Source organism: Castor canadensis, chromosome 4, assembly GCF_047511655.1.
Source record: "Castor canadensis chromosome 4, mCasCan1.hap1v2, whole genome shotgun sequence".
In the NCBI taxonomy this organism is placed as follows: Eukaryota; Metazoa; Chordata; class Mammalia; order Rodentia; family Castoridae; genus Castor; species Castor canadensis.
The window spans coordinates 32,366,873-32,438,961 of NC_133389.1; the positions used below are offsets into that span (position 1 = coordinate 32,366,873).

Consider the following 72,089-nt stretch of genomic DNA (forward strand, 5'->3'; position numbering starts at 1 on the left):
ATTTCAGAATGTGAGACACATAAAGAGCAGACAATCCTTCCTTAGTGCTTTTGTCTTCATGGGCTTCCAAATACTGTGAAGTAGATTTTACATGTCACATTTGGTTCATTCTCCTTTTTTTCCTATCACTTTAGTTTGCCACTCATTTAGAAATCAGTCCAATAACAGAGATATTCAGCCTTGGGTTCCAAGGTCAAAGGAGTAAGAAAATTTAGGCAGTTGTAATCATGGCCCTATTTACTGTTTTCTCAGGATTTTGCAGTGTGACTTCAGGGAACTTATCAATTCCTTCATCCTCTGTGAGACTCATTTTCTAAGAATAAGTTAGGTCAGTAACAACCGGGGAAACCTCTGCTACTTCATACTGGGCCTTATTAGTCTCATTTATAAAATGGTATTATTGTTATTCTCATGAAAATATTAAATATGGTAAAGAATAAGGCATGCAGATTAATTCAATTAGATCAAGTTCCTGTTGACACTACTCTGAGAAGTACATTTATTTATTGTTTTTGTATATATGTTTACTTTTTGAATCTATCTTCCATGTATGAGAAAAAACATGCAGCCTTTGTTTTTCTGAGCCTGGCTTATTTCACATAACATGAAGTCTTCCAATTGTATCCATTTACTTTCAAACTGCATGTCATTATTCCTTATGGCTGAATAAAACTCCATTGTTTATATATACTATATTTTCTTGATCCATTCATCAGTTGTAGGATATCTAGGTTTTTTCTATTGCCGGCTATTATGAATGGTTGTACTAATTTGCCTTCCCACTGACAATGTATAAGATTTCTGTTTCGTCACATCCTTATCAGCATTTGTTGTTATGGCCATATCCATGGCCATTCTAACTGAGGTGAGATGAAATCTCAGTGTGTTTTTGATTTTCATCTCCTTTATAACCAGAGAAGTTGAACACTTCTTCATGTATTTACTGGCCAATTGAGAATTCCCTGTTTAATTCATGTGCCCATTTCTTCATTGGGATGTTGATTCTTAGGTGGTTGATTTTTTTTAGCATTTATTATTTATTTATTTATTTTCAGTTTCATTGTGTCCACTGTCCTTAGTGGATCTTCAAATTCTTCCTAATACCTAGTTGGAATGTTTATGTTTTAGAAACTTTTTCTAATGTCTGTGAAATGATGACAGTACTTAAAGTTGATGAGAATATCACAAATATGTATGTCAGGTTTCAACATAAATGTAGGATTTTATTAGATTACTTGATTAGGATTTTGAAATAGTTTAAAAAAATAACAGTACAAGATTTTAATATGTTAATCTGTAATGCATCTTTATGTTTTAAAATGCACAGTGCAATATAAAACAAAAAAATAATAATTATAGCAGCAAGAGTAAATGAGAAATACTGACTACAATTCAACACTTACAGAAGAGGTTAAGGATAGGATACAAGTACTGTCCATACCACATTTCTGGGTTTTTTAATTATTCATTTATTCATATGTGCATACATTGTTTGGCCCATCTCCCCCCACCACTCTCCCCCTCCCTGTCCCCTCTTCTCCCTTTGCTTTCACCCCCACATTTACTGTTGTTGAAAAAATAAAGCATGGATGATCACAATTGAAAGTACAGAAACATGAGAGGAGAAAATGCAGTGCAGAGATGCACAATACATGCACAGATGATAAGGATGTGAAAAAGAAATATGAAGAAAAGTAACAGTAAGCTAGTGAAGGGATCACAGGAAAAAAGAAGAAATAATTCTTTGGAGGCATCAGATCAACCTCTTAACCCTAATTCACAATGTTCATAATCTGAATTTCTGTCTTGATTATAAGAAAAAAAATTATTGGTATTAAATTCAAGGACTTGTGCTTGCTAGGCAGGCACTCTACCAGTTGAGTCATGCCCCTCCTAATTTTAGTTTCTTTTTGTCTTAGAGGTTCAACTCAGTTTATTGCTAATGACAATAAATGCTACAGTTTTTCTAAAGGCAGTGATAAAAACAGACTCTTGTTAGTCTTCAGATCCTTATTCTTCATCTTACCTTGACCATAAAAAGGAAACAAGGAACAAATTAAGTGAGAGACCTTCAGGAGATTTCATTTGTTCTCCCTTATCACATAGGTAACAAACCATAAATCATCCGTAATCCAGGAATGGGTCATCCCCAAGTTCATGCTCTTTCCATTACCCCAGCCTGACACTTAAAATGATTTCTGAGTAAACATCAAGAACCTTAATGTTTGATGACAGGAATGACCCTGTCGAGCCCATCTTCCCTATGGACTTGACATAGTTGATTATGCCAGCTGAAGCCTTGGTTCCTTAGATATTATGGGTTTCTCCTTTCATTTCTACACATTTCCATATCGCTTGCATTTTTTATAGCTAGTGGTTATTCTTTTGTAATTAGAAAAAAGCTATGATAAGCAAATACAGGAAATATATGACACTGAAAATATTTAAAATATATATGAAAGATATATTATCAAGAACCTGTTACTAAAAGGGCAGAATCAAAAAGACTAAAAAACCGGCAATCAGATTTTTACAGAGCAACTGAATTTCAGAGGAATAAACATGAGTGAAGAGAACTAAAGACTTTCAATTGAGGACAAAATATCTGATCCTTAAAGAGATTACTTAATTTTGAGGTACTAAATGCAGCATATGTAAGATTTCCTAAAGAGAGTTCATAGATTACATCAGATTCTGAAGGATGTCCATGAGATCAACATCTTTTAATTTTTATGATAAATGATTAGACATAGAAGACAAACAGAAAGAGGAAACCAGAGGAAAAGAAGCAACGAAATAAAAGTAAGGGGGGAAAGGGAAAAGAAGAAACAGAGGGAAACAGTTCTTGTTAACTCTTTAAATTTTTTTTACCTTTTTCCATTTTTCTTTGCCTATCAAATTTTGATTTTCTTTTCTCCTTCCTCCCTTCCTCCCTCTCTCCCTCTCTCTAGTCCTCCCTCACTCTCCTTTTTTTCTCCTTCCTCCCTTCCTCCCTCTCTCCCTCTCTCTAGTCCTCCCTCACTCTCCTTTCCTTCCTCCTTTCTCTCCTTCCTCCTCCCTCCCTTCCTTCCTTCCTTTTTTCTTGTGTTTTGTTTTACATGATTCCTTCTATGTAGCTCAGGCTGGTCTGGACTTCACTATTTAGCCTTGGTTGACTTTGAACTCATGATTCTTCTACCTCGGCATCCTAACTGTTGGGCATACTGACATGAGCCACTGTGCCTTGGTCTTCTCAACACTTTTGTTAGCTGCAGAAAAACATATACTAGCCTTGAGACTCAAACAACTAATGTCAAAGAATGTGAGGGAGCTGGGCTCCTCTTTGTCTGTCCTATGAACTTGGGGTAGGGTGGGGAGGTCAGAAAGGGCACTTCAAACTTCAGTGGGTAGAAGTGCTGGCACCATTTTTAAGACTGACCCTGAGTTAAAATATGGCAGAACTGAGCCAGACCAGACTTTAAATCACTAGATCTAATTCAGTAAGTAAATGATATAGCAAGCTAAATATATATAGTTTGAAATACATGTGCATTTTGTGGTTGGGCATATAGTTCAGAGGTAGAGTATGTGCCCTGTATGTTCCAGGTCCTAGATTCAATTCCTAGTACCCACCCTCCAGAAAATAATAAAGTACATATGCATTAATATGGAAAAAAAATACAGGCACAGATACAAACAAAGAGCACATTACACATGTAAACTTCTGCCCAGGCAGTCAATGAAACATCATAAATTAGCTCACAATGGCCATTTGAAATATGTGACTTGCCAATAGACAGCATATTATGAGCATGCATTGATGCAGATATGCATGTGCTGATGTGCTCTGGAAAGAAGGCATACTCATCAATAGCCTTTCTGAGTTCAGATGAGGATGTCATTAACCCTTGAATTTGACATTAGGACACTCTTATCTGTATGGAGAATTAATGCCAAATGTGACTGATAAGGAGCTTGTGACAAAGAAATACATTCAATATTGTTGCTGAAACATGCTCAGAAGTCACAAAGGAGGGTGAGGTTGAAAAGATTTGGGTGCTTCCTCTCTGCAATATACTCTAATATTATTTACTAATCCATTTTGAAAGGGCTCAATAACTTAACGTCCCTATAGTAGAGTCACTGCTACAGATACTTCCTTTATTGTACATCATAATTCAAACCCAGTGACATTTATGTAGGCTCTAGTTCTTTTTCAATTGCATATAGAAAATTGCAGAACTACATTGCACATTTTAAGTACTATAAGATTTTTTTTTCTCTCATCCTGAGTGCATATTTGTGTCTGGGAACTTATCATCAGGTATCTGTTCTAAGGTTGTACTTTTAACATCAGACTTATTGAAGGTAATTCAAAAGCAACAAAGGAAAATTACCTTCATCCTTGCCTTCTTGAAGGAACTCTTGATTTCAAGATTCTCCTGAGTTATTTCTAGCTGCTCCCTGATGTCAAATTGTTCTTACATAGAGAAAAAAAGTCTCTAATCATGGAGAAGTCAGCTAAAAGACAAATTTAAGGAATGTTCATGGTAAGGCAATCTTTACAAAAGCACATGACAATGTGATTTTGCATGTAGTCGCCCCTACCAAGAAGCATATTTTCTTAGAAGCCTCATGTTGCTACTTTTTGGATCATTTTGAAAATATAGTGACTATTATGTTATAAATGTTTCCTGAGGGAGCAACTGCAGAAAGTCATTATGATTCAAAATGGAATCAAACCTAATTAGATAAGTCCTAGCAAAGGCAGGGCAAAACCCAGAAAGGTTATAATATAGAGTTGAAAGAAGAAAGGAAAACAAAGACTAGTTTGTTGGTAAACTCCTTACTTCATGACAGACACTGTTTAGTGAAATTATGGAAGTCCTAAGTGTCTGGAAGGTGGTGAAGAAGGAAAAGGAGAAAATGTACACAATAAACAGAGAAATTCGAGCACAAGTTATTCTTCATTTTTATGCCAAGGACCATATGGGAATAAAGCTGTCTTAATTTAGCCACTTGGCACAAGGTCGTTGAAGCACAAAGAGGGAACGGATTTAGCATTGGCCTTTCACATGTCCTATCCCTTTCAACTCTCTAGCATTTATTTTATTTATTTACTATTTATTTGTTTATCTTTATTATTCATTTTAGAAGATGAAAGAAAAAAGAAATTTTAGAAGGAATGTGAAAGACAACAATATAAGATTTTAAAAGTTCAAAACACAAAGTCAGGAGAAGTAGCATACTTCTAAGTCCCCTCCCACCTCAATTTTAACCTAGAATGTCGTAACAAAGCTCAGTTATTGGATGTCAAGGGCCATAAGTCATGTTTCTTATATATTACTCCCCATTTTCTAAAACATTTATGCTGCTGTGTTGTTCCATGGATAGATGCTGATTTTCTTTGTCAATCTCCAACAAAAAGTTATGACTCTAGAAATGACTTTGAGTTCTAGATAAAGAAGACATGAAAAATTTGGTGATGACCTAGCACAAACTTGAGATGTCCCCAGTTCTACTAATAACATGAATACTAGCTGATATAGAGTAATCTTTGGCAGATAAGGCATTATTCATGAGTAATTGGATTTGGAAGGATATTGGAAATAGACTAAAATAAAATTTGTTTATATTTCTAAAGAGATTGGAGTAATGTAAAGCTACTAAACAAATAATTATTTTTGGTGGTGTTTGAACTCAGGGCTTCATGCTTGCTAGGCAGGTACTCTACTGCTTGATTCATGCCTCTAGTCCTAAACAAGTCACTCTTTACCCTTAAAAAGCATAAAAGATCTTCCAGTCATCATAGTAGAGCAAATATTCTTAACAGACTTTTCACATGTAGTTGTGTTTTTTTGTTATTTATGAGTTTATCCTCCTCACTGGAATATATTCTCCTTAAATGTAGATTCAGACATTTGAATCTACACTCTTTGAGTTTCAGTCCTTATATTAATCCATGGCAAAAAGGTACTCATTAAGCGCTTGTTAACTGAATAATTCGAAAAGTCAGACCCTTAACGTTCTTGTTCAAGTGTACCATAAACTCTTCTCGAGATATTTCCAATTCTTTACCACTATTGCCCTGTACAAAACCTACTGTGATTTAACATCTGCCTTTGTTTCTCTTGTTTAAATCTTTCCTTTTCAGGAACTTGTGTAATTTTTCAAAATGTACTTTTTTTATGCTTTGCCAAATACATCCCTAAGACATTATAAAGGCAAGCAACAAATTGGCAGGAAATATCTCTAAATCACACATTCAACACTAGATATCTGTATATCTACAGTCCTCTGGAGTATATAAGGAAGTCTCAAAACTTAGCAATAATAAAATAAGCAATCCAGTTTTTAAAGTGGATAAAGTACTTGAGTAGACACTTTACCAAAGAGAATATAGGCTGACGAATAAACACTTGAAAAAAGAGGTTCAGTATCATTATCCATAAAATAAATATAAATTAAATCCATGAGATACCACTAAATGCCTTGTACATATAGAAGAAATAGTAAATTTTTTAAAAAAAAATACTGACCCAACTTATCAACTGTTGGTTGATGGACTGGTTAAAGTGGTACAGCATCTGCTTCTCAAGAGCAAGGTCCTGAATTCAAACCCCAGTATTACCAAAGACAATAAAAAGGTATCATTACAAAGTAAAAACAAAATAAACCTTAACATTTCTTTTAGCAGTCCTGAGGTTTGAACTCAGGGCCTCACATTTGTAAGGCAGGCACTCTATCACTTGTGCCACACTTCCAGACCCTGATATCAACTGTTGATGAGGTAGTAGAACAAAAGGAACTCTCATGCACTACCAGTGGGAATACAAAATGGTGCAGTCACTTCGGAAAACTATTTAGCAATATTTTACCAAATGAAATATAAACTGACCACAAGAATCCATCAATCACATCCCTGAGTATTCAGAGAAATAAAATCTGGATATTTATCCAAAATCCTGGATAAAAACACTTCCTAGCAGTGTTTTTATTGTTTCGTTTTTCCTTTTTGTTCCTGTTATAGGTGAAAACTGGAAAGAACTAAATGTCCTTCATTGAGAGAATGATAAACAAATAATGGTTCATTCATATAATATAATTCTACTCAGCAATAAAATGATCAAACTATTGGTAAATGAAACAAGTTGGACAATTTTCAGAAGATGTTACACTTAGTGAAGGAAGGCCATTACAAAAAAAATACATACTGAATGACTCCATTTTATGACATTTTTAAAAATCACAAAACTATAGTGATGGAGAACATATCAGTGGTTGCTATGATTTGGAATGCTGGATAGCATGTATAATTTAAAGGAACAGAAAAAGGAAGTTTATTGGGGTGATGGAAGTATATTCTGATAGTAGTGGAGGTTTCATGAATCTAAGCAAGAATTAGAATTAATATAATACACAAAAAGAAAATATGTTAATTTTACTTTATAATTTAAAATATTAAATTAAAAATATTCTTAAAATGAATTTCAAAATAAAAAAATGTAAGAGATAAAAGTAGGAAATGGAGAAGAATGAGAGTAACAACAAAGAGCTGAAACAACATATTTCTACTAATCAGGCATTTTTTTGTGGACTACTAAATTTTATGTATACATAAATTACTCCATTCAAAATACATTCACTTTTTTCCTTCACTGTTCCTCTTTTCCTTCTTGCTTTTCTGTCTCCCTTCTTCACTAGTTTTTCCTTCCTTTCAGCCTTCCTTCCTTCCTTCCTTCCTTTTCCTCTCTTATCTCTCTGCCTAACTTCCTTTTCTTCTTCTAAAATCTCTCCTTTTTCTCATTTATCCACCCCTTATCATTTATTTTTTCCTCTTTTTTTTGTTTATTTCTTGGTGTGTGGTATATATGCATTGGCAGCATTTAGCCTTAGGTATTTAGATGACAGCACATAATTTCCTACATCTTAAGTAGACATAATCAGCAATTTTGGGAGCCATAGCTGCACATCAAATGGGCTAAATTTGGTTGAAAACCAAAGTTAATAAGTAGGTTATAGTTCATTAAAATAATAACTGATTCCAGTGGAAGACAAGAAGGGTCAGGGAAATGTGAGAACCAGATTAAATTAACTTCAGTAATTTCCAACTAATATTATGCATTGTCACCTAAAAATATAACACTTTCTTAGTTGCAATTTCATTTACTAAGCTACCATTAACTTTATTCTGCATTACAGTCTATCTCAGGCATCAGATGATTTCCTGAGTTAAACTTTTCATTTTGTTCTGCCTTTTGTCTTACTTGCCACTATTAAATCAACATATTTAAACCTTGATCTTAATTTTCCCAATGCTGATTATGAGTGAGTATCCTATTTTCCTAAGGAGAGATGCTATGAAGAGAGACAAAACAGCACAATCATTAATCATTATTTGGAGGCTCAGGTTGGGATGCAGGTTATTTTCACATCTTAATTTCTTGGTATATAAAGAGTATTTGATTACGTTCATAGGTGTAAGTCTTCCATTATTTTGGGGAGGATACTGGGGTTTGGACTCGGGTCTTGCATTTTGTAGACAAGTGCTTTACAACTTGAGTAATATCTCCAGCCCTTCTTGCTTTAGTAATTTTCCAGATAGGGTCTTTCACTTTCCCTTGAGGTCCTGCCTTGGACAGTAATCCTTCTACCTAAACCTCCTATGTAGTGAGGATCACAGGTGTGCAACACCAAACCCAGCTTGTTTGTTGAGATGGGTGTCTCACTAACTTTTTTTTTTTGCTTGTGCTAGCCTTCAACTTTGATTCTCCAGATCTCCATCTCCTATATAATGGGATTATAAGTTTAAGCAACCAGACTGCTAGGTGTAAGTCTTTAAAATACATATTTCCTCATCAAAGATTATTTTCTTGGGAATTCAGGGTGAGTCGCTGGGCCACACTGATGCCAAGGATTTGGGTACTTGCCTAGAGCTCAGCCCTGGGCAAGTTCTATATCAGACAGAGACAATCCCAGGAGGTCTTCCTCCACCTTTCTACCACCAAGAAGTGACATCTGCAGACATCTAGAAATAGATGAGGGAGGTAAAGAAAGCCAGGAAGAGGATGACTGAGGCCTTGAAGGCAGACAGCCTGGCCAGGGAGGCAGAATGAAGAAGTAGCCAAGATGAGTGGTCATAAAACCAGATGCAAACCAGAAAGACCTGGTGAAGACACTTCCAGAATGGTGGCCCTGGACAAAGGTCACCAAGAGGGAACTTTCTGTTTTACTTGTCTATCTTTTAATTTCAGTCCTGCCCTCAACCATGATCCTGTTACACCTCACCTGTTCTTTTCCTTTCTCCTTTATTGTTGTGCTGGATGGGGTGCATCGTGATATTTACAAAGGTACTTGCAGTGTATTAAATATATCATATGTGAAAAAAATACGTATTTCCTCAAGAAAAGTCAATAAAGATTTTATTTCAAGGTGTGCTGTGGGAAACTGTTAGTGTTTCATCTGAAAGTAGATATGAGTTTGTGGGAAGTATAGATGAAAAAGTATAAGAAGACGAGTATTATATATTTTGTGAAGAAGTCATTGTTAAGAAGTAAGAAAAGTTTACATAGACGAAGGTGAGGAAGTCAAAGCATTGTTCTTTTGTGGGGGGTTAGTGTGTGTTTATTTCTATATGTTGATTTTTGACATTGGAAGTGGTATCTGGTGCAGAATGAGTTCAGTAATGTGAAGCTCAGAGCTGTTTGCTTTGGGGTAGAGAACTAATTTTTAGTATTTAATAATTGAAAGAAAGATTAAAATACATGGGGAATTTGAGTTTGGCATATTTAATCCAACAATCTGATGTTACATAATGACTCTATCTCACAGAACTTTATTCCTATTATATTATATACATAATCAGATTCCTAACATGATATGGAGCTCCTTAGATAACCAGGTGAAGTCTTTGACTGTTATCTTTTTCATTTCATTTAACAATATCAAAACCGTGGGGAACATCATTTAGAAATGCATTTTCACCTCACTGTGGAAGTTCAAAAAGTTCACATTACATATTTTCTATATATATATCTTTATGCAGAGATGATTTTTACTTCTTTCAATCCTCATGCCAACTATCTAACTTTACAATACCTGTGCTTGGATGAGATACAGCTTATAGGTAACATAGCTGTGATCAAAAGGGAAAATGCAGATCTTTGACTCTGAGATAGGTTCAAGTTGAGTAGACAATAGAAAAGTTAAAGATTGTTCAGAAGAACACTAACATTTGAAGAAAAAATATTAATCTGTGAAAAACTTATCTACAATTTCACTTATTTTCTCTTTTCATCCAAAGTATCAGTCATATTCCCTTCCCACACAGGTACCTAGTTTGTTTGTGCATGTCCTAAAAACTACATTACAATATTTGCATACACAATTTTCATTCAACTTTTTTGACAAAGAACATATAGAATATGCAAATTGTAACTGAACAATTCAATGAACTAAAACTAAAGCCTTAGCAGTTATTGTTCAGATCAAGAAACAGAATACAACACCTCAGAAACCAGGGAGGTACTTCATTCCAATTAATACTCCCTAAAAACATAATCAATATGACTTTTATCACCATCTATTAGTTTTTCTTGAAATTGAAACAACTGGAATCTGACAGTATATGCTTTATGTTGTCTTGTTTCTTCTATTTAACTGCATTTATGAAATTTATTCTTGTTGCACATAATTGTCTTTTTCATTTCATTTCATGTAGATTCTACTGTATGCGTTGATTTATTCAACCATGAATAGGAAAAGTAAGTTGTTTCCAATTTTGGTAACTGCTAATAATACTATTTTGAATGTTTCTGTACATGTATGTAATCAGTCACCTCTAGAATTTAGCAATGGTTGGAATTGCAGAGTCATTTTATATGTCTATATCCTGCTTTAGTAGATGATGTCAAGCAGTTTTTCAAAATATTCCCACCAACATAAACACACAAAAATCAGTAAGATATCTTGTTGCCCCAGTTTTATCAATACTTGGTGTCCCACCTCTCTAACCATTGTGGTTTACTTTCTGTTATGACTGAGATCCATCCCCTTTCAAAAAATCATTCACCACTGGGATATTCATTCTTTTTTAGCAAAGCATCTCTGCCAGGCTTTTTATCACTTTAAATTGGATTACTTGTTTTTTAAATATTGATTTTTCTCTACAAATTTTAATATACAACTTCTAGTTCAGAAAATATGCTTTGCAAGTCTTTTCTGTGATGTCTGTTTGTGGCTTGCCATTTTTGTTCTCTTTTGTCACTTGTGATTTATATTTGCTTTCTTTTTTGCTTTTGTGCGAGTTGCCAGGAATTCTTAATAAGATTAATTTTGGATAATTTTGGAATTGCTGTTTCTTTAAACAATTTTACTATTTTTTTTCTATTATTATTATTTTTTTTCTATTATTTTCATTAGTAGCATACTTGTGAGTTGAATTTCCTGTTTTTGTTTTATCATCATTTTGGAATGAATAGTGGTATCATCATTTTGCATATGCTTTATTATTCTAGTTTATGCATCTAAAACCATACTTTCTGAACATGTTCAGAGCTCTTTGTCATAGATTTTGTTATGACATGTTATAATTCAATTCACACTTTTTTCTGATTTCTATTGAATTCTTCAGTGTCCATAAATTATTTATAATTTTCTGCTGGATATTCACACATCAAGATGTTTCCTAAAGAACTTTTTGTATTAACTTCTTGCTAATGCCTCTGTGGTTATAAAACAAACTCAAATATCTCAGTCCTCTGAGATGTCTTGAACTTGTCTACCATAAGCTCAGTTCTGCTATATGCCCTACATTCACTTGCAAAGATTAATGGGTATGGCATTTGATAATTGGATCAAGTTTGTTAATTTTTTAGCTGGGAGCCATTGGCTCACACCTGTAACCCGAACTACATGGGAGACTGAAGGAGAAAGGATCATGATTGTCAGCAAGCGTGGGAAAAACAAAAAGTGTAGGAGACACCATCTCAATGGTAAACAGCTAGTTCGAGTGGTAAGTGCCTGTTAACTCAGTGATGATGGGAAGCTTAAAGTAGGAAGATTGCAGTCCAGGCCACTCTGGGCAAAAAGCAAGACACTATCTCCATAAAAAGCAGATTAAAAAGGATGGAGCTATAGTTCAAATGATAGAGTGCTTGCCTAGCAAGCACAAAGCCCAGTTCAGATCCCAGTATTGCCAAAAAATATTAATTTATTTAGATATTCTCTGTATGTACTGTTATTTGCTTGTGTCTGTCGATTATGAGAAAGTTTGGATAAGTTTCCTTAATGATGTGGATTATCTATTCCTTACAAAGTTCTCCAAACTTTTGTTTTAATTAGATTTATTTACTAATTATGTTTATTATTCACATATATATACATATATATATATATATATATATATATATATATATACACATATTACAGGTCAAATTCAAATTTACTATACTTATATTTTCTTGATTTGATGGCAAATTTATCAGTATATCAAACATCTCTATATTAAAAAATCCTATGCATTCAAAGAAACTGTACTTCATACTTTGAATTTGAATCTTTTCCCAACTGGCAATAGGAGCTAAGATGCTCTTTTGTGATGCCTGACTGTAGGCTGTGTAGGATAGGCAGTGTTTGGTATGCTAAGGATATGAAATGCATTTTAACTTATGATTTTTTTCAACTAAGGATGAATTTATTGGGATATAACCCATCATATGTTGAAAAGTATCTATATATTTAAATATATGAATGTATATGCATTCATCAGAATATATGTTATCAAAGTTTATATTTATGAGAATGTATATCAAGATGCGTACACATAAATTAACTTTTGGTTAGTGTATAGAAAGTATATTTTAAACTTTATTTTGATGCTTCCTGATTTTAAAATTTTGTCTCATGTAAACAGCATAGAATTGCTGAGTTGGTTTCTGTCTTTTTGCCTAGTTTGACAATCTTTACTTTCCTTTTAAAAGGAGTTCTTTAACCATTTAAAATTAATGCTATTATATAATCACATGCAATTATGTAATGCAATGATATATTTCAATTAATATTCTCCAAATTTTCATTGATATGGCATTGGGCCTCTTCTTTATCAATCCTTTCATATTTGCCTTTAGTTTTCCTTTATTTTGGCATATCTTAGATACACTTTGTGATTTTTTTTTGTTTATTTTTGCTATTTGATTAAAATTACTCTGGAGATTAGAAGACAAGTATAAACTACCTCAACATTTCCCAGATTTTAAAACACTGGAACTCAACTGATACCCTCTTAGCCTTTGAATCATTATTGACCATGCAATTACATTGTCTATATCTTATATTCCACCATTTTTCTTATTATATATATTCATTAATACAGAGACATATTTATTGTTCCCCATGTCCTTTGTTTTGTATGGTTATTTTCCTCCTTTTAGTTAGCATTTGCTGCTTAACTGTGAATGAATTCACTCTCATTTTCTAGAAATACCTTTCTTTCTCCTTGATCTTTGCTGGTATACAATTCCAGATTGGCAGTTATCCTCTTTTAGCTTTTTAAAGCCTGTGTCCTGTTTTCTTCAGATGTCTGTCACTCTATGGAGCTGTCAAGTGAGGCGTTTTGCTGCTGTTTTAATGAACTACATCTTATTTTCTGATGGCTTTCAAGATTTTTTTTATATTTGGTTTTAGTTACTTTATTATGATGCTTCATGTAGTTTTGTATTTGCTGGGCATTGGTGTTTCATGAATATATGGATTAATATTTCTCATTGGCTTTGGAAATTTCCTTGTCATTTTATATTTAAATGTTGCTTTCACCTCATTTTGTCTTTCCCTTACTTTTGAACTTCCAAGATATATTTATGTTGTTACCTATTATCATACCTCATATGTCTTATAAACTATTTTCTATACGTTCATTTTTCCATGCTGTAGTCTGGATGTTGACTTTTCTTCTGATTCACCAATCCTCCCTATTATTTTATTCAGTCTTCTGTTTTTTATACTCATTTATTTCTTAATTACAAATAACTATTTTTGGGTCTAAAATAGTAGTCTGAGTCTTCTGAATTCTAATTCTCCCATCAATAGCTGTCTTATCATTTCTTGTCAGACCAGTTATCTTGTCATTGAACTATGACCTGTTTTGTTGTTTATTTTCTCCGTGGTTCAGTTTCTCATTAGGTCTGATACTTTTTTCCCTTTTTGTTAGCATATGTTAACTGTGCAAAGGAGTTTCATCATATTTTCTCTTATGCATATAATGTTCTTTGATCAAACTCACCCACTCTATTACTCTTTCTCATCCCTTCTCTCCACCTGGTAAATTATTTTTAATGGTTGTCATTATTCTATCATCACACATGCACATAAAGCACTTCACTCATACTCACCATTCTTCACCCTCTTCTTACACTGTTCCTGCTCCTGTTAATGCACACCCCTAAAAAGTCCCTCATTTTACACTTGTATCATTCATTTTTTAGCCCTAGATTTCTCACATGAGAGAGAATATGTAAAATTTGTCTTTCTTTGTGTGACTTATTTCACTTAACATAATGATATCTATGTCCATCCATTTTCCTGCAAATAAAATAATTTCATTCTTCTTTATGGCTAAATAATACCCCATGGTGTTATATATCACATTTTCTTTATCCATTCATCAGTTGATGGACACCTGTGCTCAATTTGGTATTTTGGCAGTTATGAACAGTGCTGCTATAAACATGGCTATGCAGGTATATCAAGTCTATGCAGACTTACATTCCTTCAGATGTATGATCAGGAGTGGTATAGCTAGACCATATAGTGGGTCTACCTTTCATTTTCTGAGGAAACTCCATGCTGATTTCCATAATGGCTTCATTAGTTTGTATTCCCACTAACAGTGTATTGGGGTTCCTTTCTCCTTCCCACCTCACCTGCATTAGTTGCTTGTTTCCTTGAGGACTGCCATGCTGACTGGGGTGTAGTCATTTCCTTTATGGATAAGGATGGTGGACATTTCTTTATGTACATATTTGCCAATCTTACTTCTTCTTTTGAGAACTGTCTGTTTAATTCATTTGTTCATTTGTTAATTGGGTTATTTGTGCTTTTGGTGTTTAGTTTTTGGAGCTCTTTATATATTTGGATATTAATCTTTTCTCCAGTGAGCAGCTGGCAAAGGTTTTCTCTCATTCTGTACATTGTCTCTTGATTCTGGTAATTTTTGTCTTTGATGTGTAGAGGCTTTTTAATTTCATGCAATACCATTTGCCAATTCTTGTTCTTATTTCCTGAGCAGCTGGAGTCCTATTCAAAAAGGTGTTACCAATGCCTATGTCTTCAAGAGTTGTCCCTATGTCTTATATTTTAAGGTTTCAGTAGGCTTGATAATTTTGATTAAATGCCAGATATTGTGCATGAAAATATTGTTACTTCTCTGCATGTTATTATGTTCTTAGATTGAGTTCAACTACTCTCTAGCAGCCTACTTTTTTTTTTTTTGGAGAGGATTGCAACTCATTTATCCATTCAGGAACTAAGGTAAATAGAACTTGGTTATGTTTCTATAGGCCTCATTCTACTGCTAATTTCTTTTATCCTCAATGTAGCACTTCATTTGTCTCAATATAGCCTGGGGTTATAACTAAGAATTCTTCCCATTGGTGAAAATAAGGTTCACTTTTTGTCTCCTCAGTCCCATGACTCAGGTGAAACCATCATTTTGGCTTTTCATGTCTCTTTTACTAGCTTCTAAATGTCTTGTCTGCAAAGTTGAGCTGATCATGTTCCTTGGTTAATGTCACTCAGGATAGGGTAACTTTTTTATAACTTCTTTGTTCTAGGACTCCAGCACTTCCTTTCCTTGCTGCTTAGGCATTCCCTAACTCCACTGATTGCTTCTCTAGTCCTCTCACGTAGCTAAGAAAAGGTGGCACATATGCCCTCAGTGCTGTTTGGGTATAATAAAGGTTGAAATTCCAGCATTTGCAACAACATGCATGGCATTAGAGATTATTATTTTGTGTGTGTGTGTGCGTGTGTGTGTGTTTTATTTTATTATTCATATGTGCATACAAGGCTTGGGTCATATCTCCCATTGCCCCCACCACCTCCCTGACCACCCACTCTGCCCCCACCCTCTCCCCCTCACCCCCTCAATACCCAGCAGAAACTATTTTGACCTTATTTCTAATTTTGTTGTAGAGAGAGTATAAGCCATAATAGGAAGGAACAAGTGTTTTTGCTGGTTGAGATAAGGATAGCTATACAGGGCATTGACTCACATTGATTTCCTGTGCGTGTGTGTTACCTTCTAGGTTAATTCTTTTTGATCTCACCTTTTCTCTAGTTCCTGGTCCCCTTTTCCTATTGGCCTCAGTTGCTTTTAAGGTATCTGCTTTAGTTTCTCTGTGTTAAGGGCAACAAATGCTAGCTAATTTTTCAGGTGTCTTACCTATCCTCACCCCTCCCTTGTGTGCTCTCGCTTTTATCATGTGCTCAAACTCCAACCCCATTGTTGTGTTTGCCCTTGATCTAATGTTCACATATGAGGGAGAACATAGGATTTTTGGTTTTTTGGGCCAGATTAACCTCACTCAGAATGATGTTCTCCAATTCCATCCATTTACCAGCGAACGATAACATTTCATTCTTCTTCATGGCTGCATAAAATTCCATTGTGTATAGATACCACATTTTCTTAATCCATTCGTCAGTGCTGGGGCATCTTGGCTGTTTCCATAACTTGGCTGTTGTGAATAGTGCTGCAATAAACATGGGTGTGCAGGTGCCTCTGGAGTAACCTGTGTCACAGTCTTTTGGGTATATCCCCAAGAGTGGTATTGCTGGATCAAATGGTAGATCAATGTCTAGCTTTTTAAGTAGCCTCCAAATTTTTTTCCAGAGTGGTTGTAGTAGTTTACATTCCTACCAACAGTGAAAGAGGGTTCCTTTTTCCCCCGACATTCTCACCAGCACCTGTTGTTGGTGATGTTGCTAATGATGGCTATTCTAACTGGGGTGAAGTGGAATCTTAGCGTGGTTTTAATTTGCATTTCCTTTATTGCTAGAGATGGTGAGCATTTTTTCATGTGTTTTCTGGCCATTTGAATTTGTTCTTTTGAGAAAGTTCTGTTTAGTTCACTTGCCCATTTTTTATTGGTCATTAGTTTTGGGAGAATTTAGTTTTTTAAGTTCCCTATAAATTCTGGTTATCAGTCTGTTGTCTGATGTATAGCTGGCAAATATTTTCTCCCAATATGTGGGTGTTCTCTTCAGTTTAGAGACCATTTCTTTTGATGAACAGAAGCTTTTTAGTTTTATGAGGTCCCACTTATCTATGCCATCTCTTAGGTGCTGTGCTGCTGGGGTTTCGTTGAGAAAGTTCTTACCTATACCTACTAATTCCAGAGTATTTCCTACTCTTTCCTGTATCAACTTTAGAGTTTGTGGTCTGATATTAAGATCCTTGATCCATTTTGAGTTAATCTTGGTATAGGGTGATATACTTGGATCTAGTTTCAGTTTTTTGCAGACTGCTAACCAGTTTTCCCAGCAGTTTTTGTTGAAGAGGCTGCTATTTCTCCATCCTATATTTTTAGTGCCTTTGTCAAAGACAAGTTGGTTACAGTAGTTTGGCTCCATTTCTGGGTCCTCTATTCTGTTCCACTGGTCTTCATGTCTATTTTTGTGCCAGTACCATGCTGTTTTTATCTTTATTGCTTTGTAATATAGTTTGAACTCAGGTATTGCGATGCCTCCAGCATTGTTCTTTTGACTGAGTATTGCCTTGGCTATTTGTGGCCTCTTGTGTTTCCATATAAATTTAACAGTAGATTTTTCGATCTCTTTAATGAATGTCATTGGAATTTTGATGGGAATTGCATTAAACATGTAGATTACTTTGGGAAGTATCGACATTTTTACTATGTTGATTCTACCAATCCATGAGCATGGGAGATCTCTCCACTTTCTATAGTCTTCCTCAATCTCTTTCTTCAGAAGTGTATAGTTTTCCTTGTAGAGGTCTTTCACATCTTTTGTTAGGTTTACACCTAGGTATTTGATTTTGTTTGAGGCTACTGTAAATGGTACTGTTTTCATACATTCTTTTTCAGCTTGCTCATTGTTAGTGTATAGAAATGCTAATGATTTTTCTGTTGATTTTATATCCTGCTACCTTGCTGTAGCTATTGAAGATGTCTAGAAGCTTCTGAGTTTTTTGGGTCTTTAAGGTATAGGATCATGTTATCTGCAAATAGGGATATTTTGACAGTTTCGTTACCTATTTGTATTCCTTTTATTCCTTCTTCTTGCCTAATTGCTTTGGCTAGGAATTCCAGTACTATGTTGAATAGGAGTGGAGATAGTGGGCATCCTCGTCTGGTTCCTGATTTTAGAGGGAATGTTTTCAGTTTTTCTCCGTTAAGTATAATGCTGGCTGTAGGTTTGTCATATATAGCTTTTATAATGTTGAGGAACTTTCCTTCTATTCCTAGTTTTCTTAGAGCTTTTATCATGAAATGATGTTGGATCTTATCAAAGGCTTTTTCTGCATCTATTGAGATGATCAAGTGGTTTTTGTCTTTGCTTCTGTTAATGTGGTTTATTACGTTTATTGATTTTGGTATGTTGAACCACCCCTGCATCCCTGGGATGAAGCCTACTTGGTCGTGGTGAATTCAGTATGCCATTATTTTGTTGAGGATTTTTGCATCAATGTTCTTTAAGGAGATTGGCCTTTAGTTCTCCTTCTTGGAGTTGTCTTTGCCTGGTTTTGGGATAAGTGTAATACTGGCTTCATAAAATGTGTTTGGCAGTTTTCCTTCCCTTTCTATTTCATGGAACAGTTTAAAGAGGGTTGGTATAAGTTCTTCTTTAAAGGTCTGATAGAATTCAGCAGAGAATCCATCAGGTCCTGGACTTTTCTTTTTGGGGAGACTCTTGATTGCTGCTTCAATTTCATTTTGTGTTATAGATCTATTCAGGTGATTAATTTCCTCTTGGTTCAGTTTTGGATGATCATATGTATCTAGAAATCTGTCCATTTCTTTAAGATTTTCAAATTTATTTGAATACAGGTTCTCAAAGTAGTCTCTGATGATTTCCTGGACTTCCATGGTGTTTGTTGTTATCTTCCCTTTTGCATTCCTGATTCTACTCATTTTGGTTTTTTCTCTCCTCATTTTAGTCAGGTTTGCCAGGGGTTTATCGATCTTGTTTACTTTTTCAAAGAACCAACTTTTTGTTTCATTAATTCTTTCTATGGTTTTTTTGGTTTTCATTTCGTTGATTTCAGCTCTTATTTTTATTATTTCTCTCCTTCTATTTGTTTTGGGATTTGCTTGTTCTTGTTTTTCTAGGAGTTTGAGATGCATCATTATGTCATTGATTTGGGATCTTTCAGTCTTTTTAATATATGCAGTTATGGCTATAAACTTTCCTCTCAGGACTGCCTTAGCTGTGTCTCATAGGTTCCGGTAGGTTGTGTTTTCATTTTCATTGACTTCTAGGAACTTCTTAATTTCCTCTTTTATTTCATTGATGATCCATTGTTCATTAAGTAATGAGTTATTTAGTTTCCAGCTGTTTGCATGTTTTTTGTGTTTACTTTTGTTGTTGAGTTTTACTTTTACTGCATTGTGATCAGATAGTATGCATGGTATAATTTCTATTTTCTTATATTTGCTGAGACTTGCTTTGTGCCCTAGGATATGATCTATTTTGGAGAAGGTTCCATCGGCTGCTGAGAAGAATGTATATTGTGTAGAGGTTGGATGAAATGTTCTGTACACATCAAGTAGGTCCATTTGATCTATTGTATATTTTAGATCTTGGATCTCTTTATTGATTTTTTGTTTGGATGACCTATCTATTGATGATAATGGGGTGTTAAAGTCTCCCACAACCACTGTGTTGGTGTTTATATATGTTTTTAGGTCTTTCAGGGTATGTTTGATGAAATTGGGTGCGTTGACATTGGGTGCATACAGGTTAATGACTGTTATTTCCTTTTGGTCTATTTCCCTTTTTATTAGTATGGAATGTCCTTCTTTATCTCATTTGATCAATGTAGGTTTGAAGTCTACTTTGTCAGAGATAAGTATTGCTACTCCTGCCTGTTTTCGGGGGCCATTGGCTTGGTAAATCTTCTTCCAGCCTTTCACCCTAAGCCTATGCTTATTTCTGTCGGTGAGATGGGTTTCCTGTAAGCAACAAATTGTTAGATCTTCCTTTTTAATCCATTTCATCAAGCGGTGCCTTTTGATTGGTGAATTAAGTCCATTAACATTAAGCATTAGTACTGATAGGTATGTGGTGATTCCTGTCATTTAGTTGTCTGAGTTGTTTGAAGGTTTGATTGTGTGTACCTAAGTTGAGGTTACTCTCTACTGTCTTGCTTTTTCTTTTCCTGTGGTTTGGTGCTGCCTGTCTTTTCATGGTTAAGTTGGGTTTCACTTTCTTTGTGCAGAATCCCTTGCAGAATCTTTTGTAGTGGTAGCTTTGTGGTCACATATTGTTTTAGTTTCTGCTTATCATGGAAGAATTTTATTGCTCCATCTATTTTGAATGATAGTTTTACTGGGTAGAGTATCCTGGGGTTGAAGCTATTTTCTTTCAGTGCCCAGAAGATCTCACCCCATGCTCTTCTTGCTTTTAATGTTTTTGTTGAGAAGTCTGCTGTGATTTTGATGGGTTTACCTTTGTATGTTACTTGTTTTTTCTCTCTTACAGCCTTCAATATTCTTTCCTTAGTTTCTGAACTTGTTGTTTTAATGATGATATGTCGTGGGGTAGTTCTATTTTGATCTGGTCTGTTTGGTGTCCTGGAGGCCTCTTTCATCTGTATGGGAATATCTTTCTCTAGATTTGGGAAATTTTCTGTTATTATTTTGTTGAATATATTATGCATTCCCTTTGCTTGCACCTGTTCTCCTTCTTTGATGCCCATGATTCTCAAGTTTGGTCTTTTGATGGAGTTGGTGAGTTCTTGCATTTTCTTTTCACAGGTCTTGAGTTTTTTAATTAATAGTTCTTTGGTTTTTCCTTTAATTGCCATTTTATCTTCAAGTTCTGAGATTCTGTCTTCTGTTTGTTCTATTCTGCTGGATTGGCCTTCCGTTTTGTTTTGCAGTTCTGTTTCGTTCTTTTTTCTGAGATTTTCCATATCCTGGGTGGTTTCCTCTTTAATGTTTTCTATTTTTGTCCTGAGTTCATTTATCTGTTTATTCATCGTGTTCTCTGTTTCACTTTGGTGTTTATACAGTGCTTCTATGGTTTCCTTTATTTCTTCTTTTGCTTTTTCAAATTCTCTATTTTTGTTGTCTTGGAATTTCTTCAGTGTCTCCTGTACATTTTGGTTGACCCTATCCAGTATCATCTCTATAAAATTCTCATTGAGTACCTGTAGTATGTCTTCTTTTAAATTATTCTTGTAGGCTCCATTGGGTCCTTTGGCATATTTTATCTTCATTTTGTTGGAGTCTGGATCTGAGTTTCTGTTTTCTTCATTCCCCTCTGGTTCCTGTACTAATTTTTTGTTGTGGGAAAACTGTTTTCCCTGTTTTTTCTGTCTTCCCTTAATTTTCTTTCATGTTGTTACTGTCCCTGTACTGTGTGCAATTAAGTATTTTCTATCTTGTAATAATAACAATGGTAATATTTAGAATGGAAGGGTGAGCTGAGATGAAAAGCAAGAAGTTAAAGAAAAGGGAAAAACAAATACACAGACAAGAAGGAGAAAAGAGAACAAGGTATCAGACAAGAAAGTTTCAAGTAGCATGAAAGTATGTTGGAAACATAGTTTCTTCCTTTCAATAGCAGAATCCTATCACAATTTATTCATTCTTATCATGATGAACATTTACATTTTACCTTCTACTCCTTGCAGCTGCACTTGCTGCCTCCTTGTCCTGTATGAGAATTTCTTTGTGACATCTATTAGAAGATGAAGGATTGATTCTTCACTTAATATCCAAATATCCTTATTTACTTCTTCTATAGTGTTCTAATATATAATCTTTGAAATTATGGTTTCATTATATTAGGCCCATATTATATATTATGTTATTATATGTTTTGTATCTTCTCACTTTCCTTAGTAATTCTACATTAAAAATTTGAGCTATTTTCTCTCTTTTTCAAGAGTCTTCATATTTTGAAAATTATTTTATCCTTAGGCATTGGAACAAAAACAATTGCCAATACAACTGTCTCCCCCCACACAAATGGTCCAGACCTGGAACTAAGATGATTTATATGTGGCTCAAATAGTTAATAATGTTTTCATTCAGCTATTAATTTTGTTAATTTCTCCTCAATATTGATTACAAATTTATTTTCTGATTTTGGTAATAAGTTATGTGGAATATAAGTTTTAAAAACCTTTGCATTTTCATTGTCAATATATTTTTCTATTGTAAAGTGAATATTTTCTTCCTTTTTTATATGTTTTTAACATCCTACTGAAATTTATATTTCATTTCTATATTGTAATAAGTATTTCTACATTATGTTTAATAAACTATTGCATTTTTATCCATTTAAATTAAACATTTTTACTTTGTGCAACATATATTTAGGCTTTATTTATTTATTCCAGTATGAGACTGGTTACATTTGAGTTTGTAAATCTTTCATGCTTACTTAAATGATTAGATTTTACTCACTTTATCTATTTGTTTTTGGATTTTCCTGGCATTATATTTATGATTATATTTAACTTTACCCTTGATTTCTGTATTTCATTATCAAAAGTTTAGACATTGGTCCTTGTCAATATTACCAGTGTTCAAACTTGAAAATAAATATTATCAAATAAATATTTGTTAAATCTCCACTATTTAAGATGGAAATTTAGTATAATACTGTTCCATGACTCCTAACACACACACGAAAAAAATCCTATCTATTTACTATTGGTAGAAGGTTAAGAGAAACTTCACTTAGGAACACATGAAAGGAGGGAGTAAGTTTATTGTGAGGAGCTAGCAAGAAACACCTTTAAGGTAAAGTGAAAAAGAAAGAACTTTAGTATGGTTCTAGTCAAATTCTTGTCAGGATACCAAGATCTCAGAATTAGAGAAGTTGTTTTAAAGGACACTCCTTCAAGACACACCAGGAATATTAGAGTTTAGCATTAGTAAAGACCTTGGTTTATCTTTTTAGGAACTGTGTCAACCTGGCTTAAAGGATTTCAGTGGAGAGATAGTGCTATGAGAATTTAAATCAGAAAAAAATCCATGAGTGTTGATACATTAGGAACTTTATTAATGTAATTGAAACATCAAATGATTCTTGAAGGAGATAAAAGCTGTCATAGTTATAGGGAGTGAAAGACTTGCAGTCTGTATGCAAGAATTATAATGAAACCATAGTCCTGAAGAAAAGATCAATAAGAATGGACAGAACAGTATAGGTGTGGTTGAACTAGTGCCAAACAGGTTTTCTGGAAAATACCAGACACAAAACATGTGGACGTAATTATAATCTAGTAAAGTTTGTGTTTGTTTGTTTGTTTTGCAGTTCTAAAGGAAGGACTGCCCATTTTTCATGTGCTCTATAAGCTCTGTTACAGCAAGGATCAATTCTGTCATTTTAATCAGCTTGAGATCCACCTTTCCCTCCCTTAACAAAAATCTAAGAGAAGTATACACTTAATAAGTATGTGCTGAAAGAAAGAATGGAAAAGCATACTTTGTTTTTTAACTTGGACAGTTATTGAGTTATTCATAAGGTATTAAAAATACATAGTCAGCATTTGCTGACTACGTTGAAGAAAAATAAATTTAAAATTGATGGACAGTGAAGGGATTTTTGTGACGTTAACTGGAAAAAAATTTGTTTTGCAGGATTTCAACTTGAGTATGCTTACAGTAGAAATCTATTTCATTAGCATTAGAGTCAGCATTCTTAAGAAATGATATGATACATTAAAACAAATATTTATTTTCCATTATCAGATTCTTCATTCTGTTCAATCCATGTACTAGTAAACTGCTTATGTTTTACTAATCTGTGTGTTGCTAAAGATTACTGAATTTCACTATCTCTTATGCTCAACAAAAAGTTCTAAATACATCAGCCAATAACATTTTTTAAAGAAGGGAATATTCAAAATACAATTAAAAAACTATTGAAGTAATAAACTGTGCATAAACTTCATAAATCAAATTGCATGTTAAGTTAAACCAAGTGTAATTTTTTTTGTTTGGTGGGCTAGGATTTGAACTGAAGTCTTCTCACTCTCAAAACTGGCGCTTTATCACTTGAGCCATACCTCCAATCCTAAATTAAATCAAATATACTAAGTAAATAATCTAAGTAAATAATCACATAATGTGTTATTAATAGTCTTTAAATTCAGTTGAATTTCTGAAAACTAAATTGAATTCAAGAGTTCTCTTCATTGTTCCTCAAAGTATATAAAGACACTTGCAATCATTAAAGTAAGTGATAAGAACTGAACCACTTGAACAGTGAATCACTGTGAAGTAAACACTGCTGCCTGTGCAGAACTCTGTGTTTCCCAGGGCAGGAACTTGTTTGAGGCTGTGTGTTTTGGGTGGTGAAAGGTGGTTACCTAGCAACGGACCCTCCTTCCAAGTCTCTGCTGCTAGAGTCAGATTGAGTATGTCAGTGAATTGATTATTAGTGTGCTGGATCTATGAAGAACAATGCAATAATGGGGTAGGGCATGATTTTCACTCACAAGAAACTTACCAGTTTTTCTCTGTGTTGGGTCCTCTCCTCATCCGGTGGTGCTCAAAGCTGGTCTAAAAGATTGAATAATGACTAAAGTACTATTCATCAGATGAAAAGGAGAGAAACTTCTGAATTCTAATTAATGATGTTTATCTTCAGATTGCTTAAAAAGAAAGCAATGAAATAGTTACTATAATAGCATTTACTCTAGGCAAGAGGCATCCTTGTCACAATGTGACCTCAGAAATCCAATAGCAAGAATGGGTTGGGATCCTGGAGAAATTCAGTTTAAACAATCTAGACAGGTTTAGACAACATTTTGCCACCTGAAAGCATAATTAACTAGGCACTAATTTATATATATTTGCATACTGTATTTTGTTTATGACAAATGAGCTTTACCATATGTTAGCTATAAAACATAAACTTTAATGAAGTTCATACCATATATTTGGTCTACCTGTGATATGCATGGCAGATAAATATCACTTTCTTTTTCATCTAATGGATGCATATTCCTAGGGACAATCCTACCAGGTGCATGCATAATTGAGAAGTCAGGTAATATGAATGTAATGGAATGGTAAAGACAGGATTACAAACCCTGCCAATGAAAAAATTAAATACAGCAAATTAGTTTCTGTGTTTTCATAGCATGAAGATGTAAGGCTTTAAAAAAAAATCTGTTAGCAGAATACTAAAATGCCAAGTGTGTGGGAGCTGGTAGAAAGGGAAAGAATAGAGACTCTGGTTTATAAAATTTTCCATGATGCAAAGAACTGAAGCCAATTTCTCCCCAGACACAGCTCTGACGTTCAGGGTGGCTGCTTGCCAATGTGCTGGAACCTATCTCTTGTACAGTAGGTCTCTGAGACTTTCCTGTGTCCCCTCCTCCTTCATCACAGCACAGACTGAATGTCATTTATTTACTCATTGAGCTCCAGAGAAAAAGAATTCTTTGTGGAACAATAAATGACAGTTGGAAGTCAAAGGCCAAATTGTCTCCTTTAGAAAATTGCTAAGCATTTGTTTTTAAAAAGGCATACTCTTCAGATTCAAGTTAATCAAAATGTGACATCAAGTCTTTCTAAATTCTCCCTCTCAAGAATATTATCAGTTCATAACATGCTTTTGTTTGAAAATAACCAATAATAATCAATATTGTTTTAGATTTTGGTTTGATCCTTGTAATTAACTTGCAGAAACCTAATAGAAGTCAGGGCCTTTAACTATAAAGTTCATTCCAGAAGTAGTGTCATTATATGCAAAAGTCATATCTGAGGTGGGTGAATACAGAAGGGATTATGCCCATCCGTGCCTAAGTGCTCTAACTGGTCAAATGTCAGATAATAAAGGAAAGAGAGCTGACAGAACAAGAAGGAGCAACAGCATCCACAAAAGGTTTAGACTAACAATTTGTTAGAATGTAAGTTATGTTATATCAAATGGATTAATTTTCAGTAGATTTTCCCCAACTATGGTAAGTACAATATGCATGTTGTATGTCAAAGAATAATTTAGTAAGCAAAAAAATATACTCTTGCGTTTTAAAATGGGTCATTTGATGCAGAAATTTCTCTCTTCTTACTCTTTCCCTTAATTGTCTCTATAAAATTATGCTGTTCTGATAACTCCGACACACCTTCTTTCTCACGGAGGTGATCAAGAGATTTTTGTATTAGCAACTGACAAGGGATCAGTTTCATGACGCATCTTTGTGTGCCCCCGAGCCCCCACAGAACAGCAGAGCTAATATCTAGTAGTCCAACAGTTAAAATAATTGATGAATGTGTGCTGAATCCTCAAGAGAGGAGGCAGGAAACAAGAAGGAGAGCGAGGAGAGTCTGGAAGGGAGGAGAATGGGGGGGGGCAGGTGCTGATTTCAGCCTTGTAGCGTCAGGATTGCGTCAATTCGGGTTTCAGCAACGTCTGGAATCTGGAGACGAGCTTTACAGAAGAGCCAAAACAGGAACAGGGGTGGCAAATCACTGTGCGAGGGCGAGTGGACCTCCCTCTTTGCCTCCTCCCTATTCCAGGCGCAGGTCCCCTGGGCTCTGCGCTGTTGTTTTTTACACTCGGGAAAGCCAGCACTTCAGAGCCAGGCAAGTGAATCAAACCAGGGATTTTCCGTTCAGCACCTCGGACAGAGCACGCAGCAAAAAATGGCTCCGATCACTCCCAGCCGGGAAGAATTTGGTAAGCAAGTTACTCAACTTATGGCCGCGGTTGTTCCTTGAACATCATGGGGTGCGCTGTGTTTTTCTTTCCACCGGGTGTCGAATATATATATTTTTTAAGTAGTTAATGTGAAAGGAAAATGAGAATAGCAGATGGTTAATCGTGGCTTATTTCTGCTGTCTCTCCCGTTTTTTGATATTTTTCTCCTTAAAATGACTCTGTTTAGGGCAATTTTACCTTCCAGAAGTTCCTAAATGTTCAGATAGCTCTGTAAATTGCAGCATGCACTGAGTTAAGGAAAAGACGTTTGTTGGTGGCATGCTGGTTTCATTTATTTTGTTGATTATTCTTATTTGTAGGTAAACATTTTAGGAGGAGCCAAATATGTCTGTGATTACATAAGAGTTTGAACTGGTATAAAACAACTGGTATATTGAAGGTCTGAAATGTGCATACTATTGCAGAGTTGCCATAATTTTCTCTGCTATGTGATCTTGTATCCTTGAAATATGTTGTTAGTGAACAACACAGAATCTTATGACAGCAGAGAAAAGGGACTTTCAAAATGAACCAGCTTAGCCCATTTCATTTCACTAGTGAGCTAACAGAAACCCAGAGAGTAGACAGAAAGTGTTGCAGCTGAACAGTTAGCTAAATGCTGCTGGAAACTTGAATGAGGGCTCCTATTTTCTGCTTTAGTTTTCCTTTTCCTTCAAAATGTTGGTACTATTGATCTCTTTTTGTGGATCAGTAAATAAAATTAGATGCACTTCTTAGAGTAAACAAGTAGTATTTTTAGATAAAATTATATTTCAAAGGCAAGAGATCATAATTTTACTTGCCAGTATTTTTTCAATCAGGGAATTTTATGTAAGTTTCTGGACTAGAAGTGATAACGGCTTTTAAACTGGGTGAAATGGGAAGGATTTTTGCTCTCAAAACCTTAAGATCTTATCAGTAGAGAATACACTGGTAATACCAGAGTCCACGTTATCTTGAATGCTTTGCTATTTGCTATAAGTATTAAACAGAGACAATTTGTAATGTTATATTCACAAATGAGTTTTTTCACAGTCTTCCATGTGTGGTTTATTATTTATGACGTTTATACCCAATTCTTGATCTGAATTCAGAAATTTGTTCGTACTGAGGCATCTTCAGAGAATGTACCAGTGAGGAACATGTTGTAGCCTGGCTATCGGTGTACTTAGAAAAGAATCATCATCAACTGCTTTCATTGTTCTCCTTACAGCAGCTGAGGAGTCACAGTTCATGAGTTTGCTTTTGCTCCCTGTCCTCAGAGTCCAAGAATGGGAGCACATTTCCCCACAAAGACGTGATTAGAAGGAAAACTGAACGCTGATACTAAGTTTAACTGATTGCCTTTAACTCTTGCCTCACTCTTTCAATAGCATTTACTGTTTTTTTTTTCTTATTTAGGGAATTCAAAGGTTTATTTCATTTTTACATAATTCAGTTTCCCATACCATTCAACCACAGAAATTTTAAGTTGTTACAGTTTTGTTTGCTTTTTAAATATCAGATATTTCTCTTGTTGTTTCTCAATCTTGTATTCTTTGAATTCAGTTTTGTGACTATGAAGTAGGCAGATAGAATAATTCAGGGAATGGAACAGAGGAATAACAAAAAATTGGTTTCTCTGCTTATAAGCATTCTTAATCCTTTTCCTTACTTTTAACTTTATTATTCACTATTTGAAATAAAAAGTGGATTGGAATAGAATTGAATATTTGTAATATTTAATTACTTTTATTCACTTTGATTATGTTAAATATGGAGTTATTTGTTGCAACAAGTCCAGATGTAGCAATAGTGCTTTTATATATACAGTGAGTATTACTACTCATTTGTTTGAGAAATATGCTTACATGTGAAATACGATACTCTTCATGCACAATCAATATCACCTCATGTCAATGATTTATTGTGCCCTCAGTCAAGGAAATAATGCCAACTTCAGTTTACTACCATTTGCCATGTGGAAATATGCTAAGAAAAAAGATCAGTTATGGATTAAATTGAACTTTATCTATATTCACTCTTCTCATTACATATAGGGTGCTGATTCATTTATAAACATTTTTTCTATTTTTATCTCATTTCAATTAATTTGTACTTTTGATAATGCAGTGTTTGAGAAAATTTAAGCACCCATAAAAGGGGAATGAAGTGTTATGCATTAAATAATATTAGTATTCTATTGCTTTTCCTCTTTTGTCCTTTTCTTCTCCTGGTATATGTACATTTTCTACTGTTCCATAATTGGGATGAACATTTTTTAATTAGTTTGTGGCAATAACAGATAGACATTATGTTTTTAAAATTATGTAAACCATTGAGTCCCCAGATTGTTGCTGCTTGAATCTTGGGTAAGTAAAGAAGCATAAAATTATAAAACTTCTCAATATTTGAAGAATGTGCATTTAGTGTTCCAATAATAATTGATGCCTTTTGAAAGCTTTGAAATGTCAATGAAAAAGTAATGAAATTAGTATGACCCATCATTTTGTAGTTGACTAATGTTCTCTGAGAATACAAAGATAAGTCAAAGTTATTAAGCATACATACCCCCATATCTGGCCCAAACCCAGTTTCATCTTTTCATATTACTTATGAAAAATTACTGAGATGAAGGAGTTTCTGTCATCCTGTGTTTTTTTCCTCTTTGTTACAAAGGGCATGTGTTTATACCTGAAGTCAGTGTGAAATGTGTATATAACTCATGTACAGAACTGTTGGAAAGTAATTCAATTGGTCTAGCCTGAAGCAATTACTAACCTTATTATGCTTTTCCAATAGGCTTTTGTCTTCGCTCTACTTCTTTAATGTATGTTATTGGTCGCTTGATTTTTCAGATGAAATCCCTACAGTGGTAGGGATCTTCAGTGCATTTGGCCTCGTCTTTACAGTCTCTCTCTTTGCATGGATCTGCTGTCAGAGAAAATCATCCAAGTCTAACAAGACTCCTCCATATAAGTTTGTGCATGTGCTTAAAGGAGTTGATATTTATCCTGAAAACCTAAATAGCAAAAAGAAGTTTGGAGGAGATGACAAAAATGAAGTCAAGAACAAACAAGCAGTGCCAAAGAATTCATTGCATCTTGATCTTGAAAAGAGAGATCTAAATGGCAATTTCCCTAAAACAAACCTCAAAGCTGGCAGCTCTTCTGATCAAGAGAATGTAACCCCAAAGCTCTTTTCAGAAGGAGAAAAAGAGGCAGTTTCCCCTGATAGCTTAAAATCCAGCACTTCCCTTACTTCAGAAGAGAAACAAGAGAAGCTGGGAACCCTCTTCTTCTCCTTAGAGTATAACTTCGAGAAGAAAGCATTTGTGGTGAACATCAAGGAAGCCCGTGGCTTGCCAGCCATGGATGAACAGTCCATGACCTCTGACCCATATATCAAAATGACGATCCTCCCAGAGAAGAAGCACAAAGTGAAAACCAGAGTGCTGAGAAAGACCTTGGACCCAGCTTTTGATGAGACCTTCACATTCTATGGGATTCCCTACACTCAGATCCAAGAGTTGGCATTGCACTTCACAATCTTGAGTTTTGACAGGTTTTCAAGAGATGATATTATTGGAGAAGTCCTTATTCCTCTTTCAGGAATTGAATTATCTGATGGAAAAATGTTAATGAACAGAGAGATCATCAAGAGAAATGTTAGGGTAATTTATTTTGAGTGCTAAAGTATTTGTAAACAATCTTTAATGTAGGCTTTTGTATCTAGGGAGTTTTCATTAAAATGATGTTTGTACATATTATCCTTACCATGTTTAATTATTATTAATTATAAACAAATAGAGAACAAAGAGTAAGTAGATGAAAGAAAACTTAAACCATTACTGCAATGCTCAAAGTATTTTAAAGATCTAAAATAAAGAGGCATACTTTTGATATTTAAGCATAATTTGCGTACATTTTTTGTTCATTTCTATTATATTTTGACAATGACTGTCACTTTAAAACTGATGTGAATATTTCTTAATCACAATCTAGTTAACAAAGATGGTTCAAGTTCAGAATAATTGAATTTTAAGTTGAAATTTGAAATTAAATCAGTCCTTTCTGAAGATTTGGAAGTTGTGTTGATTTTTGATGAGATTACTTTTTACCAAGGGACAGCACATTAGACTGAGTTCTCTGTGCCCATTTATATGCTGTAAAATAGGAAATGAGTTGTTCTAACTTTGTATTTATGTTACTTCACTATTCTTGGATTATTAGAAAATGATGACATCAATTAAATAAATTTAAGCCTATTTACGTGTTAAATACAGAACTCTATTGATGCAAACAGTGGTATTTCACAACAAATTATTTTTAGAATGGCATAATTTAAAGAATGCAACAAGTCTGCTAACTTTTTAAATATCATAGTATTTTAGAGCTGAAAATAGTTTTAGAACTTACTGTGACCATCTCTTTTCCTTATATGTGTTCAAACTAATAAAAGTCAAAGTCCAGGGAAATTATATAGCTTGTTTAATATATCTGACTGATTAGTGGCTTAATGGGATTAAAGAAATGTCTTTCTCCTACTCCTACAGCCTTTGGAGTACTTATTCATATAGCTACTCTATGTCAAGTTTTGTATAAATATTTGTCAGTTTTAAGAGTTCTTACTCAGTCATCATTCTTAGCTATTTCCAAGCCCAAGTTAACATTTTGCTACTTTAGTTAAAACTTAAACTTTGAGTTATTGATTGTATTACTAATGTCTTCAATGTGCAAAATAAATCTAATTATCTTGTAAGATAGGATGCTATGACACTAATAACAATGTGTTAAAATTTGGAATCAATTCTCTCTAATACTTACATTCAATTTCTTCTTTTCATTAAAGGGAGATTTGGGGTGGGGAAGAAACCAAAACTTTTAACTCCATCATGCCTCTGGGGCACAAGAATTGTAGGAGTCAGAATAAATCTTATTTGGTCTGAATTCCAATTTCAATAATGTAGTACTAAAGAACTTCAAATCAAACTGGAGTCATTTGATCCTATACACTCCCACTCAAGGGATTAATAAGTTTTATTATTAATAGTAACTTTAAATAGAAAAAATAGTGAAATTCAAAAACATTCTCATGTAAAGTATAATATAAATAATCTTTCAAACATTTTGAGCAATGGGTGTGGCTAACTCCTTGCAAAATTTAGCATTCTGTAGTTCCTAAAAAGACCACAAGATGTCAGGCAATGGTTTTTAGGCATGAGAGCACAGTTACTCAGATTTCTTAATATTCTTGAGTATAAAGAAATAGGAACATTAGAGTTAAATAAGAATGTCATTCTATTGCTGTAGAATTTTGATGAACATACAAACTTCAAAACTAAAAGAATAATAATATACTTATACTGCATTTCTCTTTGTTCAGAAGTCTTCTGGACGGGGTGAATTACTGATCTCTCTCTGCTACCAGTCCACCACAAATACTCTCACTGTGGTTGTCTTAAAAGCTCGACACCTACCCAAATCTGATGTGTCTGGACTTTCAGGTAAGAATGCTCCTGAAATACTCAGATTCAGCCTACAAGTGGATAGTGTACTTAACAAAATTGTTACCAACAATGATCTCTGATTTTGTTTTAGCTTAATTCACAACCACAAGTTACATGATTGTTTCTCTTTTTCTCATTTTTTGAAATTATGCGTTCCAATGCTATCAGCAGTAAAGAGGAATCTACATAGTTCTAAGTTCTAAGACAAAACCAGTACATGGAAACTATCTGCTTGAATGGGACAAAAGCAGGAATCAATGTCAAATGAAGATGTATGAGTTCATTACCAGCATATACATAGGGAAATAAAATTAAGGCTCAAGGGAAAAGTTTTAAATTTTTTCATTTAAAAATTTTTTGTTTATTTATTTGGTGGGAGTAGGGTTTGAACTCAGAGTTTGAGGCTTGCAAAGCAGGTGTTTTCCTTCTTGAGCCACATATCCAGTCCATTTTGCTCTGGTTATTTTGGAGATGAGGTCTTCCAAACTATTTGCCTGGGCTGGCCTCAAACTGAATTTCAGAATATCTTAGCCTCTCAAGTAGCTAGAATTATTGGCTTGTGCCAATAATAAACAAGAAAATAGTTTTAATTTTAACATTTCAAATGAGCCCACTCACCCTTACTCTTCTTTTATTTTTATTAATTTTCTTCTAATATTTTATGGTTATGCTTTAAAAATTAGCTTTTAGTTTCATAACTAATTTTGCAAAAACAAAACACCAAACTCCTTTGGCAAACAGGCAAAAAAATAACATGAACTATAGTTTAAAATGATCGGAATTCAGATCCTGTCACTTCAATTTCTGAGTGTAGTAACTTTATGAATATTCTTAAGCTATTTACAGAGAGGACATGGTAATACTTATATTGAGGCATTTTGAAAATTAGGTATTTACATTTCATTAAGGAATCATCTAAGATGATTATTATTATTTAGTGACAGAAGCTGAAAACATAAGCCTCAAAATTTAGATCAGTAAGCTAAATTGTTATGCCTCATATAAAAAAAGATGAAAATAGTATAATTAAATATGTCATGAAGTAGCATGATGCTAAAATTTACACAGTAAGACTGACATGAAAAAGATCAGCTCTGGGAATTAGTAAATCCAGAAAATGACTAAGAAATGTCAAAAAATATAAGTAAAGGACATAGCCATTGTGTATTCCAAATCCTCAGTCAGCAGAAGAAGCAGTACAAATTCAGAGATAGACTTACCCTAAACCATACAACTCAGTATGGTCAGCTGTTAAGTAATTTTTTTAACTTCTATCCCATTTCCTAGATTGAGTTATTAATGATCACAATGTACCCACAGGACATTCTCTTTTCTTCTTTATTATGATACCTCTTCTTTCTGCCATTACAGTTCCTTGTCTGGTATTTGGTTTAGTACTGCTATCTCTTCTATTACATACTCTTTCTTATTTTAAATATTGTTGACAAGAAAAAAAGCAAACCTATCCATATTTTCTGTGTGTTCAGTCTCACTTTTACTGTAACTATGTTGTATTGGAATGACATAATCTCTCAGGGCATCATTATCTTAAGATAAGCTCTGGCCTGGTGGAGTGGCTCAAGTGGTACAGCATCTGCCTAGCAACTGTGAGGACTTAAGTTCAAACCCCAGTATTTCCACACACACACAGAGACACAAAGTCAGCTCTTGCATTGGACATTGTCAATGTAATGCTTATTCTGTACTATTTCAGATCCCTATGTCAAAGTGAACCTGTACCATGCCAAAAAGAGAATCTCCAAAAAGAAAACTCATGTGAAGAAATGTACCCCCAATGCAGTGTTCAACGAACTGTTTGTCTTTGATATTCCTTGTGATGGTCTTGAAGAAATAAGTGTTGAATTTCTGGTTTTGGATTCTGAAAGGGGATCCCGAAATGAAGTGATTGGGCGGTTGGTTCTGGGTGCAGCAGCAGAAGGAACTGGTGGGGAACACTGGAAGGAGATCTGTGACTTCCCCAGGAGACAAATAGCCAAGTGGCACATGCTGTGTGATGGTTAGCCATGAGTTGAATAAGGCATTTTATTAGGCAAGGAGCAATTTTCTTTCTTATGTGTGACTGGAAGCTTGTGACACAACAAGCTACCTAATTATTGCTATTATTTGGTAAGAAGTGATTGAATTAGTAGACCAGAAAGTAACTGTACATGTGTGTCATGATAATTTCCCCCTTTCTTAGAGAAGTTGGACAAATTTTCATAAGATATTTGATTTCCTCTACAGTAATAAAAGTGGGGATGGTCAAGCCCTTTATGAGAACTGCACCAAATTCTCAAGTCATGGATGTGATTTAGAGGTGCTTATGTCACTGGAAGTTCAGGTGACTATTAAGGTTAAGAATTGACAACCATGTCTTCTCTTATGAAAATTCATCCATTTTTCTTCTGGTTGGGGAAATCAAATTTTCTTTAAATCCAAAGATATTAAAGAAATGTCCTCTAGATTGTTTTTTTTAATTAATTATGTCATGTACAAAAGGTTATCCTGCATATAAAAGTATCTGGTCATTTCTCCTTGGCTTGTAATTATTTAATACACTTTTATCATAAGAGGAGTAACTTAGGTTCATTTCAAAAGGACAGTGAACAGGCTGAGAAATCAATGTATCAAAGGGCTGAGTTGAGAACACTGTGGCTGAAATATGATTTTTCTCCCCCTAAGGTTACACGTGAGTCAAAATGTAAATTATAACTTCATGTAAGAACCATGCCCTTGAGTTATCACTGCCTGTCACAAGCTTCACTGTGGCCTAAGAAACCCTTATTTACGTTTGTGAAGTTGTTGAATTAGCTAGTAAATAAAGAAATATACTTTCAGCTAGAAATTCAGTGAGAAATGCAGTTTTCTTATAGGTAATATGTACAGTGTGCAAGTGTACTTTCAAGGCCATTCTTTTTCCCCAGAGTGGGTATGGCCATGCAAGTCTTTGTTTAACTATTCTCTCCCAGGAAGGACTAAGCTATTTGAAAAATAAAAAAAAAAAAAAAAAAAGGAAAGACTGTGAAGTTTTATACATTGCCAGACTGAAACCAACAAACTAAATAACACGAATAAAATAATTGTTGAAGAGTAAGCCTAATATAACTTACATATGGTCACAAAATATACTTAGGTTGTCAAATTAGCACAACGATGTATGTTTTCTATCTTTTTTAGGCTAATTTTTTTTGAGCTGCTGTCTGTAAAATGGTTTAGAGATGTGGTGTGTCTTGTACCATTTTCAGTACCAAGGTTCTGAAATTCATTCAAAACCTGTTAGAGGAAAGCAGTGCCCCCTGATTATTTGGAAAGAATCAATTTGAAGATAATATCACTACATGTGGGTTTTTACAAAAGTATGGGTGAGACTTAGGTGCAGCTGACTTCTTACATATGCAAGTTAAAGAATAAAGTCTACTGAAAATTTTACATTTTGAGTCAGGTTTTGTGTTAGTACTTTAGCAGTTTTTGAGAATGTGTTTGATATCACAGTGTTTGTAAATTCAATAAAAATGCATTTTCCAAACAACTTATACATGCTTTTTAGACTATACCTAATGTAAAGAAAAATGTGTTACGTTCTATATGTACAAAAACTGAAACTCAGCCTCTTTTTTGTGCTTTAAGATGACTTTGGGACTAAAATTGAATATTCTACGATCATGTTCTTCATTTCATTATAAAGTCATCTCACAGCATATTGGTCCACTTAGCATTTTTGTGAAAGCATCATGGAATGAGTTTGGGGGAGCAGAATGGCCTTTTTATGTATGTACATTTGGTATCATGGGCCATGGAATGTAATCTATTTTGGAGCTCTGAAATGTGTGGAGTCAATTCTAAGTATTCTACACAGTAGCAAGAAGTTAATGGTGGTACCAGCTATCCTATGTTTATGGGAGGAGGGTTTTTTTTTAAAGCAGAACAACAAAACTAATAATAAACACTTTTGAAAATTCAATGGATAATTTGTAAATAGTTTTTAATTTTTACAATTTAAAGTGTTTTGAGCGTGAAATGTTGAGTAAAACTATTTGTAACTGGTTTGAAGAAAAAGGAGAGAAGCAAGAAAGGAGAAAAGTAAGAAAGGAATTGAAACAGGCAGGGAGATATGTGATCTCATCATTTCTGAAAATTGTACTGTTTTATGATGTAATAAAATATCAATGTGAATATCTTGAATTCTGTTACAAATCCTGCACTGTATTAAACATGTAAATTAATTGTTTGTCTGATTAGCCAATCTAACCACCCTAATGGGGAGGTGTCCATGTGTAAAGAACTGTGTAACTCAGTAACTGACTTGTTCTGATGTTGTAGCTCAATAGAAGTGATTTGGAAGGAAGCATGGTGTATGAGATGGTGTCTGTTCTTTTGTGCCAGCTCTGTATGATGTTTGTAAGATCATGTTTGTAAGACATGAATAAATTGCTGCTTTTGCCCACCCTATATCATCTCAGACTTTCTATCAACAGAGTCTGTAATTTGCCTACTCTTATTGCTGTCTGAACTTCTATTTTCTCTATTAGATCACCAGATATAGATGAGGGAACATTAGGGTTTAAATACAAAGATCTTTCAAACATTTTTATTTTATTTAATTCTTATTACAAAAATTGAGGGCAGATGTACTCATACCTATAGAATATATGTGAAAGTATTTATAGTACAGAAGCAAAGCCCAATGCTTTAAAAATTAAACATACCTGCTATGTGACCTACTCATTTTACTCCTAAGTATTTACCTAAGAGAAATGAAAACAAATGTTTACAATGAAGACTCACACATGGATTTTCATGGGAGCTTTATTTATAAGCATCAAAATAGAATTCAACCCAATGTTCCTTAACAGGTGAGTGGATAAACTCTGGTATAGCCACATAACGGACTACTACTCAGGAATAAAAATGATACATGCAACAACATTTTTGACTCTCTTAATAATTTTGCTGAGAGAAGAAAGCAGGCATGGGCAGCAAGCGAAAGGATTTCCTTCAATTTAAAACCATGATAGATGGAGATAAATCTTATGAAACCTACATTTCAATTCCCAGAGTGGAGCTTTGTGTGGGATGGTGAAGCTTCTATGTTGCTTTTAGAAACACGATTACATACTTCTTTGCCTTAGAGTATAATATAGCATTAAGACCCAAAATGAATGTGGCTTCAAGTTGAAAATGGTGATAGATGGAAAGAAATTCTATGAAACCCAGACTCAATTCCCAGAGTGGAACATTGTGCAAGACTGAACTTTCTAAGTTAGTTAATTTTAGAAAGGAAGGTACATACTTCTTTGACTAGAGCACAAAATAACATTATGAGCATAAATGAATGAGGCGTCATTCTACACCACTCTCTTCAGGCAAGCAAATCAATTACCTCCTTGCTAGAATTTTAAGAGGATCATTCCTATATTCTTTGACTTCTTTCTAAATTTCACTTTCTTTTCTATATTTTATTATAATTCTTACCCCCATTTTAGTCACTAGTCTTTATTTCTTCTTCTTTTTTATTTTTTATGGTCTAATTTATCATTTTTATCTCTTTTCTTTACCTTCTTAACATCACTGCCATTTATTATCTTTTTAAATCTTCTCCACATCCTTGAAAGGGACTGATTTCATTAGTAAAATGATGTGGTAATGCAAGACATATATCTTCTTAAAGAAGGGGGAAAATTCAGAATGTCTGCAATATTCCCATCAGACACCAGCTATTATATATGGGCACAGTGAGAACCCAGAGATATTTTCTACATCATCTGTATGCAAGTATTACATATGACCACACATCACAAAACATTCTTCATCATGGAATGTCACTAGAACTTGCTGCTATATGAATCAGTATAAAATCATACTAATTGTATTAAACGTGTACATGAATATATTTAAATAGCTAGCCATTACATTTAAGAGATGAAGTGATTTTTATTAAATGTCTACCTGCCCAAAACAGCAGCTATGTTAGGAGATTCTCCAAGGGAATTAGTCATTAGGGAAATACTAACTAAAACCACAATAAGATAGCACAGCATACCCATTGGAGAAATAAAAATCTTTAGACATGACAAGTGTTGGCAAGGATGTGGAGGAAATAGGCCTCTTCCACGTGGCTGATGGGAATGTAAAATGCATAACCACTTTGAACAACAATTTGTCATTTCCTTTAAAAATTAAACATACCTGCTACGTGACCTACTCATTTTACTCCTAAGTATTTACCTAGGAGAAATGAAAACATATGCTTACAATGAAGACTCACATGTGGATTTTCATGGGAGCTTTATTTATAAGCATCAAAATAGAATTCAACCCAATGTTCCTTAACAGGTGAGTGGGTAAACTCTGGTATAGCCACATAACGGACTACTACTCAGGAATAAAAATGATACATGCAACATTTTTGACTCTCCTAATAATTTTGCTGAGAGAAGAAAGCAGGCATTCTCTTAAAATCCCAAAATGTAAAGTGTATAACACATAATTTTTATGGAAAATTTTAGAAAATGCAAACTAATCTATAGTGATAAAAAAGCAAATCTGTGTTTATTTAGGGATGAAGGAACAACTATGGAGAGGTGTAAATGAGAGAACTTAAAAAGATTAGAAAGAAATTTGAGATGATGGCTATGCTAATTTCCTTGATTTGGTAACAGTTTCATGGATGTGTACATGTAACAGAATTTGTCAAATGATATGTTTTAAATATGTTCAGTTTACTATATGTAAATTATACCTCTGTAAAGCTGTTAACTAGAAAAATACAAAATAGAAGCCAGTTAAAAATCCCCAAAAGAATAATACTACTGCTAGCAGATGTGTAACTTGTGAAATTTCAAACTATATAACATATTTTGAGGATAGTTCTCTTTTTCTTAATGTCCATCTTCTTAAGAATGTGTGGATGCATGGCTGTTTTTTAAAGCCATATGAAATAGTTCCTGTGTAATCATTCTGCCAAGTCATTTTTTTATCTAAGAAAACTTTTTATTTTTAATTTTTAAGAAATTGCCTCTGTGTGTGTGTGGTGTGTGTGTGGTATGTGTGTGGTGTGTGTAGTGTGTGTGTGGTGTGTGTGTAGTGTGTGTGTGGTGTGGTGTGTGTGTGGTGTGTATATGGTGTGTGTGTGGTGCCTGTGTGTTGAGTGTGTGAATAGTGCATGTGTGGTAAGTGTGTGTGGTATGTATGTGTGGTGTATGGCTTGTGTGGTGTGTGTGTGGTGTGTGGTCTGTGAGGTGTGTGTGTATGTTGTGTGTGGTGTGTGTTGTGTGTTGTGTGGTGTGTGTGTGTGGTATGTGTGTGTGTAGTGTGTGTGTATGGTGTGTGGTGTATGTGTGTGTGTGTGTGTGTGTGTGTGTGTGTGTGTGTGTGTGTGTGTGTGTGGTGTTGGTGACTGAACATGGTGTCTTGCATGTGCTGGCATGCCCTCTACCACTGAATGACATTTTTAGTTCTATTTCAAAGACATTGATTCTTAAATCTACTGTGTTTGATAATTTGTAAAACATTTACATTGTTCCAAAGTAAAATTTCCAAACATGCATATTACGTGAAACCCATATTCCTCTCCCATAATGACTTTCAAAAGTTTGGATTAATCCTAATTTTAATATAAGAAAGTGTATTTTTATATCCACATTTCTCTATTTATTATATGAAAAGAAGCATGCAATACACATTTTCCTCAACATTCTATTTTTACTTGACAGAGTATTGTGGAGATAATTCTCTGGCTGCATATATAGTTCTTGGTCCTATTTTAAAGTTTTACTGTATGACCTTTCAGTATCAATTTTAAATGTTACATGGTTTAAATTCAAATGTATCAATGATTAGTTGAAAACATGCGTTTAATCTTATAGGTCCTTACACAGAAAAATATGTGTTTTACTGATTTTCACATTGCCACAGTAGGTAGATCAGAGTTTCACATATACTAAGCTCAATGAATACTTAACTAAAGAAAGCTTGAGCCAGTAAAATGTCAGATGGGAACCAAATTTAGGAATAATGTTAGGAAAAAATAGTTACTCTACACGCCTCTAGGATCTAAGGTAGGAACCCACTGAAAGTGTTTTCTCAGTCTCTGCCACATTCAAAAGCCACCTAGCTAAAGGAGAATCCACAAAGTCATGTGATCCCTGGATGGAAATTGGGGTGAAGGTTCATCCCCAAACATCTACCCTAACCCAGGATGGAGGTGACTCTGAGGAGTCAATGCTGCCAATGCGATATCACCTCTAGTACCAACATCACCCTCTTTTGTTGAGATGACCTGTTTAAAGCTCACACTTGGCTTAGTGGGTAGTCTTTGTGCAATCCTTACACTCTATCCTCAGGATATGTTCACAACTATACATAATTTAGAAATTTACTAGACTGAAAATTAAAACTCAGTAGTACAATGAATTTTCTAATTAATATCATCTTAATTCACAGCACAACACAAGATATGCTTAATACAGCTCTGTTTTGTTGATGATAAAAGGAACTCTCAGAAAGCTAACTTAAAACCACACAGTGACAGACCAGACATGATGACTCACTTCTATAATTTTGGCTACTTGGGAGGCCAAGGATGGTAGATACTGGTTTTTGGCCAGCCCAAGTAAAGTTAGCAAGAGACTGTATCTGAAAAACAAACCAAGATAAAGGGCTGAGAGCAAGGCTCAAGTAGTATAGCACTTGCCTAGCAAGTATAAGACCTTGTGTTCAATTCACAGTAGCAGGGGGAAGGCAGGGTGGTGGGGAATGCCAGTGGTCGGACCAGAAATTGAATGTGCATGGCTTTTCACTAACAGTTTTTGAGGAATAGTTTTTGTTTTTCTAAGCATTTATTTTTGAGTATTTGAGACAAAGGTGACAACTCAGTGCCAGGTGAGGGGCCATAACTATGTCAATCATGTTAAGATAGATTATAAAGCCATATCATAGATTAGACTTGATTACCTATGAACCAGGAATGGCTTTTCCAATTTCAAGGGAACATTTCATTTTTTGTTTGTAAATAAAATTGCAGAGATCTTGATTTTTATGTTGGTGACATATGAATAGATTAAATTACTTTATGAAATCAATTCCTCTCTCTTATTTAAAATATTTTAATTCTTTCTATACTTTAATGGATTACAACATGAGCTCCCTATTTAGACTCCTTGGTGTGAGTTTTGGTCACCTCCTTACTAAGTCTGTAAGGACTGTCTTGGTATTAAATGTTTCTATGTTTCAGTTTTCTCCTTTCTAAAACAGGGCTGGTAATAATTTCATGATAGCAAAATGTCCCAATGGCACAGAAGGACAGGAGGAAAATCATTAGTTCTGTGTAGAGATGGGTTTTCAGAAAATGTGTATTGAATTTCTTTGAATCTAAAAAGGAAAAAAAGAAAATCTAGTAAATTAAACTGTGAGACTTTAAAAATAGGTATTATATCTGTGAGTGGTTCAAATGCTTCTAGAAGCTTACAGTTATATTTTACATCATAGCATGTATCCATTTTAATATTTAATCCTTACAAAAAAATCCATGAAGAAGGTAAAGAAGATATTGGCTTTTATTATTTGGGAGTTAGGTGATTTAGCACAGGTTGGCATTTGCATCTTATCAGAGGAAGCAACTGGGGAATGGGGAAAACCAGGATAGACTTGGAATGACAAAGAAACTTTTAGAGTGTTTAGGTTTTTAGGTAGGAGAGAACCAAAACACCCAAAACAGATTTTAAAAAATGGTAAATTAGGAAAACAGCAAACCTATCATGATGATGTCATGACAAGAGTAACAGAGAGCTTAAATGGTGTTCAGGGGACACTTGTGTGAGAAGTGCTTTATTTTGGAGAAATTCCAGCCCTATTCATTTGATTAACCTACTTTATTATTATGTTGATTCCTCTCTACCTTTATTCATGGGTATTAATAGATATATGCAGGATGTGAGATGCTTTGCATACAATGAAATATCAAAAATATTATTAGCTTCAAAAAGAAAATTTTTAGCTTACTACCAAAATTTGCAAAAGAAAATCACACTAAACCAAATATTGCTAAGGAGTTATATCACTAAGTATCATTAATTATAGCATAATTTTATTCTAGCAATTACAATGGAAATATACAGAAAACAACCTAAAGAACGACAAAGTGAGAACACAAATATAGCTTGGGCTCTGAAGAATGTGAAAAAAAAAGATAAATGTAGTTTTCTAGGGTTGCCAAAAGAATAGCTATAGTATGGGTGGCTTAAACAAGAGGATATTGTTTTCATTATTGTGAAGGCTGGAAATCTGAGATTAATGTGTCACCAGGCTTGAATTGTTCTATTCCCTCACATTGGCCTATAGATGCCATCTTTTTGTGGTGTCTTCACATAAGTATGTAACTGTGTCCTAATCTCATCTTTTAATGAGGACACCAGTCACATTGGTTTATGCCACTCAGATGAACTCATTCCATGTAAATTACTTTTGCAAAAGTCTTATCTCCCAATGCAGCCACATTTTTCAGGTATTGCATTCTGGTCTTCAGTAGATATATTTGGATGGGACACAATTAGTCCACAAGAGATGGAAACAGGAGAAATTTATTCTCCCCAGAGCATACTGAAATGCTGAGTCACACTTGATATAATGCTTTTGACACTATTTTGTAGAATTTTTGGAAGCTTTGACATCAAGGCTTTTCTTAATCTGTTTGTTCCTCCCCTTGATGTATATGGGAGACAGAGCATGTTTTCATTCCCCCCAAAACTTAGCCGCACAGATAGTCTTGCTCATCCAGAAAGTAGGGTAAACATTATAATCTCATTATTAAAACATTATTTTCTGGGAATTATATATTTGATATATGTATACAATTATATTAATTAAATGGTTCCAAATATTATATTTTTAGTATAAATCGAGACACAGATACCATGCTCATGCTAGATGACTTTTTTTACTATAATAAAAATAAGAATTTTCATGAATTTCTGTCTTGCTTTTTTACCTAAAAATGAATATAAATTTCTATAAAAAATAAAAATGCTTTTAAAATTCTATCAGGGTTACTATCATAGAAGTATATGAATTACAAGAAATATGAAGAGGCAGTATGACCTGTTACTATATTGAGATAGACCTGGCAGATAGGATATTAAGACTCAAATCTAAGCTATGCCTAATTCCTGGCAAGTCAATTTCATGATAACATTTTAAAGGTCCATGATCCTGTATGACCAAAGATAAGCTAGCTCTATTTTAGAGTATAATTATTTTTTGAATTGTCAATTCAACCCATCAACATTTTTTATGAAGAAAAATCTGGAGGAAAAAAGGAAAAAAATTCAAGCAACAATTCTGAAGCCAAGATCTATATTTGGTCAATATGCACTTTTTTCCTGTCAGTATTTGTTCTTCTTCAATTTCTTCATAATCACCCTCACATAATCATGTCAGATGAAAAGCAAGAGAATCAGGTAGCTTGTTATGTGCCTGATGTGGGACTTCTGCTTATTTCCTCAGTAATTTCCTTTAAACTGATTGAAAGTCATCTTCCCTGAAGGTAAAAGAGGCTGCTTTCCAAATAGCTTAGTAGGACATGATCAAACATAGAAAGCAAAGCAAAATCACCTCCACCAAATAAATGTCCATCTGGAATGGTCATTCTTTAATATTTAATATTACCTCTTTCAAATGTCTACTTTAGCATATGCTGATGTGTTACTGGAGATTACTTAAGATATTTATGAGACATGTGTTATTAAGAATTGAGGTGAATGTATGTAATTCAGTCAGATTACTTTGGACAACAAGATCTGGTCTTTTATATGTGAATGGAAGGAAAAAGAGCAGAGAGTCTCAAAACGAGAGTGATGAAAAGCTTAGGGCTCTGATTTTTCAGGACCATTGATTAAAAAATTCCTCTTGAGATATCTGTCTCAGTAGACTTGCAGTAAGATCATATAATGAGTTTAAAAAGCAAATGTAGAAAAAAAAACAAAACATCAAATTCAAAATAAAATTGTAGCAAGCAATTCTGATTGGCAGCAATATTTCCGCAGTATTGATTAGGAAGTTATAAAATACTTTTATACAGTTTTCATTCACTGAATCTTTAAAAATAGCCATGTGAACTATTTAGAAAAGTTATTTTGACTCCATTTTACAGATGAGGATTCTGAGTATTAGATAAATAATTTGTGTTTAGTGAAAGAATGAAGATTAAAACAAGAAGTCTTCTGTTCTTAAATTTCATATTCAGCCTTCAATAGCAAGATAAAGATATTTTTAAAGCATATTCTTTGAAATGTTAATCATTTCCTTCTCATTCTCCAAGAATATAGATTTATTTTTTGCAATTGACATTTCTTTTTGTTTTTCCATTCTGGATTTCATCTTGGGTATTTAATCACTATCTTAAGTTTAGCACACTAAAAACCAAACTCATCCCCTTCTGTGTTAGAGGTTCCATCAGCAAATTCTCTCCCCTTACCCCAAACTATAATTAACTTTATTGGCCATTCTTGAAGCACTCCTGAGGGGAAAAATCACACACACATACACACACACACACACACACACACACACACACACAGCAGCTACAATGTTTTTTAAAACATAAGCCATATCAAATCACTTTTGTTGTAAACTTTCCCAAAGCATTCCCATCTAAACATGGCAAGCAAGGCCTTCTTGGTCTTCCTTAATTGTCTTTTTGATCATTTCTGCTCTCTCCTTCCCTTTATTTGATCAGCCACATGGGCTCTACTGCTCCTCCAAAACACCAAAGGCTATTCTCTTCCCCACCCCCACCATGGCCTCTTATCTAACTTCTTTTTTTAAATTAATTAATTAAAATAAAAAAAATTCATTTATTCTTATGTGCATACATTGTTTGGGCCATCTCTCTCCACTGTCTCCCTGCCCTGTCCCTCTTCCCCCAACTCTTCTTGCTTCCAGGCAGAACTTGTTCTGACCTCTTCTCTAATTTTCTTGAGAAGAAAACATAAAAAATAAAAAGAAAGACATAGCATTTTTGTTAGCTTGAGATAAAGATAGCTATACAGAGAGATTACTAGCTTTGCTTCCATGCACATGTGTATTACAACCCAAATTGATTAATCTCTACCAGATTTCTTCACTACTTCCTGGTCACCTTCCCATAGTGACCTCTGTCAGTTTAAGATTACTTTATTGGCTCCTCTACAGTGGGCAAATCAAACACTTTCAAGTTTTGAATTTCCTACCTTTCCCTATTCCTCCTGAACATGTTCTCCCCTTAGTATGTAACCCTCTCATAGCCTTTGCAAGTACTACCTTCTGTCTTGGATGATATCCCCACCAAAATTCCCATCAACTTTTCTCCATTATTTTCTCCAGTTATAGATTCAGCGTCCATTCATCAGGAAAGTTTCTTTGAATTCCATTCCTGCCCAGGAACCCCCAGTTTCACTCAATTTTTCTAAATAGCTATTGTTCCCTCCTGAGTAAATATAAATTCATTTGTTTATTTTCTGTTTCTAACAACTAGAATGTAGATCCCATTAGACCATGGCTTAAGGTTTTTATTTTCAGGTCCTAGAACAGTGTCTTAAACATTCTGTGTACCTAATCAACATTTGTTAAATTGATATGTGAAATAAGTCAGGCACCCAAATGTTAAAAGCAAACTTTCTGAAATTGTGCTAGAGACTTATGATTTGTATAACAAAGACCCCTTCATTTCTGTGGTACAGAATGAAAAAAAAAAAAGAGATCAAGACTATAAGATTCCCTAGAAATTTCTGGGAAATTATTTGTAATTTCTGTTCTTCAATAATGGATAAAGAGAATTGGCAGTCTGGTTTCCAAACTCCTCCTGGGAGTCTTTCATACATGTATGTGACAATTTTGTAGTTGGACATTTTCAAGGCGAATGTCCCTAGTTAGTCAGCATCAGGAAGACTGTCAAAAAGATGTGAACATTTAGCTAACATATTTGGATTTATTAACTTTATCTTTTATCCAATTTATTTTCTGAAATTCCAATGAGGAAAAAAATGGCTTAAAAATGGCATGCAATCCTGGTTCTAGGAATTGAGGGGGAGGTTTAAAGGAGACAGGTGGAGGGGATGAATTCAACTATGATATATTTGATATATTGTAAGAACCTTTGCAAATGCCACAATGTACCCACACTCAGCACAACAATAAAATAAAAAAAAAAGAGAGATAAAACTGCATGCAGTGCCTGCTTTCCTGAATATAAGCAGAAAGTGTATTTGACCTTTGCAATATGACTGCCATCTCCTTTAAATTGACAACTGCCCCATCACCATAAAAGTGAAAAGGCTAAATCTGTCATGGGTGTGCTCGGTGCAAAGTGGGGCACAATGAAATTCTCCCTGAGGAACAGGACTGCTCCTTTCCATTGTGTTGTGATTTGAAATAAGTTCCAAGGATGAAAATGTAACCAATACTGTGATATGTTTCATTCAGGTTTATAAGTCAATGGAAGCCTTCAAGTCTGTGAGCCTAAGGGTGGGTAAGTGTAAAAAGGTCACCTGTACTGTGAATGATGGTCACTTCCTACTGCGTTATTATATAATTCTGAAATTCCCCAAAATAGTGATAGACATACAGAGATGTTTTACAGAATCTCAGACTTTAATGAGATTATAGGACTTGTAGAAGTCATAGAGATCTAGTAATCTAACATCTTTATTGTACAGAAAGCAAGACTTTGGTGAGCTGCCTGGTAAATGATAGTATAAGAGGAGAGACAGCCGGTATACAGATCAGAATATTGTATACCATTTCACAGAGCTGTGTTGGCACACAGGCAAACTATGAGTAGTTTCCTGGCACTTCATATTATAGACTACCTGAACAATTTGCTCATTATCCTTTGCCTTATCCCCCCAAAAAATCTGGCTTGACGGTTGGTTTAGTTTCATGAGAGCCAGAGCTTCAGAAATGGAAGCATTATAGAGAATGTAAAATCAGCTCTCTGCTAGTTGATGATACTATAAAGATATTTGATATTTTGTGAAGGTGAGGGTGGAAAATAAGAGCCCTAGAAAATAATATAGAAAGGTGGGGAAATGACACATTATCTCTCACCAGTTATATAAAAATTCACTTCTCTTGACCTATGTGTCTTTATTTCTCAGAGACCATTATTTTTATGGCCATGTTAGGTAATATGATAACAAATAGACATGTGAGAATCAGTATTCATTGGATTTCTATCTCAAATGATTCTTGTTCCAGAATGCTCAATTGTTCTCCTCTGTATCCATACCCAATCATACACAATAAGCCATTTCCAACAGCTCCTGGGGAACATCACCCATCAGCACACAATATGTGCAGCCATGTGCCATGGATCAGGAATACACTCATAGGTGCTACATGGACAACCTGAAGGAGCTCTCCTTTAGGATACTAACAACATCCAGTTGTTTTCCCTTTGGATGGATTTTCTCTTAAAACAAGTTTATGATAAAATATAAAAAGAATACTGCCTGCACTTTTGTAATATTCCTTTATGTTTTTCAAACTCCTGAATTTTAGGATTAGTGGGGCCAAGATTTTTTGCTGCATAGTCTCCTATGGCTTGTAGCATTGGAAGTCTGTGTCAGATGACTTGGATTTTTCTTCTAGCACTAAATCACTGTCCTCAAGTTAAATATTGATCAGAATTAGTATGGTGACATTGTAAGTGATCAAAATTCCTAACGCTCAGAAGCTAGAGTGATGCTCTGACATTTTCAAATTACTCAGTTACCTAGATCTAAACACTTTGGTTTTACAAAGATCTAGGGATGTTTTGAAAGTAGCAAATACATTTTGTTTTTGTTTCTTTGAAGCAGGGTCTTGCTATATAGCCCAGGTTGGCCTTGAATTTGCAATCCACCTCCTAAGTGTTTACATTACAGGCATGAACCATCATACCTAGATAGAATTTGTGTAAGAACAAGGTACTTTAGGGGCAAGTGATGTACTGTACTAGCAATGGGAATTTATATCAACAAGGGTAAAGTATTAGCATGTGAATGCTTGCAGAATTTGTAACTGACAGGATTAATAGATCAATAAAACAAGGCACTCACCCTCAAGATTTCTGAAAAAAAAAGGTGGACATTTGTATAACACTATAGGAATTAAAGTATGGGGAAAATGTATTATATGCAAAAACAATGATATGAAGTAAAATGGGACTTCAGAAAATGAAAAGAGTAACTATAACAAACATTTACTGATACTTGTTGCAAATATGACCTTAGAATAACTTTAAAATTTTGTATGTTAACAGACATTTGTCCAAGACAAAGTATTGACAAATGAAAAGAACACACAAGGGTTGTCAAAAATGATCAATCAATCCATTGTGATTGAATTGATACACAAGTGCTTGAGGAAATAGAGTTATAAATGTATGCTTTGGCTAGATTATTGAAGGTTATGAATAAATGATCTGCTAAGGTATTGAATATTATTTTGTACACACTAAGTAAAATCGATAGTCATTTGTTATTGCTTTCCTATCCTTTTGGGGTCTGATATTTAGCACAAAACTGAAGGAACCAGATATGTAGTCTCAAATACCACTTGTTTTCATTCCATGTATATATCTGTGTATATAACATACATGTGTATATTATGAATATTATATATGTGTATATATATGTACGTATATGTATATATATATATACATACATATATATAGAAAGAGAGAGAGAGCGAGCTGCTCATGGGAAATTAGTTCCAGGATTCCTCTTGGATCTCAAAATTCATTGATGTTCAAGTCCCTTATGTCATTTATTTTCATGTAATATACATTATTTTTTCATATAACTTAAATATCTCTACATTACTTATAATACCTAATACATTGCAAATGCTTTGTAAATAGTTATCAGGCTGCATTGTTTAGAGAATCGGGACTAGAAAAATGTCTTCACATGCTCAATAATGCAGATGCGCCTATAACAGGCCTAAGCATATTTCCACTCTTCAGCCATTTGAATGTGTGGATGAACATTTGAGTGTATAAATACAGGTAGCGACTATTTGCATGTATGTATGTATGTTTTCCCTCACAAAATCATAATCTCAGTAGATTGCTGGAAAATGAACTTTCCATTTAAAAGTGCATTGCTCATGCTATGCATGTAGAAAGAAAAGTTGAAGCTGAAAAATTAGCTTTCATCTCATCCTTTTTCCAGGCTTAGTTATAAATTTGGAGTGGTACAGTGACAGTATATTTTGATGAATGGCTGCTATTAAATCATAGAATTCTCCTTGCATTCTGCCCTTGCTAAAGCATATTCCTCAGTTCTTTACTTCCTGTGTATTTGAAACATATTGATTATTGGGGCTGTAACATGTAATAATTATATGATCATGCAAATTATATATCTGAGATTCCTTTAGAAAGTAGCTTATTCAATCTCACATAGTTAGTTTTTGTAAATTAGTTAATTAGATGAGTACAAATGTGCAAACTTTTCACATATAGGATTATAATTGTCATTGCAATTAGTAGTACTATAAGTAATACTATTACAAGTCAGTCTCAAAAGAGAAGAATTCAGCCATTTGCAACATAATCATGACCCTGGAGAACATTATGCTAAGTGAAACAAATCAGTCACAGAAGGACAAATGCTGTATGATTGCACAAATAAAAACAATTTATAATAGTCAAACTTATGGGTACAGAGGATACACTCATGGTTATAAAGGACTGGTGGGCAGGGAAAATGGGGAATTGCTCAATGAGTAAAAAAATTCAGTTATTCAAGATGAATAAGTTCTAGAGATCTGTACAACCAGGTCCCTACAGTTACCAAGGTACTGGGCTTTTCAAAATTTGTTAAAAGGGTAGATATCATGTTACATGTACTTACAGCAAAAAGCAAAAAAAGGAAATCAAAGCAAAGGAATAAGCAAACAAACACAAAGGAACATGAGGAGACTTCAGGAGGTGTTTGATCTGTCTGTTACCTTGATTATATTTGCTCATTCCAAATTTGTCAGATTTCACATATTAAATATGTGCAATACATCTTGATAGAGATGTTTTTAAAAGAAAAAAATGGAATTAATTGGAGGAACATCACATCTTATCTCTTTTCCCCAAATCATTATTGGGGAGGGGACATTTCTCTTTCACTTCCCTCTGTCATGTTGAATATTCTGTCTTTGACACCCACTGCTGGATCATCCTTTCCTGTCCCCTGTGAAAATAGACTTGGTTTATAAGTTAGTATAATTGATCTCTGTTTTGGGGTATGAGAAAAATTGCCATAAAAGAGGTAGCTGGGTAACTGAATTCAATTGCGTTTGCTGGTTTGTAGTTTAATTTTCTTTGTAGCTAATCAAGTTAATATGTTGTAGAGTTTTCCAACAGAGAACTCTACATTTTGGCAGTGACAATTTTTGGCACAGGGAATCCTTTTGAATATGGAGGTATTAATGTTGAACTTGACTTCCTTATTCCCCATTGTAGATATTGATCTATAGTCCAAGCAGTATGCTTCCCAGGAAAATGATGAAAAAATAATTCCCAACATCCAAGTTCCTTTTCCTTCAGCAACATTAAAAAGAACAGAAAACACCAAGGCTTCCCTCAACACATTGAAGACAATTGGGCCATTTATTTGTTTAGTGAAATATATACTAAAATAATTTTGTAATTTTATGTGGAATTTTTGAAATACATGGATATATTTCCAGGTTTTCCTTTTCCTCTGTTCTGATATTTGGAAATGTTTCAAATAGAATTGTTGCTGTGCCATCCAGGCTCCAATGATGTACGGATAAGCTCCCAACTAATCCTCTGTGGTTAAATTCATTATAATGTGGGATTTACTTGTTCTTAACATTATTTCCTAACTCTCAAAACAACGAATCTAAGAATCACCATGACTTTTTCAAGATCATAGAAAGAGTTGGAAGTATAGTCCCTTAAAATCTTACCAACAACCAGAACTGATTTTCCACTCTTCTCCTATGCTAAAATTTTAATGTATTCTGAGCCAGTCTGTTCTCCCAACATATCCTTCTGGAACCATTTTATCTTTTTTTTTTACAAAGTTAGTTACAATTGTTTCCCATTATAGAATTTCTTCTTTTTAACTCCTCTAAATTTGCTACCTTTGAGTCTAATTTTAGCATGGTATACATGTTTTGAAAAGTATTTCATTCTTACATAAGTGGAAAACCCAAATACTATTTTTAAAATCGAGAAAACTTTATTCGTACAAGATAGACATGAAAGGAAAACCTTGGAATGCTGCAGTCATGACTTTATTTATTTATTTAAATTTATTGAAATTTTGACTTTTTTTTGTGGTACTGGGGCTTGAACTCAGATGCTCACACTTACTAGCCTTGCTAGGCAAGCACTCTAACACTTGAGCCCTCCACCAGCCTCTTGGAGTCATGATTTTAAAGTACAACTTTCAGAGCTCAGGCAGTATCGTTACAAACATATTTATTTCCAGATCAGTGTGATGCTTCCTTTCTCCCAGCATTGTCCCCAGCATTTGCTGTTGTTTGTGTTCTTGATGATAGCCATTCTGACGTAGTGAGGTGTAACCATAACGTGGCTTTAATTTGTGTTTCCTTTACGGCCAGGAATGCTAAGCATTTCTTCATGTGTTTTTTGGACATTTGTATTTCTTCCTTTGAAAAAACTCTGTTTAATTTTCCTATTTCTTCATTGAGTCACTGATTCCTTGGGAGTTTAGTTTTTTTTGAGCTCCATGTATATTCTGGTTATTAATTCCTTGTCAGATGTATAACTAGCAAAGATTTTCTCCCATTCTGTGGGCTACCTCTTCAATCCGGTGACCATTTCCTTTGCTGTGTGGAAGGTTTTTAGTTGTATGCAGTCCCATTTGTCAATCCTTTCTCTTAGTTACTGAGACATTGAAGCTCTTCTCCCTATCCTTTCCCACATTAGTTTCAAGTCTAATGTTAAGGTTTTTGATCCACTTTGAGTTGATATTTATACATAGCAAAAGTCAAGGATCTCATTTCGGTCTTCTACTTCCACTAGTTGCCATCATCTTCAGAAAATGACCCCTGATGATTTAGCTAGAGTCTTACCAACTGAGTAGCAACTTGGCATAGGAGGAAAACATACAGACTTTGTTGACAGATCGTGACTAGAGCTACATCATTCTCTATTACTAGCTGAGTGTCTTTTTGCAAGTTATTCTGAGACTTGTTTTCCTTGTCTAGTACAACTAATACCTACCTTTCAGGTCTCCATGAGAAAATATGTATAAATTGCTTTTATGGATGCTTAATAGTTGTCGATAAATATAACTTTAGCCTAGAATCTGCATCTGCTCTCTGTTGTAATAATCCTGGCTCTCTCTGGAGAACACTACATGCTCATCAACAGTCCATTTGTTTTTCTCTGTAATGATGATTAGCAACTAGGTCAAGAATAGGTAATGTTTATTGGGGTCACTTTTCCTTGCCATGGTTATGCTTTGATTGAGGCCTATACCTGGGTTTAGTAGTATTTTGACAAATCTCATGTCTGATATCCTTCTCGTATCCTTAATAATTTTTCTTCTTCACATTTTGGAAACTTACTCCTTCCAAAATATATGGACTATACCCTTCTCATGTCTTCATTTCATTTTATTTCTCTTGACCTTATTTCAGTAGACTTAAACATATGGTACTATTTTGCCCTTATTAGATACCAACATGACATCTCTATTGTCATGTTTCTTTTTTCCAGTTTGAACAGAATCTTGTAAACATTTTCCTGAATTTTAATTTCTTTTTCTTGTAGTATTGGGGTTTGAACTCAGGGCTTTGCACTTGCTAGGCAGGTACTCTACTGCTTGAGCCACTCACAAATTCTTTTTCTTTGTTCTTGATATTTTGGAGATAGAGTCTCACTTTTTGTCTAATTCAGTCTGGTTCAGGATCATCTTATTTTAAAATGCACAAAGTAAATTAAATAATTCATTTCTTTTCACTTGATATATTTAGAGGCTTATGCTTCCATTCTCCAAAGTTCAGGTGACTTAACACAATTTAGGTCCAATTGGTAGGTAAGATATTGTGAGCTGAGCACTTTCTCCAACTTTTCCATCTGAAATCATCATGGGAAGTCCTTAAAAGAATCAAAGAGAGGTTGAGCTCTGGCTCACTCACTCTGCAGTTTCATGGCTGAAGGTTATTTGAAGGGTGAGAACAGGATCTGTGAGCATTAATCAATATCCATAATATCAAAAAATGTCACTACAATTGTGGTATGCTTAACATACAGACATTGGATCTGGTTTCTATGGATACCTCAGTGAAAACTCTCTGGCTTTGTGTCAACTTTCATTCACTATTGCTTCTCTTTCAGTCAGGTACAATCATTGAATTTGTGTGCTTTAAATCCATCAGGTACATTTCATTGTATGGAAAAAGTAAATGTTTAATATGACATCAAATAATTTTTTATAAACTTAAAACTAAAAAAGTTGAATTCCTGGATGTTTTGAGGGGTAACTGAATACCTAGCACATTCATCATTTCTCCATGTAGAGTTGTAGAGTGGACCTATAGCATTCATGAAAATGCCAATCCTTCTCTCTCTCTCTCTCTCTCTCTCTCTCTCTCTCTCTCTCTCTCTCTCTCTCTCTCTCTCATGTGTGTGTGTGTGTGTGTGTGTGCGTGTGTGTGTGTGTGTGTGTGTGTGTAGTTGGGGAGTTAGTAAATATTTGTTAATTTGTTAAATGTATGTGTCTTACTTATGAGGTCATAGGAGAAGTGGAGAGATAGAAGAATAGCCTCTCTTACTTACTATGACCTGTTGAGTAAATTTCAGTTGTCTGTTAGGATAAAACAAAATATTGAATTGAGAAGACATTAATTTGAAAGATTTGATTTGCCATTTCATAATTGTGGGAGCTTCAACAAAGCACTTAAATTCTCAGAGCTTCAGTTTTCTCATCTGGAAAATAGGATAATTACATCATACCTTTCCATTCTATTTGAAAATCCTTGAGAAATATATGTTGAAGTGACTTTTCAAGCCATTGTTGAAATTAAGGAAAATATTTCTGCAAAATGAGCAATTATCCTTGAAATTTCCTCATGCATATGAATTATTTCCATAGTCCATGATTTTTTTTTATATGTGATACATTCAATCTGATTCAGTTTAACTCACTTTTTTTTTGTTAAGCACTAGCTAAATGTTTAGTACTGTACTATTGGTAATATATGGTTTCTATCAGAATCAAAGGAGACTCTACATTATACAAAATTACCTGGAGTACAGCATACAATTTTAAATGATTGTGGGAATGCAATAATTCAATGTAGGTATGTGGAAAAATGAGCCATATTTTCCAGTTTGGATAATCCAAAGAAGAGAACTTTTGAAAATCAAGTTAACCCTGGAGTTAAAGAAAGAATTTGAAGACTAGGATAGAGGAGAGGGAATCTAAGCAGAGTCATCAAAACCAAGTGTGTTCTAATAAACATAGAGTTTAGGGGGAAGTAAGAGATACTGTACAAATGCTAGGTAAAGATAGATCATTGAGGATCTTCAACACCAGGATAAGAACTGTGGACATTATTCTAAAATGGAAATATTTAAGAATTTTAAGCAGGGGACTGACAGAATTTAAATATTACTTAGAGAACAAATTACCAGGAATCTTTTAGAAAGATGGATTAGGTAAACAAATAAAAGTCATGAGGATGTAAATAGTGGAGTAGTTTCTTTTCCTCTCTTCGCGTTGTTGTGGTCAAATGTCTGAGCAATGCAAAGCTATACAAATTGAGAATGAGAACAAAGGTACAATACTCAGCTTTGTATCTGTACCAAGATAATAGTTTTCATATTTTTTTGACATAGGGCCTCACTATATAGCTCAGGCTAGCAATGAACTAACAATCTTCATGCCTCAGAATTCAGAATGCTGGGATTACAGACACACAATACTAAACCTGGATTCATATTACTGTTAACTAAGGATATTTAGTCTTACTTTTAACATAAGATGTGTATTTGTTTTATTTTTATTTTTTCCCTGTCCTGCACAATAATGTCTACTCAACCTCTTCCTTTCTGAACTGAATATATCTCTTTAACGTAAGATTAACACCTATCATTCCCATATAGCCACCAATGACTGGTTATTTTTCTACTTCTTGGAGTCTAATGCTTAGATTAATTTTTAAGCTAGACCACCTAAATAAATGTGTAGTTGTGTTTATATGTTGCAAGGTTAACTTATTTATTGTGTGTTCATCTTGAATTTCCGATCATTTTTCATACCTTTGTGTATGTGTCTTTATAATTAACAATGATTCTTATTTTGAGCATGTGTTAGAATTTGTGTAAAGGAATGACTTGATTGAACTATCATGGAACTTAATAAACCTGTACAGGTAGAATTTTCAAACTGCATACAGACAAATAGATATTTAAGTACCCATATTTATAGTAGAAACAAAGAGAGACTAATAAATAGGCACAGGTCAGGGAAACAACTTAATAAGGTTTCCCTGTATTTACCAGCAGTTTTAGTAGAACTCTAAACAAATCTTTGGATAATAGAAAAATACTGGGTCTATGGAAGTGTGTTTAATTACTCAGAGTCTTAATTTTGGATATTCAAGCATAGGACATTTCTCTTTAGTGGCAGAGAAATTTTCAGATTTCTCTGGGAGAGGGAGATAGTATGAAAGGTAGACTTAAGCAGAAATTTATCTATGAGTTTATTAATTGCTTCTTCCAATATTATGTTACAGAGAATTAAACTTATATTGAAGGACATTTTAAATCTTATGAAATAAAAGAAAAAATATAAAATTTAATACTAAAGCCAATTAATCTTAAAATATCCTAATAATCAATAAAACCCACCAGCTATCAAATGTTTGTATTAATGAGGGTACTGAAGCTTGGGAGATTATTTTATCCATAATCACTACTTAAACTATTGCCAAAAATGGAAATGAATATACCAAATGTGCTTGAATTATGAAGTGGTAGTTTCTCTCTTTTTTATTCTGTGCTCATTTGATGTGATTTCTCATTTCCAGATTGAGTCATTTTAAAGCATTCTGAACTGGTGATAGCATCTAAGAAAATAAACTATTGGGACTAAAGATTAAGAAAGTAAGCATACAATTTTGTTATGATTTTCCACATAAAACAAGGAAACACATGGTTTGAACATGGCAAAATTTGAATTGATATTTAAAAAAATTTTTATTCATTTATTCACAAGTTCATACATTGTTTGGGCTAATTCTCCTCCCTGTCCCCTACCCCCTCCATCTCCCTCCCACACTCACTTCCAGACAGAACTTGTTCTGCTCTTATCTCTAATTTTCTTGAAGAGAAGACATAAGCAATAATACGAAAGACAAAGCATTTTTGCTAGTTGAGATAAGGATAGCTATTCAGAGAGATTCCTAGCATTGCTTCCATGTACAAATGTGTTACAACCCAAGTTGATTCATCTCTAATTGACCATTTCACTAGTTTCGGATCCCTTTCCATATTGACCTCTGTCACTTTAAGGTTTCTGTATTAGTTCCTCTTCATCAAACACATTTATGTTTTGGGTTTCCTACCTATCCCCATACCTCCCATATGTGCTCTCCCCTAAGCATGTGACCCAAATCCAACAACATTGTTGTGTTTGGCCTAGATTTAGAGCATGCATGTGAGAGAGAACATATGATTTTTAGTCTTCTGAGCCTGGCTAACCTCACTCAGAATGATGTTTCATCCATTTACTTGAGAATAATAAGATTTCATTCTATTTCAAGGCTGAATAAAACTCCATTGTGTATAAATAACACATTTTCTTGATCCATTCATCAGTTGTAGGGCATCTTGGCTGTTTCCATAACTTGGCTATTGTAAATAGCACTGCAATAAACATGGGTGTGCAAGTGCCTCTGGAGTAACCTGAGTCGCATTCCTTTGGGCATATCCCTAAGAATGGGATTGCTGGATCATATGGCAGATCTATGTTTAGATTTTTAAGAAGCCTCCAAATTTTTTTCCAGAGTTGTTGCACCAGCTTTCATTCTCACCAGCAGTATACGAGGGTTCCTTTTTCCCCACATCCTCACCAACACCTGTTGTTAGTGGTGTTTTTAATGATGACTATTCTAACAGGGGTAAGGTGGAATCTTAGTGTGGTTTTGATTTGCATTTCCTTTATGGCTAGAGAAGGTGAGCACTTTTCATGTGATTTTTTGTCATTTGAATTTCTTCTCTTGACAAAACTCTTTTTAGTTCAGTTGCCCATTTCTTTATTGGTTCATTAATTTTGGGAGAGTTAAGTTTTTTAAATTCCCTGTATATTCTGGTTACCAGTCCTTTGTTTGATGTATATCTGGCAAATATTTTCTCCCACTCTGTGGGTGGTCTTTTCAGTATAGGGACCATTTTTTTTGTTGTTGTGCAGAGCTTTTTAATTTTATGAAGTCTCATTTGTCTGTACTTTCTCTTAGTTGCTGAGCTGCTGGAGTTCTATTGAGGAAGTCCTTGCCTATACCTATTACTTCCAGAGTATTCCTGTTCTTTCCTGTACTAACTTCAGAGTTTTGTGTCTGATAGTAAGGTCCTTGATCCATTGTTTACAGGGTGACAAACATGGATCTAGTTTCAGTTTTTAACAGATGGATAACCATTTTCCCAGCAACATTTGTTGAAGAGGCTGTCTTTCTCCATCATATATTTTTGGTAACTTTGTGAAAAACAAGGTGGGCAGAGTTGTGTGGATTCATATCTGGGTCCTCTATTCTGTTCCTCTGGTCTTCATGTCTGTTTTTGTGCCAGTACCATGCTGTTTTTATTGCTATTGCTTTGTAATATAGTTTGAAGTTGGGTATTGCGATACCTCCAGCATTGTTCATTTTGCTGAGTATTGCCTTGGATATCTGCCATCTCTTGTGTTTCCAAATGAATGTTAGGGTAGATTTTTCAATCTCTGTGATGAATGTCATTGGAATTTTGATGGGAATTGCATTAAACATGTAGATTATTTTTGGGAGTATAGCCATTTTTACTATGTTGATTCTACCGATCCATGAGCACGGGAGATCTCTCCACTTTCTATGGTCTTCCTCAATCTCTTTCTTCAGAAGTTTATAGTTTTCCTTGTAGAGGTCTTTCACATCCTTTGTTAAGTTTACTCCTAGCTATTTGATTTTTTTTTGAGGCTACTGTAAATTGAACTGTTTCCATATATTCTTTCTCAGTTGGTTCATTATTGGTGTATAGAAAAGCTAATGATTTTTGTAAGTCGATTTTGTATCCTGCCACGTTGCTGTAGGTGTTTATGGTGTCTAGGAGTTTTTGGGTAAAGATTTTTAGGTCTTTAAGGTATAAGATCATATTGTCTGCAAATAGTGATATTTTGAATGTTTCTTTACCTATTTGTATTCCTTTTATTTCTTCTTCTTGCCTAATTGCTCTGGCTTGGAATTCCAGTACTATGTTGAACAGTAGTGGGTATAGTGGGAACCCTTGTCTCATTCCTGATTTTAGGGGAAATGGTTTCAGTTTTTCACCATTAAGTATGATGTTGGTTGTATGTTTGTTTGTCATATATAGCCTTTACAATGTTGAGGTACTTTACTTCTATTCCTAGTTTTTCTTAGAGCTTTTATCATGGAAGTGGTGTTGGATCTTTTCAAAGGCTTTTTCTGCATCTGTTGAGATGACCAAGTGTTTTTTGTCTTTGCTTCTATTAATGTGCTGCATTGTATTTATGAATTTGCATATGTTGAACTACTCCTGCATCCCTGGGATGAAGCCTACTTGGTCATGGTGAGTGATCTTTCTGATGTGTTGTTTGTTTCTGTTTGTCTGAGAATTTTTGCATAGATGTTCATTAAGGAGATTGGCCTATAGTTCTCTTTTTTGAATGTGTCTTTGTCTGGTTTTGGGATGAGTATAATACTGGCTTCATAAAATGAGTTAAGCAGGGTTCTTGCCTTTTCTATTTCCCATGTTCTATTTCATGGAACAGTTAAGGAGAGTTGGTATTAGTTCTTCTTTAAAGGTCCAATAGAATTCAGCAGAGAATCCATCAGGTCCTGGACTTTTCTTTTTTGGGAGACTTTATTGCTGCTTCAATTTCATTTTGTGTTTTAGATCTATTCAGGTGATCAATATCCTCTTGGTTCAATTTTGGATGGTATCTAGAAATCTGTCAATTTCCTGATAATTGAGTTCATTTAGTTCTTGCATTAATAGTGATATGGCAGGTGTACAAGTGAACTGTCATACTAGTAGAACTTCAGTAAGGATGGTAACAGAATTATTTTTGAAATTTTTCCTGATTTAGTTTAAATTCTAAATTATTTTAAAGTTTCTTAATTTCCTTAGGACTTTTTGAGAGTGTAGAGAAAATTGAATACCTGAATTCAGTGGTAATATTCAAGTACCAGAAATATCCAAGCCACGAAATTTGATCTCATGAACACCGGCATTTTAAATCAGTCTTTTATTCCATTGAAGAGGATATATTTTCTTGAAGAAGTGACAATGAAAGTCAGGTACAGAAAAGCAGAATTAGTTAAATTGGATATTCAGTAAACATTTGATATACTACCATATCAAATGAAAAATAGTGATATGTAAGTCTTGCAGGTACAAGGTTTTGATGCAATAGTGATCTGGGAAAAATATTGCTTAAGATTCAGAGGTCAGATGATTGTTGTAAACAGCCTTTCTTTTTTTTTTTCATTTTTCTTTTATTATTCATATGTGCATACAAGACTTGGTTCATTTCTCCCCCCTGCCTGTAAACAGCCTTTCTAATGGAAGAGACAAAAGTGCCACCATTAAGGTCATTTACAACAGAGTCAGTCAATGTATTAGAAAATGTCTTCTCAAAACAAACCTGGGGGACACGGAGCAATATTCTTGCAGGTTTTTTTCTTTTCCTTATCCTGGATACTAAGTAGTGAGGATCCAAGAAAGAAAGGAGAGTTATTTCTAAGTATAACCTATTCATATGAGACAAAGTAAGCATAAGAGGAAAGTATAACTCAATTCCATCTTATGAGACAGGTAATGACACCAATTAGTAATTGCTTTAAACCTAAGGTGACCAGGGAAACTCAATAAATTAGAAGCCAATTCTTGAAAAAAGAAATCTCTTCTTCCATTTATATATATATATATATATATATATATAGAGAGAGAGAGAGAGAGAGAGAGAGAGAGAGCCTTCAATAAGTTGTACTATATATCAAGAATTTTTTTTAAATTTTTGTCTTTACTTCCTAACATGGTGTCAGACTTTGACTAGGGATTAAACCTTATTGTTGAATAAATGAATTGATTATATCTAGTTAGTGTATGCCACTCTGGGGATATGGGTATATTAAACAATGGAAGATGACAAGATTATAAAAATTTGTGTACATACAAAAATAATGTTATTTACAATACTGTGAGAATTGAAAGTATGAATGGGATTCAGAGATGTAACATCTGACCAGGGAACTTGCCATGGAATTTGAATGGCAATGCTTGAAATGGACAGAAATTTAATAATATGGGAGAAAGCATATATAAGGTTATTGATGAAGTGAATAGAAGTGTAGGAACTATAGCAAATGGGTTGTTGAATTTCATTGGCTTGTGAGAAGTTGAGAGATATGAGAGAAAATAAACTGATAGAAATTCCAGAGAATAATATGTAGTAGTGGAGTTATCAGTGATAAAGAGGATGAGGAAATCACATTAATAAATTATAGAGAAATTCCAGTATGGCTCAAATGTTTATATATCCTTCTCGATTTCTAATAGGGCATCATAGAAAGATTTAAATACTAAGAAAAGTTGAAAGAATAATAAAAGCAATGCCAAAATGCCTTCTTTCAAGAACTAACATCTACTAACATATTGCCAAATGTATCCTACTCTATACTATTTATTTATTTAATTTATTTACTTACTTATTTACTTATTTGTTTACTTATTCTGGAAGCCAGATACAGGTGTTATAATACTTCACCTATAAATATTTCTCCATGTACCTCACAAAAATAATAACATGTGGCCAGGCATAGTTATTCAAGCCTGTTATTCAAGCAATTTGGGAGGTGAAGATCAAAAGGATCATGTTTGAGGCCAGTTTGGGCAAAGAGTTTTCAAAATCCCATCTCAAACAATGGCTGGGTGTTGTGACACATGCCTGTCATCTCAACTACACAGAGAAGCACAAAGAGGAAGATCATAATCAAAGCAAGTCTGGACATAAAGTGAGACTCTATCTCAAAAATAACCAAAGCTAAAAGGGCTGGTGGAGTGGCTCAAGAGACTAAGCACCTGCCTAGCAAGTGTGAGACCCTGAGTGCAAACCCCACTATAGCAAAAGTAAAGAAACACAATGAAATATAAACAAAATAAGGACATACATACCATTCTAATCATCCTAGCCAAAGATGTCTCGAAGTTAATAAGATCATGTGACAATCAGTCCATATTTGATTTTGTGTATTTTAAATTTTTTTGCTTTGGTTTTGTGAACTAACATACAATCATTGTTTACCCATCTATTTGATTGTTGGATGTTTTTAATCTCTTTATCTAAGACAAATTTTTAAACAAAATTAAATTTCTGAGGAGACTAGGCCAAAGGTCTTTCAGAGTGTTTCATCATTGTAGATTTGTGTAATTTTTTTATCCTGGATATCATTTAATTTCTATTTCTATTTCTCTATATTTAATGGAAGATTTAAAAATTGTACAATGAGGCACCTAACATCAATTTGTCCTAACATAATTGTTTAAAATTTATTTACTTGCTTAAGGAAGCAATTGTTAGGATTGTCCCTAAAGGAAAAAGTTTCCTTTACAATTAGCCATTAATTTCTGGGATAGTGTTTTGACACCCAATAGGAGGTTAGGAAATATCCCTAATAGCTTATGTAAAAATTGCCAATCTTTGCATAATTCAAATATTTCATTAAAGACTATGAAAATTTAATTTTAAGTTAATACTGTCACTACTTGAAAAAAATATTTTTTTTCAAACTGGTACTCTTCTATAACAGAATATCAGAAGGCCCATATAAAGCAATTTTTTTCTTTTCAAGTTACCAATCTTTAGAGTAAGGCCATGATAAAGGGTGCTGATCCAATGATGGTAACTGAGTAGTCTCTTGATACTCTCTTTTTTTGATAATGCTTTGGTATCACAAAGTTTTAGGTTTTCATATAATTACAAATGATTAATGTTTTAATTCTCAATTATGCTCCAGTCTTCACAGGTTTGGTAAGTCAGAGTGTCTTCAAGATGACTACAGTATCCTTTTGAAAATATTTTCACTAGTTTTTCAGCTCTTCCTTGCTTTTTATCATGAAACACTACCAGCTTTGTTTTGTGCTTTTCCTGCTTTGCATCTGGAATTAGTCATTTCAATATTCAAGAAGCTGTTATGCATGCTTAGAAACTGGTACCTGAATGCTGTACATACTTACTGTGTTTCTATTGCAGGTTTTAGACACTTTTGATGGCAACCTACTTATATAAACACATATATGAATATTTAGAATCAAATTCTAATACAAAATGAATTTTTCTGCTTTGGTTCCATAATAATTGAATATATTTATTTATTTGGTTTACCCTGCAATATATATAAAGTGGTATCTCATTTGTAATCTCATTGGTATTATTAACAACAAAGTCAAAAGAAGTTGAAAATTACTTTGCAATTTTTTCTCAAAATACATTCTTTTAATAGCTTCTGGTCATCCAAAGTGATTTTATCACTACATATATATATATATATATATATATATATATATATATATATATATATATATGTATACTTGTTTAACATATATATATGTATATATGTTTACTTGTTTAACATTGTTTTACTTTATCATTGTCATTTTAATGTATAAAAGTCTTAATTAAAACTTAAAACTATATGAAAAGGCAGTCAGACCAATCTTGCTTCCATGCCTGTCTCCTTCACTCTATACAATGCTTCAAAATGTAACCCAATATTATTTACCATATGAAAATAAGTTCTATCTTTAAGATAAAAGATAACTAATAAAAGCCTGTTTTTAAATGACCAAACTGTTGAAATTAGCAGGTGGAATTTAAAAGCAGTTATTGAAATGATCGTTATGGAGGAAAGAAAACATGCTTATAATGAAGGTAAAGGTGAAGTTTTATAGGAATTATTTTATAACTGAAAATTAAAACAAATGAAAGCAAACATTCTGATAATCTAACATGCAGCATGAGGGGTGTTGGATTCATGGATTAATTTCATTGTGGTAATTATTACACAATATATTCATGCATAAAATCATCACATTACCAAGTTTGAGTGCATCTAATCTATACTGACAATTAAATATTTAAAACTATTCATTTGATGGGGTTACATAAGAAGAAAGATAGTTGAAGTAAGTGTTACAAAATGTAAAGAAAGATCAATAGTAGCTATTCTATCTAAATAATGAGGAAAACTTAAAAATTGAACAGAGCCAGCTATCTTGCAGTACAAAACTTGAAAAGCAAACTGGTTAGCAGTCTGCAAAAAACTGAAACTAGATCCATGTATATCATCCTATACCAATATTAACTCAAAATGGATCAAGGATCTTAATATCAGATCACAAAATCTAAAGTTGATACAGGAAAGAGTAGGAAATACTCTGGAGTTAGTAGGTATAGATAAGAACTTTCTCAACGAAACCCCAGCAGCACAGCAACTAAGAGATAGCATAGATAAATGGGACCTCATAAAACTAAAAAGCTTCTGTTCATCAAAAGAAGTTGTCTCAAAAGGGGATTGGACTATGAGCACATGATAAAAGCGAGAGCACACAAGGAAGGGGTGAGGATAGGTAAGACACCTAAAAAACTAGCTAGCATTTGTTGCCCTTAACGCAGAGAAACTAAAGCAGATACCTTAAAGCAACTGAGGCCAATAGGAAAAGGGGAACAGGTACTAGAGAAAAGGTTAGATCAAAAAGAATTAACCTAGAAGGTAACATCCATGCACAGGAAATCAATGTGAGTCAATGCCCTGTATAGCTATCCTTATCTCAACCAGCAAAAACCCTTGTTCCTTCCTATTATTGCTTATACTCTCTCTACAACAAAATTAGAAATAAGGGAAAAATAATTTCTGCTGGGTATTGGGAGGGGAAGAGGGAGGGGGCGGAGTGGGTGGTAAGGGCGGGGGTGGGGGCAGGGGGGAGAAATGAACCAAGCCTTGTATGCACATATGAATAATAAAAGAAAAATGAAAAAAAAAAAAAGAAGTTGTCTCTAAACTGAAGAGAACACCCACAGAGTGGGAGAAAATATTTGCCAGCTACACATCAGACAAAGGACTGATAACCAGAATATATAGGGAACTTAAAAAACTAAATTCTCCCAAAACTAATGAACCAATAAAGAAACAGGCAAGTGAACTAAACAGAACTTTCTCAAAAGAAGAAATTCAAATGGCCAAAAAACACATGAAAAAATGCTCACCATCTCTTGCAATAAAGGAAATGCAAATTAAAACCACACTAAGATTCCACCTCACCCCTGTTAGAATAGCCATCATTAGCAACACCACGAACAACAGGTATTGGCGAGGATGCGGGGAAAAAGGAACCCTCTTACACTGTTGGTGGGAATGTAAACAAAATTTTAAAATGAATATATTGTTATCCATTAATATATGAACATTCCAATATGTATCAAGAGAAAATAAAAAACATTTGTTAAATGATATGAATAGTATGATAAATATCATCACATAAACATCCACTCAAAATTCATTGAAAATTAACTGTAATGGTGAGTTCTGGGGAGAGTGTTAGGAAATAAATGTTCAATGAGGTCTTTGCCTTTTAAGATAAGCTATTGATGTATCACATATTTTAATTTTACTTGTTTTAACTTTAGAATGATGAAAGGAAGAGAGGAGGATATATTACTATTAAAGTTTATAAGCTACAAGAAGTTTCTGCATATGCTGCCTCATTTCTCTGTGATGTCTCAGTGTACATTCCTTTCAGCTGCCCTAATTTCAGCACTATTAGAGTAGACAGTTCCAAATAAGTTTGACATTGCACCATTTCATCCTGAATTGTATCCCAGTTTCTCTTTGCTTTTCTGCCATAGACCATTCTTTGAAGATAAGAATGGCTGGCAAATCTTTGTGCAGGCATAGTCTACATGGCTTCTAAAATGTTCTTAAGTGGATTCCTAATGAGATTGAGTCCATTTGTCTATAGCAAAAACCAGATCAATAATGTTCTCCTGCTTTCTTTTCTCACATCTGTCTCAAATGCTCTTTGAGAGTCTTTCTCAAACAGATTAATTGCTTTCAAAATAATTTGTTCAAAAGTATGTAGAAACAGAAGATGATAATGTAACAGATACATTTCTTCTATATCAATTTTAATATTTTATAACATTTTCATTGATATATTTATATTTACATGTGTGCATATGAAGTAAAATATTTATTGTTTTACAACTATTCCTACACAGAGCAAACATAAGCAATTTCAGGGAAAATCTACCAGTCTATGTTAATGTTTCCAAATGTATATCAGTTTACAAACAAAATATTACATTTTTTGGTATGTTATTTATAACATACATGCAACTATAATGATGCCATGCAAAACACTTTTTTCATTCTACTATTTCACCTGTTATATTCTTAAAATTATTCCATGTATGTGTATATGTTACTCATTCATTCATTCAGCATAGAATATATTGAATCACATAAAGGAGATCATAAAACAGAATTTGGGGCTCCCCTCTTGAATTTGAACAAGAAAAATATGGTCACACAACTTGCATTTATAAAAAGTCTCTGTTGCATTTTGTACTGATGGTCTCATGATCACATTTGGAGAATAATTGTCCTAGTGAACAAACCCAGAAGTAGAATTTCTGCCATGTGGGGTACTGCCAAACTGCTTCAAAAAGTGGCTGTTTCTTTATTTGCAATGACCAGGTGCTAAAGAACATGGGCATCTCATTCTGCTCAACACCCAATGATTTTTTTCATGATTGACTTATTTTCATTACTAAAATAATGTTGTTGATGCCATTGGAAAAATTGGCATGCAAGTGTGGTTTTTATTATCATTTCTATAGGACTAGTGAGGATAAACACCACCATGTATGTTGCATTCTTCCCCTTTCTTCAGTGAATTTCTCTTCATACCCTTTTCTCATTTTCCCCACATTAAATCTATCCTCTATAAATAGTGTCATTTTTGCATTAATGTGAGTATTAACAACGTTTTTTGTTATATTTGCTGCAAATAACTGTGATCAGTCTTTGCCTGTCTTTACTCTTCTACATTAGGTGGCTTGGGTCTTTTTCCCTCATTTCAAAGACCATGACACATGTATCTGTGTGCATGACATTAGGGCCACAGAGGGTGGCAGCAAGCTTTAAATTTATTTCTTTCTAATCTGTGTTATACTCTCCTACAGTGTTTCTCTGGAGCATTTATTCTCATCATCTGTGCACCTTAATTATTTTGCATATTCATGAATATTTGTCTGCATTTGGGCGTTTTCTTTGAACAGTTTCTATGTAGAGTATTTTATTATAAAAATGGCACAGTCTTAGGAAATATAGTAAAACACATGTACATAAACTAGAAATCATGTCTCTGTATGAAGCCATTAATTAAGAAGCAGCTATATTTAAATGGGCAAAATGTAAAAGTCAGAATGCTTATATAAAGTTTAATTGCACTTTTGTGTTGTATTTTCTTATCAAAGAGTGTTTTGGTAGGCACTCCTAAGTGAAATTAAGATAATACATGTTCCTATCCAAGGAATTTTTGGTTATTGTACAGGGACAGTGAATCTTTTTTTCATTTTTATTAGTATATATTCGTTGTACAGGAGGGATTTGTTGTGACAGTTCTGCATAGCCTTACACTATACATTGGTTAGATAGCTTCCCTGCATCTATCCCCCTATCTTTTCCCTGTCCCACTTAAAACAGTTACAAGCATTTTCAACATGTTATTTTTTATGTATATGAAGCCTGTCAATCCTATTCCTTCATATTCATCTCTTCCACTCATTCTGTCCCTTCCCATAAGTACCCGTCACACACTGTACCTGTTTTATAATCCAAGACAGCAAATCTTGAGATTTTGAGGATTTTAGCTAAGGTGAGGGCTTACTCTATGCTAATTACATAATTATCTCATTTAATCCTCTAAAAGGATCCTGCATTTCTCATTAAAGAGTTTTATTACATAAGTAATAAACTCTAACTCAAAAATGTCAAGCCATCTGCCCGATTATATAGTGCTTGTAAGAGGGTGAGGCCAAGATTGAATACAAGTTTCTGCTATATCTTTTTTTAAAGTCTGTGTTCTTTAGTAACACCAAAACTACTCTGAAGAAAAGAGAACACAATTTTAGGTTCCAAAATAGAACTGGACTACTTAAAGTGAAGACATGCAAGTTCTCTTGTTCTTGCTCCTAGTTGAATCATATCCAGAACACTGAGTGAATTTTGGGAGATGAAATCTTTCCAGAAAAGTATAGCATAGCTAGTAAAGTCATAGATAAACCACTATCAAGAAAGAACTAGAGGTGAATCAGACAGGAAGAGTTTTAAGTTATTTCTGGATCTTTGGAACACTTTAGTACTAAAGAGGGATTAATTTTATATTGTGGAGTAATTAAACAAAAAGAAGTTATGGGAATTATTTCAAAATAAAAGTGGAGATTTTTCTTCCAGAAAAGCTCAAAGCTGGTATTATATCCATGATTTTATGCACCTTGCTTTGTGGCAAAAAAGATATGGCAGAATGGAATATTACACGAATGAACTTCTCACAGAATCGAATCAGACCAGAAGACAGGCATTGTCACTGGACAAGGGTTAGTAAGAAAGTTCCTTTCAATAAGATGTGGCATTAGTAAGAAGTTCCCTTCATGACACATGAAAGAATGCCAACATAGAGTCTATTTTACATCTTTTCTAAGTAGAACTTAAAGTGGAACCAAGAATGATTACATCCTTGTAGGATTTACTTTAAAGTTATCTCTGCATTTTTAAAAATACCATTCTATCTTGAAATCTTAAACAAATCTGTGCAAGTCCAAACTCAGGGGAGACTTCACTTTATAATCCCCCTTAAAAAATAATCTTGTGGGCTGGGGATGTAGCTCAGTGGAAAGCGCTTGCCTAGCATGTACAAGGCCCTCTGTTTGATCCCTAACAGTGCAAAATTTAACAAATAATGAAAAATATCAGTATTTTTGTCATTAAGAAAGAATCAAGAAAATGATCTTAAATACAAATTACTGCAATAATAGCAAAAACTTTTAACTCTGAGGTAAAATCTGATCTCCTTACTTTGCCTATTAATATTAGCTCATGAAGCCACCTTGGGATTCTGACCCCAACCTCCAGATTTCTTGAGTATCAGATTTTTTTTTTCATTGAGTTTACCTTTCATCTCTGAAGGGGTCCACTGTTCACCCCCTTATGTTTCCCAGCCCTGATACAAGCCTTCTTATGAGTAAGAAGATACAGACCTGTGTATGGAATCTGTTTAATTAGCCAGCTTATCCTACTCAAATGGTTCTCAAATATTAGTTTTTATAAATTCTATACGTGGAGAAAGAATGTACAAATGCAGACTGCAAGGACCCATTCTTCCACAAATTGGCTCAGTAGACATGGACAGAGCACAAAAATCTACATTTTAACAAGTATTCCACATTGCTCAGATGCAGATAGTCCATGCCAATTGCCTTATCATGAAATTTGGTAAATAAACTTATCATGAAATTTGATAAATAACCTTATCATGAAATTTGGTAAATAATAGTGCTACCAGTCTACACATGTCAAGGGTTTTTGAGAGTGCCTAGTAGAGCATATGCGTAAGTTCCTGGGTATTAATCACTACCCCTCCCCAACCAAAAAAATGGTTTGTGATTCTCAAAATGAGATGATGTTTGGATTAAGAATGGCACTACTTCTTATGGCAATTATGTGACTGGAAATGTTTTTGTGTCTTGCTCCAGGTACATTGCTTATTCTTTTATGTTCTAGGCTTCTCTTCATTAGGTGAGATATGTCAATAATTGTAGCATATTGTTGGTTTTTAAATTTTTTTTTAAATTTAATTAGTATATAATAGTTGTAGAGGTGGGATGCATTGTGATATTTATATATATGTTTACATTGTATCTTTGCTAGAAATATCTCCTCCATCATTCTTCCTCCGTACCTTACCCCATTCTTAGAACAATTTCAACAGATTTAATTCTTCTATTTTCAAATATGAATACAAAATGCATCCACCATATTCACCCTCATTCATCTTTTCCTTATGCCTCCCATCTCCCACTTGTCCTTCATGTATTTTTAAAGACCATATTGAAAGTCCAAGTGGGTTTCTGCCTTTGCATTTCAAGTATGTATACCTTATGCTTTAATCAGATTAACTCCCCCATTACTTACTCTTTCTCTATCACCATGCTCCCCCATTATTCAACAGTTTACAATCAATTACAGAGTATTATATTCATATATAGATCAATGTTTCAATATTTTTCATTCTCTAACATTGTCTTTCCCTCCTCTGCCCCCCATAGTCCCTTCAGACAGACCCATTAATGCAATCTTGCTCTCTCTCATGATTATATATGTATTTATGTATACATTTAATTTACAGGTCTAGCTTCAACCTATGAGGAAAACCAGAAGACCTTTCACTTTTTGAGCCTGGATTACTTCGCTTATGATGCTCTCCAGTTTCATCCATTTACCTGTAAATGCCTGATGACTGTGCATATGTGATATCAGCTAACATGAAGAACTCAGTGGAACATGGAGGCGAGGAGACAGTTTGGAGTTTACAGCAACAGTCAAGAGTTCAGTATCCTAAACTAAGGCTGTGTATTTAAAGAAGAGGAAGTTGAGTCTGGAAACATGAAAATAAAATTAACATACTTTTTCAGTAATAGCTCCTAAAACCCAGAGCTTCTGGATGCATGCTACATTTCATGAGTAGAACTGAGCCAATTGCTGTGAGTTGATTATTCAGGGAATCCAGGAAGTAGTCAGAGCAAGAGAAATAAATGCTAGACTCTTGGGAGAGGCAGCACTTAACAAATGACGGTAAGCTGAATTGGATTCTGATTTTCAAACCCAGGGAAATAAATTCAATGAAGTAAACTTGAACTCAAGGAATCATGGCCATAATATGAATCTTTTTGTTATTGAAATATATGCAATATTGCTTTCTTCTTGTGTCTACATTTCTATGCAAATTAATCATAAACAATTAGATATAAAATAATACTCTTCTAGGCCAGATATGATGGTTCACACTTGTAATCCCAGCTACTCAGGAAGCGGAGATAGGGAGGATATGGATGTGAGGACAGCCCAGGCAAAAAGTTAGTGAGACCTGTACATACATTGTGGTGTATGTTTATAACCCCAGCTACTTGGGAGACATAGGTAATAGGGTTGCAATTTGAGGCCAGCCCCATGCAAAATCATCAAACCCTACCTGAAAAATAAAGTGCAAAAGGGCTGGGAGTGTAGCTCAAGTAATAGTGCACCTACAGATGCAAAGCCTAAGTTCAAATCCCAGTAAGGCTAAAATATAAAATAGAATAAATATTACTCTTCCATATCTCTCTGTAGTATAGTTCAAAAATAGTTGTTAAGGTAGAAACCTGTCAAAACAAAACAGCTAGTAAAATGATGTGCATATTGCTAAAGGTATTAAATTTTATCTTTAATTCTTTGTTTTTTCCTTGCCTTTTAACTTTGCTTAATGCAAGTTACTTGCATCCTTGACTTGGCCTAGCAGTGAACATGTTCCTGTATGTTTGTCCAGGGAACAAAGGCCATTGGTTTTAAAGATAAGATAATAATCTACAAGCCTCTATAGGTGTAAATGACAGAGGAAAAATGAATTATTTGTGATCAAATATTATTTAGCTCACTGCAGAATGGAGAAATGTGAGAAGGTATGTCCTGGAGGGAAAGTTAGTGAAGTAGCACTTAAGTGTGAGATCTTTCGGGGTCCTCATGTGGAAACTTCTCAAGGTGTTCTGGAGTCCTGACATTTTAACTGCTTCATTCACACTGAAAAAAAGGGTAACATATTTGTCAGAGAAAAGCCACTCCCTGAAAAAATAAGGAACAGAGTTATTTATAGCCCAATTATGTTGTGATCCCTGGAATCACCAAATTTTTCTTTATTTCTATTTGAAAAAGAAGATAAGATTGAAGTAGTTAAGGCAACACATATTACTATTCAGACTTCAACAAATGCTCAGAAAATTAAACTAAATAAAACAGAGTGTGTGTCATCAAAGCTGGAGAAGTGAATTTGTAATCTTTGACTCTTTTCTATATCTACTTTTTGGGCATAATTGCTGCAAAGTCAGCTTCTACCATCTCTATACATACATGCCTACACACATGCACACACACACAAACACACACAAAGAACTCCCCTTCCCTGTGTGTATATTTCTGTATCTGAGACAGCACTGAGAATTGGTAGAAGCATAATAAGGAAAAATAAATGGGAAAGTATTTGCAAACAATACATGGCACTATAGAAAAACTTGCTAATACTTGAGGGCAATTAACTATTTCACAATAAAACCACATGCCTATAAGTTGGTAATTGGATATATTTACCCTCATTTAAATCCAATTAGGTGAATTTTCCATCATT

General features: G+C 34.1%; 1 protein-coding gene across 2 annotated transcripts; it reads left to right on the forward strand.

Annotated features, from left to right (window-relative positions):
* Positions 1-26,581: 26,581 nt before the first annotated feature.
* On the forward strand, positions 26,582-36,820 carry Syt4 (synaptotagmin 4). Of its 2 annotated transcripts, none has more exons than XM_074069906.1 (4): positions 26,582-26,862; positions 29,721-30,529; positions 32,248-32,368; positions 34,086-36,820. In XM_074069906.1, the coding sequence occupies exons 1-4, from the start codon at positions 26,829-26,831 to the stop codon at positions 34,391-34,393; spliced, it is 1,272 nt and encodes a 423-aa protein (XP_073926007.1). In that variant the 5' UTR covers positions 26,582-26,828; the 3' UTR covers positions 34,394-36,820. The 2 variants fall into 2 exon arrangements, with proteins under 2 accessions (XP_073926007.1, XP_020008764.1); XM_020153175.2 differs by having other exon boundaries at positions 26,585-26,862; positions 29,721-30,535.
* The last annotated feature ends 35,269 nt before the right edge of the window (positions 36,821-72,089 follow it).

Excerpts from the sequence above, each read along its gene's own strand:
- Syt4 (XM_020153175.2), top strand. The coding sequence starts at position 26,829 with ATGGCTCCGATCACTCCCAGCCGGGAAGAATTTG. Across the intron at positions 26,863-29,720 it reads TCCCAGCCGGGAAGAATTTG|ATGAAATCCCTACAGTGGTA; the intron begins GTAAGCAAGTTA and ends TTGATTTTTCAG. Across the intron at positions 30,536-32,247 it reads TCATCAAGAGAAATGTTAGG|AAGTCTTCTGGACGGGGTGA; the intron begins GTAATTTATTTT and ends CTCTTTGTTCAG.